The sequence below is a fragment of the Spea bombifrons genome, chromosome 1, assembly GCF_027358695.1.
Source record: "Spea bombifrons isolate aSpeBom1 chromosome 1, aSpeBom1.2.pri, whole genome shotgun sequence".
Classification (NCBI taxonomy): domain Eukaryota; kingdom Metazoa; phylum Chordata; class Amphibia; order Anura; family Pelobatidae; genus Spea; species Spea bombifrons.
In genome coordinates, this window is record NC_071087.1 from 54,489,756 (window position 1) to 54,561,844 (window position 72,089).

The 72,089-nt window shown below is 39.6% G+C and overlaps 1 protein-coding gene and 2 long non-coding RNA genes across 3 annotated transcripts; 1 reads left to right on the forward strand and 2 right to left on the reverse strand.

Moving 5' to 3' along the window:
• The first annotated feature begins 13,702 nt into the window (after positions 1-13,702).
• On the forward strand, positions 13,703-58,697 carry GC (GC vitamin D binding protein). The gene is made up of 13 exons (XM_053461643.1): positions 13,703-13,828; positions 26,364-26,433; positions 27,893-28,025; positions 30,361-30,572; positions 38,601-38,733; positions 40,132-40,226; positions 40,488-40,617; positions 41,829-42,028; positions 45,042-45,174; positions 46,157-46,254; positions 47,857-47,989; positions 50,872-50,939; positions 57,618-58,697. The coding sequence occupies exons 1-12, from the start codon at positions 13,768-13,770 to the stop codon at positions 50,923-50,925; spliced, it is 1,452 nt and encodes a 483-aa protein (XP_053317618.1). The 5' UTR covers positions 13,703-13,767; the 3' UTR covers positions 50,926-50,939; positions 57,618-58,697.
• Positions 31,436-32,017, reverse strand: LOC128488036 (uncharacterized). Its single transcript, XR_008353482.1, has 2 exons — positions 31,763-32,017; positions 31,436-31,539 (listed from the first exon to the last, which is right to left on the reverse strand). It is a non-coding gene; the product is annotated as an uncharacterized LOC128488036 (long non-coding RNA).
• LOC128488025 (uncharacterized) lies at positions 36,349-37,308 on the reverse strand. The gene is made up of 2 exons (XR_008353471.1): positions 37,061-37,308; positions 36,349-36,837 (listed from the first exon to the last, which is right to left on the reverse strand). It is a non-coding gene; the product is annotated as an uncharacterized LOC128488025 (long non-coding RNA).
• Positions 58,698-72,089: the final 13,392 nt, after the last annotated feature.

A 72,089-nucleotide genomic window follows, 5' to 3' on the forward strand; every position in this document is an offset into this window, starting at 1 on the left:
GTGTGCCTTGACGTGGCGGGTGAGCTTAATTATGCTTTGGCCAATTCATATAACCAAAACCTCTCATTTATATTATGTTTATATATTTGTTGCCAACTTTATTAGGGTAAGAAGCGCAGACAGTTTTTGTTTCTTGTATACATTGTACAGCTAATACACTGTTTCTTGCAGCATGCTTACACCTGTTTGGTAGGCCTCGTATAACACATTTGTATTATTTGAGCCTGAGACTAGCTTAGCGCACCGACACTTTTTCTTTTCCCTATGGCTCATATATGTTCGGACAGAATGCTGCCATCTATTGGTAAGATACATTGAGTAGCATAATAACTTTGGATTTCAAGCATATGGAACAATGCTACTCAATGTATCTTACCAATAGATAGCAGCATTCTGTCCGAACATATATTAGCCATATATGCTAGTGTGCTCATTTGCATTTATTCAAATGGAATATATTCCCATGATCCTTTCGTCTAACAGTTTATTTCAAGCATATGGAACAATGCTACTCAATGTATCTTACCAATAGATGGCAGCATTCTGCCCGAGAATATATTAACCATATATGGTAGTGTGCTCATTGGTCGCCAGCAGGGGTTTAAAAGTCTATACGAGCGACTCTATTGGTTGATGGCAGACGAGCCCCCTGCTGGCGACCAATAGAGTTGCTCATACGGACATTTAAACTCCTGGCGCCACAGCTGCTGCGGTACTCGTTAACCCCGTACACGAAGAATGTCCACGAATATTCGCCCGAAGAGAAGACAGGAACAGGTGAATATTCGCTGAATACGAAGATTTTTTTTTTGCCGAAGACGAGCACGAAGACGAAGAGCCCCTTGGTGCGCAAGTCTAATAATCAGTCATCATGGCTTAAGATACCACTGCTATGCAGGTCATACACAATGTTATCTTTCCTTTGAAACAAAAGATCCAACAGCTCAATTCAAGAGATGTTTAACAGATCTCCTACAATGACAGAAGTCCTGTTGATCAAAGAGAAAAGGATAACTTTGCCAATGCTAATAAACACCAACCCACCCAGCATAAGACTTGGGGATTCAGAGCTGTCCAGATCAAGCAAAGTGCGAAACCTTTGATTGTTGCTTGACAGTAGTTTGTCACATTTTGCTATACCTAGGACTCACAGAATTAACATATCATCCCGCTTATGCCATATCAAATTCACTGTTCTCTGCTGTCTCCACTGGAGATGGAGAATCTATTTTAAAGCCCTAAAGAACCATGGCCCCTGTTACCTAAATCCCAACTCCAATCCTTCAATCTTCACATCTTTCCCTTCTTTCAGTACCCAGAGTGTGCACAAAATCAGGCTCCTTTGCATTCTGCCATGCTGCACCTATACTCTGGAACCCTCTGCCACATTTAGTCAGGGAGTCCTCATCTTAAAGACTTAAATCTCATCTTTTCTCCCAAGCATTCAGCTAATTTACTTTTATTATTCCACATGAATGTCCAATTATGTAATTACATTTTACTGTGCCCCATGATATGCCCTTTGACCCCCTATGTGCCACTCTGCCTCCAGAAATGCCTTATACCCCTATATGCCACTCTGGCATTTAGAGGGTTAAAAGGCATATTATGGGGAAGAGTGGCATATAGGGAGGCTTAAGGTATTCAGGAGGTAGAGTGGCGTATAGAGGGTTAAAAAGGCATTTCTGGAGGCAGAGTGGCATTAAGGGGGTTAAAAGGCATTTCACAGAGCACTCTGCCTCCAGAAATGCCTTATGCCCCCCATTTAACACTCTCCCCCCCAAACTTACCTGTGCTTCTGACTTCCCTGTCATGCAGCCGGGGCAGTGTGTAGATCCCACGCACTTACGCTGCAGCTGGAAGGAGGTGTGGCTAGCAGCGGGGGTTGTCTGCATCCATCGCACAGACCTTCCCCGTCTGTCAGAGATCAGAGTTCCCCGCACCGGGGACTCAGAAGTACCGGTAAGTGGGGCGGGGGGGGGACAGGAGGATCCAGGTCCCCTGCAGCTGCGGGGGATCTGGATTTTAGTCATCTCATAGTCAGACCTATTTGAGGTCTGATTATAAGACGACCCCGATTATAAGACGAGGGGTATTTTTCAGAGCATTTGCTCTGAAAAAAACCTTGTCTTATAATCGAGCAAATATGGTATTTACCCCTATAAAGCCCTTTGAGTCCCAGTGGGAGAAAAGCTCTATAAATGCACGTGTTTCCTCTTTATATGGAGTCCACAGAGACGTCGAAATTGTAAGGATGAGATCCTGCCCCCCCCCTTAGTCTTGTGCCTTTTTCTACAGGGCTGTTCTCTATGTGTGGTATATGTGAGAAAGTAAGTGCGTAGACGGTGTGTGTATGCCGAAGCCATAAAAGAGATCTCTGCAGATTGGCCAATTGAATTTATGTGTGTATGTGTAATACATTTTTAACTTTTATTTTAATAACACACGCAATCTAACACTTTACTTACAGGATATTTATTAATACATACGCACACTCGCCTTGGGCGCAGCTGCGAGGGGTGCACAGCTGCCCAATCAGCAGCTGCAGCCTCCAGGACTGGTTGGGGAGATCACAGCTCTCTCTAACCAGCCCTACATTAATGTTACCATTGAAACACATTGGGCACACTGGGCAGTTGCCCAGGGGCCCAGCGATCTAGGGGTTTCGTGGTGAATTACATTGCTGAACCATTTTAGAACAGCCCCGGAGGGAAAGAATTGGCCAGACAAGGTACCCATTGTGAATGCCTGGTTTAAGGGTTAAGGGATGACTAGGCAAAAATCATGGTACTGAAAGTGTTAAGTTAGTGGCATGTGCAGGGCCAGATGGGAGGGGGTAATTGCCCTCCCTGTGGGGTATATATTAAAGGGGCTTGCACTATAGGGGCAATTATTTTAAAGAGCATTTTCCCGCCCATCCCTCCCCTATTTTCGGCGTTAGCTGGGTGCTCAGGTTTTTTATGCTGGTACAGTGCAGGAGTTAACCATCTAGGTATGGTTACTTGTGGTGCACAGAGGTGTAAGTGCCGGACACGCCACGGGTATTTGCCCCTGTGAATCGTATGGTCTTGTGACTGCCGCGCTAGGGGACGCCGGCAGTTCCAGCAGGGATACAGGTGGATACGCCCATACCAGCAGGTCACTTATTTGGTTATTAATTTGTTATAAGTTTGCTTTCATTTTGACGATAAATATTCATATACTGTGTCAAAATGTGTTTGCCTAATAATGGTTGAAACTTTGTAAAACATTAATAAAGGTGCTGTAGTTATTTGCAGTCCCCACCGCGGACAAATAAAAATCCATATCTAACGATTAATAAAGTTTTGAAATAAAGAAGTGTCTCGTCTTATTTGCGAGAGGAACCGAAAATGGACGCTACTTCATTCATGCTTTTTCATCCTACTGAAAGAGACATAAGGGAATAACATGTCCATGAAAGGGTGTACATAATCTGCAACAATGCTTAGGTAGGCGATACGTGTCAAAGTAACATCCACATGAATGGCGGACCCAAGGTTCCCAGCAGTACATTGCCCAAAGCATCACAATGCCTCTGCCGAATCGCCTTCTTCCCATAGTGCATCCTGGTGCCATGTATTCTCCAGGTAAACGATGCACGCACACACACCCTGCCAGAACCAACATTAACTTTTTCAGCAATTTGAACTACAGTAGCTAGTCTGTTGGATTTGGTCATACTAGCCAGCCTTCGCTTCCCACGTGCATCAATGACCCTTGGCCACCCATGACCTTGTCACCGGTTCACCGCTTTTCCTTCTTTGGACCATTTTCGATAGGTACTGATAGGTACTAACCACTGCAGACCGGTAATACCCTATAAAAGCTGCAGTTCTGGAGATGCTCTGACCCAGTGCTATCGCCATCACAATTTGGCCCTTGTCAAAGTCACTTAGATTGCTTACGCTTGCCCATTTTTCCTACTTCTAACACATAATCTTTGAGGATGAAATGTTCACTTGCCTAATATATCCCACCCACTGGTGCCATGATAACAAGATTATAAGTGTTATTCACTTCACCTGTCAGTGGTCATAATGTTATGGCTGATCGGTTTAAATTGCCTGCAGTTCTGTTGCTGGGACATTTGCTATTAACAAGTTGAACATTTCAGAAAGTTTTTTTGTGGTTTATGCTGTGAGTGGGCTTTTGTTAATTGACCTTAACAGACCACAGATGGTATCAATATCCATCTGTTCTTTATGAAAATTATGGATGATTCAACATGGTTCATGTTTTTGTCACATATTGCAAGGGTAACTGCCAGAGATAAACACATAAGACATTAAGAACATCATACTCTAACTGTACAATGTACAATTTACTACTAATTTAAAAGAATTTAGTTATGTTACATAGTAAGTTTAATACTTGCATTTTACAATTTTATGTTTTGTTGTTTTTTTATGATGACGTTTATACAGAACACTTCCAGGAGATCAGTGGCTCATCACAGAAACATAACATTTTATAGCAGAACCATTTGGCCCATTTAATGTGCCCATTTTTCACAGCCTTAGACATTAATCAGTCCTTGGCCTCATCTTAGATTTAGAATAGAATGAAAACAAGCTCATCCAGCCCTAATCCGCAAAGCCATCAATCCTCCCTTTTTTAATTAAATTTGTTTATTGAGGGTTGGCACCAAATGTCAGACATTCCTCATAGTACACAACATGCATTTGTAACATATAGAAAACATAGCAGCCAGCATTATGATTGGATCCCCTCCCAGCGGATCCCCATCCCGACCACCTATGTGAATAGGTCTGTGGAGCTGTCAAAGACAGAAGGACACCAGGCATCCAAAATCAATCCTCATTTCTGTGTTATTAGAAAGGGCTATAAAAAACAGCAAAAAAGCTAGATACTAAAGGGGGAAAAAAGCAGAAAAAAATAAGGGCGGCTGATTCAAAAACTGAGCACTTACGACTGCGCTGTGTATTTACCTGCTTAATGGTGTTCTCTGCTGGATTTCTGTTGCCAACCATTGCATGTATTTTGACCTAGCAGACCCAGATTGCCTGACCATTCTCTGCCTGATACCCTGTAACGACCCTTGCTTGTGTTTTGACCTCATGGACCTCTCTGCTCCTGACCCGGATTGCCTGACCTTTCTCTACCTGATACCCAGACAATACTATCTGTTGCACTGTGCTGTCTACTCCGCTCCTACCCAAGAGTCGTCCATACCTTTTGAGCACACTAAACAGACTGATACCTCATTCCCTGCATCCTGGTTTCCTCACCTGTTCAAATGTAATAGGTACTGTGATAGGATGCCACCTTTGCAATAAGTCAGTTTGGGATGAACTGGAACAGGGATTGAAACACCACAGAAACATTCCAAAATCTTTTGGAAAGCCTTTCCAGAAGAGTGGAAGCTGTTATAGCTGCAAATGGGGGAGGGGATATACATATTAACGTCTAGATATTTAGAATGCAATGTCATAAAAGTCCCTGTTGTGTATTGGTCAGTTGTCCCAATACTTTTGTCCATATAGTGTATAAAATAATCCATCAACTGTACAAAATATCCACACATAACAGGTTGTAAGACAACTTTGTTGGAACTATTTGGGTAGGGTATTTTCTATTCCAGCATGGCTGTGCCCCAGTGCTCAAAGCAAGGTCTATAAAGACATGGTTGGATGAGTTTGGTGTGGAAGAACTTGACTGGCCCACACAGAGCCTTGACCTCAACCTCATCAAACACCTTTGGGATGAACTGGAATGGAGATTTGCGAGCATCATTGCCTTACCTCACAAATGCTCTACTGGATGGGAAAAAAATCTCATGTAAAGCATGAGATAAAGGGGGACTGAATGTACAGTATGAGCACAATATATCAAATAGATGTATATTTCTTTTACTCACTATGCATCACAGAATGCTGCCATTAAAACAGGGAATAACATAATACATCTCATCACACTGTACCTAATACATTAAAACCAACGTTGGGTGCCTGCCCAACCGCTGAGAAAGATGGCCGCATGAGCTAAATGCTCCGCCACCGCTTGCACATTTCACAGCTTCATATGTTATTGCTGAAGCATGGGCCACTCAAAAAAGTTCATCCTCTGCTGATGATCCCGCCTTGCTTTTAACGGAGATCAAGTAGGTGGTTAGTGACGAGGTCTCAGCGCTTCTTGCGGATTTGTCCAAGCTGGAACAGAGGTCCCTGGCCCTAGAGGGATTGACAATGCAGTAGCCCCACACTAACACACATGCCGAACAGGTGAGCAATCTAAACACACGTTACCTGCAGGAACTCCGCCGCCGAATTGAAGACATGGATAACAGGGGCCGCCAGCAGAATATCTGTTGATCCCAAGTCTCACAGACCAGCTATCTGTTATCATCTCTTCCATTTCCAGCACACAAGACTTGTGCTGCCCCAAACTCCAGTTCTCACTCTCCCTCTCAATATTCAATTAAACAAAAACCTCAAATCTCACCTTTTCAGTGAAAGGGATAAGCAGTTTAGGTTGTACGTGCCCCCAATCTATGTCACAATGCTCTTGTCTAATATAAGGGTTCATTTTAGTCTGCCAATTTTAGATTTGTCATATTCTTTAGACTCAACAACACAGCCACATCCACATTGGGGTCCCAAAATAAATTACGTGCCCTATGCTCACCCCTGGGTTAAAACATGAAATGAGGAGTTCAGAAGTGTCACGGACTGGGTCCAAGCTGGTGACTGGAAGGACCCAGCGCGCCCGATGTAGTTTGCAGGAGTCACGATGCAGCAGTGGAGTCTGGGGCAGGGCCTGGTTGCAGGGTGACCACACTCGCCCAGGCGTTGAGCACCTAGGAAGTGCAGCCAAACACCAGCGCCCTGATATGGCAGCAGATGGAGTCCAGAACAAAGCGAATCCTGCAGGCACCCTGGAGCAGGCATGAAGCATAGCACATAGATCACGAGCAGGATGCTGCAGGCTGGGAGAATGAAAGCTAGGCAAAGGGTTAATGTAGCAGACACATAACACAGCAAGGAAAAGGGAGACCAGGCAAGAAACATGATATGAGATATACACGAGAAGTGGCTAGAAACATGACATGAATAGCGTAAAGTATAAACAGGCACAAGACAAGGAATAAACATAACCTGACAAGACATACATGGTACAGGGCACAACAAAGGACAGGGAAGAAGGCAAGGAACACAGGGGAAGGAGTGAGGAGCCGGAACCCTCGGACGCTTCTTCCTTTAAGCAAGGATAGGAAATCTTAACAGGGACATGGGGAGAGGAGAGAGGAACCGGAATCCTCAGATGATTCAAGGAAGAAGGGCAAAGGTACATAAAAGACAAACAAACATGAATACAGAAACTAGCCTAGGACTACAAGATAACTATTGGAGATTCCGTCACATGATATGGCCATAGTATGCTTAGCCCACCACTACGCCAAAGTACTCCAATGACGGTGGGTCCTAACGCTAATCCCTGCAGACAAGATACAAAACAAACCACACATGTAAACCAAACACAGCACAGAGACATACCTTAGACTGAAGACTGCAGACTGAGACAAACAGAACACAGGTGGGGCACACCTAATAAAGGAAGCAGAGCTGAAGCAAAGAGCCGGAGCAGAAGCTAGAAATGGAAAATAGAACAAAGCAAAAGGAAATCCAGGAATGGATCAAAGCAAAGCAGAGAAACTACAGCAGGACAGATATGCAGCTCCGCAGCCAGGGCAGAACGTAACACAATCCCCCTCCGAAAGAGCGGCCTCTGGACGCGAACAGAAACATCAACAGAAGGAAGGCCCGCTCCTAACGGAAGACTGAAGAAGCAAGTCAACCCAGGAACCAGCATACGGAGTCCGAAAAACGTAGGAGTCCTTCGATGACCAGCACTGCCGCTAGTAGACCAATCTCCTCCAAAAACAGGAATCAGAATGTCTGAACAGGATTGAGGAAGTAGTCTCTAGCTGACATTTAGGTCCAGACGAAGGCAAAGTAGATAAGCCACTTGACAAGGCAGACACGGCAGGTAACCCACTTGCTGGGCAGACATGACAGATAGCCCACTTGCTGGGCAGACATGACAGGTAGCCCACTTGCTGGGCAGACACGAAAGGCACGAGTTCAGGCATAGGCACGGGTTCAGGCACAGGCACGGGTTCAGACAACAGGTTGCCCACTTGCAGGGCACACGGCAGGTTGCCCACTTGCAGGGTACTCTACCAGGGTAGCCTGGATGCAGGCACTCATCCTGGGAGTCCACAGTGGGGCGCTGGCCGCAACTCAGGAAACCCTCTTTCAGGGTACACGGCAGGATGCCCACTTACAGGGTACTCGACTTAGGAGTCCACTTACTGGGGCGCTGGCCGCGAATCAGGAAACCCTCTTTCAGGGTACACGGCAGGTTGCCCACTTACAGGGTACTCGACTTAGGAGTCCACTTACTGGGGCGCTGGCCGCAAATCAGGAACATGGCAGGTACTGGAACAAGGCAGGTACTAGAACAAGGCAGGTTCTGGAACAAGGCAGGTGCTGGAACAAGGCAGGTACTGGAACAAGGCGAAGCCCTCTTACGGGGCACACGACTAGAAGCCCTCTTCCAGGGCACACGGCATGGCTAGAAGCCCTCTTACGGGGCACACGACTAGAAGCCCTCTTCCAGGGCACACGGCATGGCTAGAAGCCCTCTTACGGGGCACACGACTAGAAGCCCTCTTCCAGGGCACACGGCATGACTAGAAGCCCTCTTGCAGGGCACACGACTAGAAGCCCTCTTCCAGGGCACACGGCATGGCTAGAAGCCCTCATGCGGGGCACACGAGAACAGAGTACCACCGGGCCAGGCACATGTACTGGTTCATGCAAGGGTACCGGCATAAGCTCAGGTAGTGGATCATGCATGCGTACAGGCTCAGGCACGGGTACGGGAACGGACACAGGCTCAGGCAGGAACAGGCTTAGGCAAGCGGGTACGGAGGCCCACTGGAAGGGCTGACGGGTACGGAGGCCCACTGGAAGGGCAGACGGGTACGGAGGCCCACTGGAAGGGCAGACGGGTACGGAGGCCCACTGGAAGGGCAGACGGGTACGGAGGCCCACTGGAAGGGCAGACGGGTACGGAGGCCCACTGGAAGGGCAGACGGGTACGGAGGCCCACTGGAAGGGCAGACGCTGCAAACTCCACTCCGCGAACTCCTGGCCGTTTACCTGCGGCCATGTGTCACGGACTGGGTCCAAGCTGATGGCTGGAAGGACCCAGCGCGCCCGATGGTTGTTTACAGGAGTCACGATGCAGCAGTGGAGTCTGGGGCAGGGCCTGGTTGCAGGGTGACCACACTCGCCCAGGCGTTGAGCACCTAGGAAGTGCAGCCAAACACCAGCGCCCTGATATGGCAGCAGATGGAGTCCAGAACAAAGCGAATCCTGCAGGCACCCTGGAGCAGGCATGAAGCATAGCACATAGATCACGAGCAGGATGCTGCAGGCTGGGAGAATGAAAGCTAGGCAAAGGGTTAATGTAGCAGACACATAACACAGCAAGGAAAAGGGAGACCAGGCAAGAAACATGATATGAGATATACACGAGAAGTGGCTAGAAACATGACATGAATAGCGTAAAGTATAAACAGGCACAAGACAAGGAATAAACATAACCTGACAAGACATACATGGTACAGGGCACAACAAAGGACAGGGAAGAAGGCAAGGAACACAGGGGAAGGAGTGAGGAGCCGGAACCCTCGGACGCTTCTTCCTTTAAGCAAGGATAGGAAATCTTAACAGGGACATGGGGAGAGGAGAGAGGAACCGGAATCCTCAGATGATTCAAGGAAGAAGGGCAAAGGTACATAAAAGACAAACAAACATGAATACAGAAACTAGCCTAGGACTACAAGATAACTATTGGAGATTCCGTCACATGATATGGCCATAGTATGCTTAGCCCACCACTACGCCAAAGTACTCCAATGACGGTGGGTCCTAACGCTAATCCCTGCAGACAAGATACAAAACAAACCACACATGTAAACCAAACACAGCACAGAGACATACCTTAGACTGAAGACTGCAGACTGAGACAAACAGAACACAGGTGGGGCACACCTAATAAAGGAAGCAGAGCTGAAGCAAAGAGCCGGAGCAGAAGCTAGAAATGGAAAATAGAACAAAGCAAAAGGAAATCCAGGAATGGATCAAAGCAAAGCAGAGAAACTACAGCAGGACAGATATGCAGCTCCGCAGCCAGGGCAGAACGTAACACAAAGGGAAAGGGAGACCAGGCAAGAAACATGATATGAGATATACACGAGAAGTGGCTAGAAACATGACATGAATAGCGTAAAGTATAAACAGGCACAAGACAAGGAATAAACATAACCTGACAAGACATACATGGTACAGGGCACAACAAAGGACAGGGAAGAAGGCAAGGAACACAGGGGAAGGAGTGAGGAGCCGGAACCCTCGGACGCTTCTTCCTTTAAGCAAGGATAGGAAATCTTAACAGGGACATGGGGAGAGGAGAGAGGAACCGGAATCCTCAGATGATTCAAGGAAGAAGGGCAAAGGTACATAAAAGACAAACAAACATGAATACAGAAACTAGCCTAGGACTACAAGATAACTATTGGAGATTCCGTCACATGATATGGCCATAGTATGCTTAGCCCACCACTACGCCAAAGTACTCCAATGACGGTGGGTCCTAACGCTAATCCCTGCAGACAAGATACAAAACAAACCACACATGTAAACCAAACACAGCACAGAGACATACCTTAGACTGAAGACTGCAGACTGAGACAAACAGAACACAGGTGGGGCACACCTAATAAAGGAAGCAGAGCTGAAGCAAAGAGCCGGAGCAGAAGCTAGAAATGGAAAATAGAACAAAGCAAAAGGAAATCCAGGAATGGATCAAAGCAAAGCAGAGAAACTACAGCAGGACAGATATGCAGCTCCGCAGCCAGGGCAGAACGTAACAAGAAGTGAATCACAGTTGCTGTGTGAATATATGTGGAAAGCATGGTAGCCAGGAACAGATGTCTAAATAGTCCAGTTAATTTATGATTCACTATATGTCAATGAGTGAACTACATTGCTAAACAAAGAAATTTAAAAAAATGTAATAAAAATATTTTTACATGCTACATTGGTATGGGTTATATTGGAAACTTGGGTTTTGTGGAAAAAACTGTATATAACATTTCAGTTTGGTCCAAGTCTGCTGATAAATGTTACAGCCAGAAGTAGTGGATTACACCAGTGAATTCTTGTCAAATAAGGTCTCTTAAGGACACTTACTCAGTAGATGTGAAATTGTTGGTTGATTACAATGATATGAAGAAACCTAGCATAATATTTTAACAAAGGCTCATAAATGACACTTAGCCCATCTTGCAGAAGCAACTTGCCAGATACTTTAATGAAGTTAATGCAGTAAGTATATAACTATATATCCACCGATCAATGAATAAACCTCTCAGTCAACCGTCAAACAAAAAAGGAATTATACAGTGACGTTCACATGAGCAAAATCACTATGCAGACATTAGCACAGCACTGGAACATCATATACCTATTATGCTAATTTAAATGTTTACTGCGAGCCTTATAAATCACTCATCTAGAATATATTGTATGGCAGGTTCATTTTTACAACTGATTTGTTCTGTATCTTTTAAAAGAAGCGTCTACTATATCCATTTGTGCGCATATATTTTGCATTCATGTGCATGTAAATTGCAAATAAACACACAGTAATGCTTTTATATTATTTAAGGTTTGCTGAAATATTACAAAATTGAAGTACAGTTACCAGAGAATTCAGAAACATGAGCGAGAGAGCTAAAATGAGATTGCAATCTGTGATTGAGATGCCTTATAACGGCAAATACGTAGGAACATATTGAAATATAATATATAAAGTCAGGCTGTATACATTCATATTTAACCTCCAATAAAGCAAAATAAACTACCTTTTGAGCAGGTTCTCAAATGATAGTTTTTTTCTCTTTATTCACGCAAGACTAATTGAGAAGTTCCTAATTAACATGTCCCTTAAACAATGCAACCAATAAAGGAACAAAAAAAGGTGGGTTCCTGGCACAGCAGACAAGTTAAGTGAAGTGGCATCATTGGTTCCTTGCCATTCCAATATTCTTCACAAAGGGCAGCACCCAGAGGACGACAGGTAGTTTAATACTCTCAAATCAGTATTTACACCAAAACACTAAACTGGAACTGTGCTGTTAAAGTCTGAGATTACATTCAATATCTTCTTGACAATGTCATGAATGTAACCTTGATTCTTGTAGACTTATCTGCCACATTTGACTACATCATGTAGGATAATCAGACCTTCAAATGTAGGTAGTCGGACTTTGCGGCTCTGCACTGAGTTTGGTAAAATCTTTCCTAAATAACCTTACACAGGTTGGAAACATGGGTAATTTTGAAGCTCCAGACACCGAAGCAACTTGTTTAGACCCCCAAGAGTCACCCATCTTATTTAGTATCTGCATCAAACCATTTTCATAAAATCAACACCCTTTTTAGTAAACGTATTTAATAGATTTGGTTGTATATACATGCAGATTGCAGACACAGCTCTTGAAGTGTGAACAGAAAGCAATGTTTGCCAAAAAGGAGAGAGACACTGTCACATCTTATGGCCATAGTCTGCTTAGCCCACTACTACACCAAAGTACTCCAATGACGGTGGGTCCTAACGCTAATCCCTGATTACAGAGGTACAAAACAAACATGAAATCCAAACACATAGCAATGAGACATACCTTTAGACTGCAGACTGAGACAAGCAGAACACACGGGTGGGGCACACCTTATAAAGGAAACAGAGCTGAAGCAAAGAGCAAGACTGGAATCAAGGAATCACAGGTTCAGGACAGAACATACAGAAATCCAGAAATGGACCACAGCAAGACAGGGAAACAAAAGACATGCAGCTCCGCGGCCTGGGAAGAGCGTGACAGACACCCTTAAAACCAAAATGTAGTTTTTCCCCATTCAACCAAGTTGAGCACTTATGATCGAACTTCAGAGTTCCCCAACGTACCGTAGATGGTATGTGGATGAATTATAATTTTTTAGAAACAACCTGCCTTTTCACTCTAGTGCCTTAATTCAGAATATCTGATTAATAAGGACTCTTATTACAATCATTTTGGACAGTTGGTGGCTCTCCAGCTTACTACTGCACAATCTTTGTACTAGGCTACTAAAGGGTTAATATTTGTATTGCAGTCTGAGCTCATCCCCGGATATGGTTATTAATGCTGTATAACTCTTACAGTCCCTGTTTATCTTTTTGACATTTAGTACCAGCACGGGGATTAGTAGGCCCAGACTCTGCCCTGGGAATAATTGAATACTAAAAGAGCAATTACATTACTGGTTTTCAAAAAGGGTATTGATAGGCAACATTTTTATAACAAATGTTTAAATTACGCATACAAGAAAACAAGAATGTATCCCTGCACCTTTTATCCTTCCATTTAAAAACTGAGGATGCATACATCAAACATTTTTCTCCGTGTTAATCATTAACTGGATTGACCAATTTGTTTGTCTTCTACTGGTTTCTTCATGTTTAACAAAGTTCTGAGGGTCAGGGTTGTACACCTCTTACCAAGACTCCAAAATTAATGATTTATCTTTTTTTTTTTTGTAATCGAGTATAAATTGTAAAAAGCCATTGTCTGACACATTTGCAACTGTGATATTGAGAAGGTGAAAATAGTTAAGAATGAAAGGCATCATTTTCATCCTCCTTTCTTTCATTTCTCTCAGCCATGCCGATCCGAGAGGTAAGTAATATCCCTGCCCAATTAACGGTTATGCAAATTACTGTATGCCTTCTGTTTGTGGAGTTGCTTTAAAATACCTCTGTTATTGAGTATACCGGTATATATCTGTAGATAATATCACAGTAACCACAACTTCTGCTTAAACAAAAAAGCCCTCTCAAAATGTAATCAAAGGGGGATTTGTGTCACAGCAACTATGACGTTCAGTCTCAATCTTACAAAATATGTAATGGAAAAGTCCAATTTTTTTACCACCTATAAAAGATACTTGATATACGTGCAGAATTTCATCATCTTGAATCTTCTGCTGCCTAGATGATACAACAAGAACCAATTGCACTACTTAAATTATGTTTACTTGCTGTACAGATTAGGCTGCATAAGGCGTCTTAGTTACGCCAAGCCAGGGTCCGCTCAGTCATATAGAAGAAGTAGGCAGCTCATTTGGCGTCAACCTAGCAAAGACCAGGCTCTCTAATACATTTTGTAGTAAGTGCAAGAGAGTGGGAGTCAGCAACATAATTCATTCAGACCACTGGACTCTCTAGATTCAGAACTATACAGAACTCATAGTCCTGCACCACAAGAGCAAGTGTTGCCTCTTTAACTAGTTCATCTATAGACATGCTTGAGCTAGACTTGTGCATTTAGATTCATAGGAATTAAACAATTTGCCGATTGTGTTAATTAGTATGAAACAAATAAAAACAAAGCAGAGAGTTTAAAACTTTTTGTTTACATTTTCTTGTTTTTTCTCACACACGCTCTCTCTCATACTCTCTCTCACGCTCTGTTATATTCACTCTCAATGTCTACCTACCACTCCTATAACTGCTTCCATGTCCCTGTCTCCTTTTCTGTAGCTCCACTTCTCTTATCTCTTGTTGTTCTTCTGTCTTCTTTCTTCTTCCACTTCTCCCCATTATCTACTCCATTAACCAGACATGATGCACTGTTTCCACTTCATTTTAACCCATTGATTGCCTACCATTTCACCCCCTGGGCCACCACGATCCCTGTTTTTATTTGAACAAAAAAAAAGGAAAAAATCCACTTCACCCACTGAGAGCTTTCTCTGTGTCATCCTGCCCCCTGTTGTATTTGAATAGATAGATAGATACAGAAGATTATTTCGAACTTGCAAAACAATTTTCATGTCATGCTTTTATTCGTCAGATGAAGCATATGTCATTCTGGCATGTGCATGGAGCAGTGGTCTGATGATACCACCTTTACAGCATCAGATGTAAATATCAAATAAAAAATAAGGCGCACAGATCCCATGGATGATAAAGAAATATGGGTAGCCCCGGACATGGTGGTCCTTGAATAATTCCACCATTTTAAGCCACGTCTGGCATCAATTGTAATATTGATGGTCAAGAGCCAAATCATTTTGTGGTTTTTTTTTTGTTACTGATGAGTTTTTTGGAAATATAGTTTTTGGGACAAATAGGTATGCCACATAATATCCGGCAGCTAACCCAGATTTTTGTATACTATGGCATTAACCCTATTGATGGAGACAAAAGAACATCATACGCTCTTACCGGAGCAAAAGTCCAGTTTTAGCTATTCCAACTGTCAAGGGTATGCTACGAAAATTTGTAGGATTTTGCATTTTAATTACAATGCTTTCCAAAAAGTGATGCCAATTAAGACAAGCTGTACAAAATTAGACCCCTTATAACCTTTCTGTCAAAAAGGTTCCCAGAGGTGTACACCCCAGAGAAGATGAATAAATGAATCAATGATAATATATCTTGATGATATATATAATGTAATGTATGCAATTATACATTTTGTAGGTATTTCATAGAATGTATGTTCCCCATTAGTGTTAAAATTCCAGCATACCAAGTGTTTCCGTTTTGAAACTTATGATATTTCCAAAATGAAGGTACTTAATTAAATCATGAAGTTTGTAAACATATATTTTTAGTGGCAATTTATATAGGGAAAACCCAAACATTTTGAAAGGAGGGGGTTCACTTTTTCTCTAGTTTTAATATATTTTTGATAATAAATGCTGGACTATAATTTCAGGGCAAAAACATGTTTATGGGTGCATTAAACTTGGAAAAGGGTAATCATTATTGAATAAAGATATGGTTAAAATAGCAAAAGAACTCTATCACTAATGGTTTGATTACTTTTTTACTTTGTGATATGTTTTGCAACACGGTTGCTTTTTAGTTGAGTCCTGCAGAATACCAAGAGATCTCAAGATTTGTCAACCCTCAGTCCCTTGGGCTATGAGTGTGAAAAATAGTATATGATATTTCCATATATATATATTTGCATTTGTATAAGATTGAGGGTAGAGGAAATCACTAAAGTGTTGTTTTACCTTTTATTATGTGCTGACATGGCAGTAAGTGATGCTTTTGATCTTATTTAGGAATTAGAGAATTGAATAATATATATGCCTGGGGCATCTGAATTAAGGGGCACCAGGAGAATTTCCACCTATTCACTTTTGAACCAGACAGTTATTATTATTATTTATTGTTTTATATAGCGCCATCAAATTCGGTAGCTCTGTACAATGGGTTTTTAGGGCAACCCAATCCCTAGGAAGTATGCAGAATCACACATTCAGAAAACAAACAAAAAAAACATCTACTTTGACTATTCATATAGGTTGTTGATGTAAATTAGTCATTCATTTAGTGTGCGAAATTTCTCACTATCCATGTTTCAACTAACTATATTTAACTAACATATTGGCAGAAATTAAAAATGTACATAATGAAAAAACAAGGGTGCCAAAGTATTCTTGTCTGGGTGGATGTTTGGTCCAAGTCTGGTTCTGCTATCAAGTAGATAACCCTAGGAGATACCTTTATCCTTAAAACCACAGCTCTTCCCCTGCAGTTGTCAACTTAGATAGAGAGCACATTTAGTATTTCCAGATTTTTTTTTCTTAATTGCAATTGTGATGTAGGATCGTAATATAATTATTCATGTGTTTTGAAAACTGTTTTGTTTCAATAAGGATAACTCTGTAAAACCAATGTTCTGCTGGTTATGCAAGGACGTTAGATGTAAATGATAATCCTTTAGTTTTATTTCAAATACTATTGATTAAGTTACATTTTATATTCTCTTTGTCATTACCTGAGTACGGGAAACATTTTTTATTTCATAATGTCTCAATTTTTTGTATCAAGAGAAGCATGAGCTACATAGTTATAATGTAACATATTTATTGCAAAACATATTTCCTTTTTTTGATTATTCATTGAAACCAGCTTCACTAATATATTCTAAAGGCATAACTAGCATTAAAAAATACATTTATCTAATGTGTATATAATATTTATTTACTTTTTTAATCTCGATGTTTGTAATACCAAGGCAAAGTCCTTGGTACAAATCTCACATATTGAATTTTGTGAGTTATAAAGGTCAATGTGGAATTGATGTATGTGGAATTTTAACCCTTGTATTCTGCAGTTGAAAAACATTTGTTCAAGGGTATGGACATCTTCAATGCAAATTTTGACCAATTTTCTATTATTCTTTAATATGCAATATATATATAAAAAATAAATTTAAAAAAGAAGAAAAGTAAAAATAAATTCACATTTGTGTGGGAGGAAGCAGTAAGTTTGGCAACTGTTATGGCCACTAATGCAACATGGTAATGTTTTATTGTTTGGGTTTTTTTGCATACCTTGTGGAAGGTCATTTAAGGTTTTTGATACCCAGCAGTAGAATGTCTCCTTCTCTGCTATAAGCCATATTTATCAGCTTCAAAATTAGGTTCTGCAGTCATTAAAATAAGTTTCACTCTTCATCCCTGGCAATTTTTTTCCCATATATCAAGTTTCTGAATGTGCATTCTAATCACCAGTTTATCTGACAAGTAGTCAGCGACAAGGCATGTCTTTTTTTCATATAATGCCACAGCAGTTTTTCCTTCAGCTACTCTCCTTTGTAAGCAATATATTTCTTATTCACATATTATGTCCTGTTTACACATTGTACACGGCTGTGGAATATAATGGCGCTATTTGAAAATACATGTAACAATAATGATACATGCATTAATCTGTTATGACACTCTGCAACAATATAAAGTAGTTCTTCCATCAGCTATCTGTTGCCTTTTTGTTTTTCATCTGCAGAAAAGGTCTGCACGGTCCACAGAAATGGTTTTCAAAATTATTTGAAATTTATTATAACAATTACGGTATAGTAAAGTGTGTGTGTGTATATATATATATATATATATATATATATATATATAATCACTGTGCAAAAGTTTAGGCAGGTATGAAAAATGCTGTAAAGTAAAATGTACATGTTAATATTTTATCATTTAACATAATGCAAAGTGAGTGAACAAAAGAAAACTCTAAATCAAATCAAAACAGCACAAATTCTTCTAGGTATGCTTGTTCACAGTTTTTAAGGAACTCGGCAGGTAGGTTGTGCCAAACATCTTTGAGATCCTCTTCTATGTATTTAGGCAGCCTCAGTTGCTTCCCTTTCCTCATGTAATACCAGACAGACTTGATGATGTTGAGATAGGGTCTCTGTGGAGGGTCTTCCAGCTGTCTTTGATTAAAAATACGGAACTATAACAAAAACAAGATTTTACACATAATTTCATTTTATTTGACAAGCTGTGTTCCGGTCCACTGAGAATGCTGATATTTTGTTAGTGACATGAGTTTTTGTTTTGTATATCTTTGTGCATTTTTTTTTTTACCTTTATCGGCATAGATAGGAGGCACAATCTTTTGCAGACAAACATGAAACAAAATTGATCTACAAATATTTGGGGCCCAGAATGTCTGTATGCCAAACCAGAAAAAATACATTAAATAATATTTTTGGCAGCTTTGGTGATCCTGCGAGTGTATTTTCAGATGGTGATTATTATTCCAGTGACAATGGTATGTCCCATTGTTTTCAATTGAATTCATGCAAAATGTGAAATAAAAAAAAGATGTGGTGTTCCATACTTGACAAACAAGGCTGGATTAACAGAGTAGCACACAAAGGCTTTCTCTGTAGCCAGAGGTAAAAAGTTCCCAGTAACTCAATTTGAGGCAATAGTTCCATCTTCTTCCACCAGCATCCTTGTTAAGTTGTAAAGGAAATATTATTAACTTATGTGTTACAAAATAATACATATACATGCTGAAACAAGCAGTCTTTTTACGAGTCATCGACAGGGGATGCTTATAGCATTTGATGTTATTTCCACAATGAGTAATAAACAATAGAAGGTCACATTCATCGAAATTGTCATTTTGTTTATTACAATCCATTGGATTTACATTGAAAAGGAGAAAAGGTGAATATTTATTAGCAAGCTGGTCCACATTCCAGTAATAACTAGGCACTAAAACAGGTTACTGAATATGAGTATGACAGCCCTGCCCAAGACCCATCTCTTCCCATATCATAGTCAAAAAAGAAGACCCTTATCAATACTAATACTTGGAGAGTCTTAGTTAAGAGTCTTAGTTGCATAGTCATGGAGCTTGCGTTGGCTCTATGGAGTACATTTCACTGCACAATTTTGCTCATGACTTCTGTCAGGGTGTCAAAATCAATGTCTGGGAAATCTGTTCTTCGTGAGACAAGGCCCCGGCTGAATACCCCACTCCACAATGGGTCAGAGGGATTCACTCAGTCTGCCAGTGCCTGCCCTGTGCCCTGCCCTGCCTCTGCAGCTTATACTCCTTCCTTACTCTGGATCAATTGTTCTTCTATCTTTCTTCCAAAAGAAAAAAAAATAAAGCACTAACCTTAAACAGAAGCTACAGCCCTGCTGCACTAGCAACCCTCCCCCAATTATTATCGTCACTGATTGGCTACCTGGAGCAACCAGTAAGAGCATTAGCGTGCACATGATGACTCCAGTGTCCCCATAATTTGTCCAAAAATGTATTACTATTAAAAGAAAGTATACATAATGTTTTTGGCGGTTTGGAGTTTTGCCTTTTTCCTCAACAAAACAAATACAGGTAATGTGGATGTTGACTCGTGGACATTTTATTGTTCTGTTTCTTTAGCTTTTCTAAATGTCTCTTTGATTAACAAAATATTTATCGTTTTGCATAGGACCAAAAATTAATTTATCATGTCAAAAAGCAGATATCAACTTAATTACACTACCAGAGCACTATGCCTTCAAGGTAATTCAAAACATAGCTTTGTACCAGATGACAGATGAGCATCACACTATTGAACATCACACTATTGATAACAAATGTCAAACCAACTGTATGACTGAGTAATTGTTTTGGCTATTATGATAAATAAGGAAACAATCTCTGCATACATCTCATATTAAGTACAATAGTCATCAAAAGTATATTAATTACTAGGGCTGTTTATAGAGAATTAGGATGCTTAAAAACACACCCCTTGTAGTTAATACAGTTTAATAGGGTGCACGCAATTTTTTATTGTTTTACTTTATTTTCTTTCCTACATTACCTACCTGTGTAGTCACATATATTTTTTATTAATATCATAAAAATTCACAGTTAAATTCATTAACACGTCAAAAGTATTTGTACATATACAAGCCAAGCAGAGAAAGAATATCCACATGCCTCCCCTAACTTACTGTGCAAGTAATGAAGTGAGGGGATATAGCCAGGTGAGGAGTGGCAACATTTGGCCCAAGGGGCAGGTAAAACCAAGTGGTCCCATTGCAAATTTACATACACGCTTATACTAACACACACACATGCTACAGATACTTACACTAACACACAATTACACATACACAAGCATGCGAACACATACTTACACACGCACATGGTTATGTCAACTCACACTCCCATTTTTATTTTATGCCATTTTTTCATTTCTTCTTTTTTTAATGCAACTATATTTTATGTATTTTATTTATATTTACATGCCCTTGCCTGCAATTCAGACATTTTTAGTGAATAGTCCAATTTCTGCTATATAAAATGGAACCTACTGCTGGGATAAACACCCTTCCAAATACATACTAATAGCACAGGAAATGGTATGTGTGGTTTCCTCTCATTCTTGGTTAAAAAGCAAGATGGCACTAAGTATGCTCAGTGTCTGTGGTATGGAATGGAGTAAATTGTATGATGTAGCTGTTGTTCCAACTCTATACTTAATTAATATAACAATTTCTGTCAATTTTCACTTGACACAGCTCAACTGTCACCCAGTTCAGGACACTAGAACTGGACCTTTCAGAAAGCTCAACCGCCTATTCAATCATAAGGAATGCGAAACCTCTGTATTCTAGCCACAATTAACTAGTACCCCATCCCACAGAGCAGTTCAAGAGGGAACAGAGCAAACACAAAGAAGTTGATGGCAAATGGGAGCCATTCTGGCTATCTAGTTTAACATGGAGGAGGTTAAATAAAGTAACAACAAAACCCCCCCCCCCGATGTTTTAATTTAAACCCTGTGCGGCCGCACACGCGTAAGGCAGGCCCCTTAGAGTGGAGGACCGGGTCGCAGTTGCGGCGGGCTTAAGGGGTAGGTGCTGACTGGGCCTATTTTAAGGTAGGGGCCTGGAGCTGCAGCCCGATGTGCCCGATGGCCAGTCCGGGCCTGGATAGATATGCCCTGCACCATTATTTTAACATTTCACAGTAAATTAACAAGGAATAACAATTGTGTGGTTTATTTATTTAAGGTTATTTAATTTAGTAAGATGTTACGAAGAAAACTTTTTGTGAACTTTTACATCCAAATGACAAGGTAAGATTGCAGGCAAATTGACTGACATATTTTTCACTTTTTTTTTATAACATACTTTTATAGTTTTTTTTTGGTAGTCCAGAAGATGTGTGGGTGACATACATCTTTTCTGAAAATCACCATGCCTCACTATTAGACTAGAAAGTAATTGTAGAAAATGTTCCAGAATGCAAGAACATGCCCTTTTAAACTAAATGACTATTATCTATTGAAGTGTATAAAAGAGATGATTTTTTGAAGAGATGCATTTTCCACTCATCCTCCTATTTCCTTTTCAAGCTCTAAAATAGTGTGTGTGATATTAATTTAATTTATCTCATAGTGGGCCTGTAATGTAGTGTCCACATTGAAATAAAACATACAAATGTGGTTTTATATATAAATCCCTAATTAACTATTAATAAACCTAGATATGATTGAGTATAATTCATTGGGGAAGTGCAAGGATTTTAAAAGGCACTGCCTTTGTGATATGTTTGTAAGCATATTAAGTAAGATCAAACAAATTACGAAAATTGGCTTTGAAAATAATTAATCACAATAGTGTATCCTGCACACAGCACTGATGTTCAAATCTATTTTATTATCAATACAACATGACCCACAAATATGTTACAAGGCTCAGATATACTGTGTATTATTAAATAGCCAATACAATCGAATATACAATACAGAAAATTAGCCAAAGGGCTAATTTACTTTTGTGGGCGCAAGCAGTCCTTCTTTCTCATTTATCATAGCCGCATAAATTATATATTGCATTATTTATGAGTAAACCCCAGGTAGCAATTGCAAATATTAGATTGCAACTGGTTAAGTTGAACTCAATATAAAATCAACTTTATTCCAGTATAGCAATGCACATTTTATATTTTCATATATAACGCTTAAGAACAGAAAAGGAATAATGCTGTATTGTTTTTCTTTCAAAAATCCTAAGTCAAAAAATAAAGTTTATCCTTTCAAGAACATAATAACACCACTATTATTTGTTAATAATGTGTTCACAAAAACCTAATAAAAATTGTAACATGTAGTTCTAAGTCCAAATCAAACAAAGCAACCTTCAGGTCAATTTTCCAAAGCTTACCAGTCATAAACCACAAAACAAGGATATACCACATAGTATGAAACAATGACTAAATATTTGTTACCAAGAGCAATACTACTCACATTTAAAAACCTCCCCAGCAGGGAAAGAAAAAAACCTAATATTCTGCAATCCAAGAATACAGCAACAACAGATCCTAATTTTTGGCATATAAATGTAATTATGCTATATTGTTAAGACTTTGCTGTACCAGTTGATACGTATTTCTAGTTGAGGACATCAAAGCAAACATCAGCAGTCATTACATAAAATCATTTATTTAACACAGATGTAAAAAAAAACAAAAAAAAACCAAGTAGTACACAAAAGTACACACACTATTGGCTGCAATGAGCTTCTGCTGTGTCAACAACATAGACTTGAGTCCATGGTTTAGACATGATTATTAAATATGTGTATTTGAGCAATTTTTTTTGTGGATTATACAATGTGTTCACTATATATTTTCTATTTGAGCAGTTAACAGTGTTCTGTTTTGTTTTACGCTGCACGCCCTGCCAGTTGAAATACTCATTTGTTGGTATGTGTATGTAAATGTTGGTATACATGAAACAATGTATGATTTTAGCAATCTAGTCTAGAAGCGTTTAAGGTCTAGATTTTGGACTGGCAATTAAATCAAGCCCCTTGTTTTCCTTATACGTAGAAGCAACAGTATTGTTTTAAGATTACTTTTAATATTGCATTAATAGATTACTGTCATTAAATCTGATTTTCCTCCAAACTTTCACTTGCCATCTCATCAGCCTGAAGTTAATGGAATATGATGAAAGATGGAACTTCTCTGCACATTCTTAATTATCTCAACTAAGTGCACTTGAGTTGAACTCAACATGCACCACACCTCACTACACTACACTACAATATACTATACTAAACAGTTGTAAAGAAAACTTGCTTTTCTGTACCTAAATAAACCAAAAAGTCATCAATAAATATATTTACGTAATAACATGGCATAGATTTTCAACCAACTCTGTCTATGCTTCATTAAAATTGGATGTGTACCCACATGTAATAATTATTTAATGAGCTGTTTATGTCTCATAATGTAACAACATCATGCATTATCTTATAGTTAAAGTTTTTTGCTTTGGTAAACTAAAACTTAGCTTTGAAATTTTCCATGAAAAATCAAGGTTATACAATAGCTCCCTCTATGGGGCATAATTTGGACATTCGCTGTCCAAAGAGTTCTCTTTTGCTGAGATACCTTTTTAAACTTATTTAAGGATGTTCAGAGCCCATTTAAGTCTGACCTGAATTTTCCAATGAAAACATTACTTTTGTTGTGTCAGTAAGAGAAATGATGATTCAGTGCATCATCATTTTTATTAAGCCTAACATACTGCATAAATGCATGGCTCTAAACCCTCTATGTACAATAATCATCACTGTATCCTTTTTTACAGTCACTCGTACATTTTTTTGTTGTGTTTTGTGCACACGTGATTTCATTTTGGATTCCCAGTTTGTATGTGTGTAGTGGCGCAGATACTTGATTTTGGGTTTGGTTGTTTCATTAGGCAGGGTGACCCCCCCCCACCACCACCATTACAGAGGGGGACTTATAAGAGCTGGCCCACTCTGGAGGGAAGAAAAAGGACTGCATATTCCCCTGGGGGTATGTAGCCTTAGAAGAGAAAGATCTCAAATCACGTTGTCACTGTGGCCCTGCTACTTTGGAACATAAACAATTTCTTTGAACACCGAAGGAAAGCCTGATACACCCTGTTTTTTTTGCTATTGTCTTTTGACTATTTTTTTATATATATTCAGCCTCAAGGGTTGGGGCCTTACATAACCACCTATTTATTTTTACTTTTTTTCACTATTCATTTTATGTGCACATGTTTTGCTGTGGAATTTGGATAGATTGGGTTTTGTAAAAAAAAAAATATTACTTCACATTTTTGTACACTGAAAATACCACATTGTGTTTTACTCATAGAACAAATGGTTGGTGGGAGTGGTGGGTTCCATCCTTCTGTCCACACCACTCACTAATGTGTTCCACAGAAAATGATCTACCTTTGTCTAAAGGGATCATGTCTCTTATGGAGATTCTGGATTATAAATTCAGAATCATGTTCTTTATTTATGAGGCACCTCTTAAGTGACTCAAGTTCATCCATTATTAGACAGTAATCATAATCAATAATCCTCTACATGCCCTTCTTATGGTTCATCTGTATGGTGAACGGCAAATAAAAAGTTAGAACATCTCTCAGAGTATTACACTGAAATAATTAGTAAATTTTATTGTGGGTGGAATGAAATTGGCTATGTGCCAAAACAAATTCTCCTCCATTGTGTTTATTAAAATCAATGTTTTTAAAATATAAATATTCATTATCAGAAAACTATGATATGATTAAATAACAGCAATGGCTTTTTCCCCACCATTTGTATTTCAAACGCTAGCGGTTAAAAGGAGGACATTATCTAAAATCATTTAAAAATTATTAAACATAAATACGTTTTAAATACTGTAATATTGTATGTTGACTTGGAGAACCAACTTTCTATTGTATCAAAAACGTTATACGTTTATCATAAAACAACCACTGCTCTGGATGAACCCAACAGGCTTTCTTATTGGATTTTCATAAGCTAATCAACTGATTGAACTAACATTTATCTGAATTATGGAAAACATATGCGCTTGTGTGCATGGCCACGCTACATGTTTTTTTGTGTTTTGGTTATGCATGCAATATATTTAGTTTTGCAATTTATTTCTTTATTTGATTAAGCTTAAATGTCTGTTCCTCATTTAGCAAATTTGCTAAATGCTACCGGATGTTAAACAGTAGTATACATTATTAACATTTATTTAGTGATCATAAATAAGGAGCATCTCAGGCTGTAGTGAACATAGCGCATAGTTGTTTTTTTCTATTAAGTTCATATCACTGTAAAAATTAACATTTTCTCCCTCTAAGTTAGATGCTAGTTATTCTGAAACTAGTGCAATCATTTTGTTATTCATCCATCTATTCTCATCAGTACCCTTTGTGATAAAAAAAAAAAATACTTAATAACAGCAATTTTACTTTTTCTTGCCATCCATTAAACTTTGATACAAATCTAGTTTAGAGTCTAAAGGCTCTCTAGAACTTTGTAGTAATATGTACATTACAAAAAAAAGTCTAAATGCGGATTGTTTTATAAAGTATTATAAGAGAATGCATGCCGGAACCAAAGCTAGCAGCGTGTTTCCCGTGCCGTTGTAAAGAAGTGTACAGGACTAATTTAGCGTGCGGTGTGTGCCTTTTCACTAGGCTGGAAATGCTGTGATTTCAATAATTTGCGCCATGTAAAAGAATGGCTAATGTTGTATGGTTTCATTGTTGTTACATAGAAGGTACCAGCCTGTTCCATTTAATGTACTGCTCACTGTCACAAGAAATAATGTTTCCATTAAGGCTTTGCATGTATTATTAGAGGATATTTACTTGTAGGCAAAAAAAATGCAGTAAATTATATAAAGTTCAAAGTCAACTTAGTGCTGGTACATCCATTGTCCCTACATATGAAAAAAATGTTCTGTTTTACCATTTGAGGGACTGCTACATGTATATATTCTTTATCCATAAATAGTTCTATATAAAATATACAGTATATATAGTTATACAGATAGGTATGCTATTATTCATAAGGTTTTATATTTAATTTTCTTTTGCCTTGTCTTTGCAGGAAAACCATATGAAAGAGAAAAAGTTTGCCAAGAGTTTAACGTGATGGGAAAAGACAAATTTTCTGCCCTGTAAGTTCCCCGTCCTTGGTTAGACATGATTATGTTATATTGCGCAATTACCAACCTGTCTATTGTTGCCTGATAACCGTGTAATGTACAACTACATATGACGTCTTTTGTTTATAAATAATGTATTCACGATATATTGTCTGTGTTTCATTTAGATATCTCAGTTTTTATTACAGTCACCTTTTAACTTGTGGTCCCAAGGACACAGCAACTGAAGCCATCAACTTTTATACAAAGAACTGTCATTTGATAGCAATATTTATAATCTCATTTCCTGTTTTAGGACTTGACATACAGAGAACCTTCTGCCTTGAGAATATTGGACTATCTCACTCCTAAAATGTTCTCACACCTCCGTTCACCTCCAAAACATAAACTAATTCTTTCCAGTCCATACTTCCTCATTCATAGAAAAAGTTTCAGAATATGTATTATGTATGATTCTGTGATCCCTAGGTTAGAGTGCGCTAGTCAGGCACGGACTGGCCATCTGGCACACTGGACAAATGTCACGTGAGCCGCTGGCCAAAACACTCACCTGATCTGCTGCTCCAGCTGAATATGCCTGGCCTTACGCTACACAAACATAAAAACATAGCGTGCAGCCATGCAAACTTACCCCATCAGGCATCCGCTGGTCTTAAAGTGCCAGGGCCATCTCCTCATTGCCAGTGTGGCCCTTTGATCACAACAGAGAAAATGAGTTATTGTGCGTTTTTGGATAACCATGCATGCACATTTCACATACAATTTGTTTAATAGAAAGAACATATTCATGCATCGTATTTTAATCTTCTGATGTTTTTTTTATGTTGTGCTTATTTCACAAATAAGTTTCAACAAGTGGTTCAACAGTAGTAAGATTGTATTTACTAGGATTTCCTCATGTTTTCTTGTAACTCTTCCCAGATAACCTCAACTCTTTTACAAATATTATATAACCCCTTCTCCCTTACATTATTTCACGCACTACTTTGTCTTCCTAATTCCCTCCAAACATTTCTCACACTTCCCCACATAATTTCATTCCTATTACAACACCTAGGACAATATTTATAGAGCGACGCTGAAACAAACTTTAGAAATATGTTTTCCATTTCCATGGAGATTGCTCATTATTTACTCCAGAACTATACTTTTATAAATGCTGCTAGGGTTGTCAGGAAAATGGCTAGACCAAGACGGTAAAAAAAAAGAAAAAATGTATCCCAGTATGTCACCATTTTAGTAACGTAATCTCAGCCCCCTTACATTAGTTACCAGTTACACAGACTATCTCACTCATTCTTTTCACCTCTCACATGATCTCACAATGTTTCCTTCATTATCGTCATTTTCTTTATGATTTCTCTTTGAGTACCATATGCCGCACGTTTTTCAAAGTGTTCTGTTTGCTTGAGATATTGTTAGCCCCACTTCCAGGAATACATCCATTTTATTGCTTTTTTCTCCCTTTCAGAGCAGTCATCATGAACAGCAGGAAATATTCCAATGCTACGTTTGAAGAAATAGGTCACCTAATGAATGCTATAGTCTCTCTGGCAGAGAAGTGCTGCGTTAAAGGAGCTGCATCTGACTGTTATGACAAAGGGGTAGGTTTACTGCATACAACATTCTACTACAATTTATCCAAATGGAACGTTCTCTTTATTTCTATAATCGGCCTCTAAATAAATATGTTGTTTTGTGTAAAAAAAAAAAAAAACACCCGCGGCTGCTAATTGAAAGCCTAACAAATAATAGTTGGATAATACATTATGAAACTTAAATAGGTTTCAAAACATTAAAAGCGATAACAGCTGGCCTTTTTCAATACAATTAGTACAGTACAACCAGACTACAGAGCTTTTTAAAAAGTTACTGACATGAAGCCACTGAAATGGTTACTCTCAGCAATATAGCAGTTCTTAGTTGGTTAGTGACTTGTTTAGTTTACTAGATATACCGTATGACCAAAAGTATGTAGACAGCCCTCCTAATTATTGAGTTTAGGTGTCTCAGCCATACTCATTGGTAACAGGTGTTTTATCATGCACAGGGGCATGGCCAATCATCAATTACCAAAAAAACACCTGCGACATAAACGTAAATTTTAAATATGTAAACATATACTCATAAACCGCAATTAGCCTCAGCTAATAAAATCATCCTTTAGTGCATAACAAATAAACGTCCTAGCTCACTAGGACGAGATCCCCCGGGAATGCCGACGCAGGTGTAAACAATGCTAAGACCGCTTACTGGTGTCCTCCCTGCACGCTAGCGAAACCGATACTAACTCCTCAGGGCCATCCCATAGGGAGTCCTGCATGTAGCCCTACGACTAATAACACCTGAGTTGCCATAGCTCAGGTGGCCAACTCCCCTGAGGGTGTGCATTTCATTGGTTGATGGCAGACAAGCCCCCTGCTGGCGACCAATAGAGTCGCTCGTACAGACTTTTAAAATCCTGGTGCCGCAACTTGGCCGGGAGAGACCACTGGTCTCCCTGCTCCAAGAGCTAAAGATCCGTACAAACGACCAATAGAATCCGATTGTACGGACCTTTAACTCTTGGAGCGGGGAGACCATGGTCTCCCCAGGCCAAGTCCCGCCGTCAGGAGGTAAAGGTCCGTGCGAGGGATTCTATTGGTCGCTTGCTAGCATCAACCAATTGGTTGATGGATAAGAAGGTCCCTGCAGGTGAACCTACGGATTTCCGCTCCCATTAACCTCTGCGATGCTGCGTAGATAAGGTAGGACAGATGGGGAAGGGACCAGGGAGATTAGTAAACGAAGACTAACATGAAGATTCTTCATGTTGTGTGTCTTCGTGTTCGTATATGTTTTACCGCCGCCATGTTCGTATGTTCAGTATTCGAGATGAACAACGAAAACGCACCCTTCGTGTTCGTTTTCATGTTCGCCCAAATACTAGTGTTAACCTTAATGAGGTTCTCCTGTATGATGAGTCATGTTGGCCCAAAATATCACACAACTAACAGTGAGATTTTTTGACAGAAATAAAACTAAACTATGCATCTAGCATGTGATGCTAACTAGCTAGCAGACCTTTTAATATTGGGTGGTGTCATGCTAGATAACTTTTTCACATTGACACATAGTGGAAATGTTTAAAAGAAAGTAAAGTTTACCCTGCATTAAACTTGCATTCCGCGTTAAGGGGCTTTGGTGTTGACCTATAGAAAGGGGTAGTATGTGTACATGGGTCCTTATATAAGTAGCAGGTGGTCTGGATACTACAGAATTCATGATCAAATACATTAGAACTACCTTAAATGTAATGTATTATAAAGTTCCATACAACAGTAATTGTTTTACTGCAGTTTATAGAAAACAGATGTCATTATGTCGGGGCACTTACATGTCATGTCCCACTAGATTGTAGTATGTGTGCAACTGGTGCTCCCAAACAATACAGGTTTGCATGCATGACCAGCATGCATTATATCAGTGTGCACTTACCCAGACATGTACAAAACCACAATGGCACTGATGAACCTCCAAGACATTGCATTCCCTTGGCACAAACCTTACCTTTTAAAAATCTTAGCTGAAATATGTGCTAACTTCAGCTTAGAGACCTGGCACCAATGTGTGTGATCTATGGGATGCTTGACTTGTTACCTGGTCTTTGTGGTGCCTCTGACTCTGACCATTGACCTCTTTTTAGACTTCTCCCCTTTGTTACTTTGGCTATTTGGACTTATTACCTTGTAAGTCCATTTGGGAGCCTTGCGTCCGTTCTTATACCACAACTAGAATCTTAACTTGCAAGCATGACCAATGATTCTTATCTTGCAAACATGACTGATGTTCATAGCAAAGATGATATGTTTTCAGCAAAAATGCATACATACTGTACGTATACAGTACACTGTTAAAAAGAATTCTTCATATACAAGCTTATCTTTCTTTCCTTTTAAGGCATCTGATTTGTCCATTAAGTCTTGCGATCCAAAGTCTCCTTTCCCTAAGCACCCTGGTATTGCAAGTTGCTGTGTTCACAAGGGCCTAGAGAGAAAGCTGTGTCTGGCAGACCTGAAGCAGCCACCTAAAGAATTTCCAACCTACCTGGAACAGTCAAATGAAGAACTGTGTGACTCTTTCAGGAAGGATCCACAGACATTTTCTGCCAGGTAAGTCAGGCAACTTGTGTTTGTGTTCATAAAATAAGGGATCATAGAGGGTGACACAAGATGGGTCCAGTTCACTTTACAGTATTTGTTTCAACCGAATGACATTGAGTACTGGATGGGGGGTATAGTTTAGCTCTATACACCCGCAATGTATTATTTATTAGCATAGTTCCAGATCATGGTTTGAAACAAATGTACCAATTTAATTAAACAACTTTAAGTGTCAAGTCCTAAAATACTTTAAACTGGTGGAGAAACCTCATCTAGGTTTTTGGTACATAATTACCTTTGTAAAATATTTATATCGGCCTCTGTATCAGAGATCCCACATTAGTTTCACACAGGGTAGGCTTTCTTATGCACTGAATTTGCTGTTGGTTGAACTTTGCTACTCTCTCATTCAGGTCTCGTAATGACTAGAAAGATGCTTTATCCTGAGCAACTCTGTAAAAGCAGAATAGTAATGGATGGACACTTTTCTGGTCACTGTAAATATCACCTTTGGTCTAACAATCTAATTGTCCCCATAAGAAGCAGGGGGCATAGATAGCATTATGTGTTTCAGCTTCGGGAGAAACACTAAATGACCAAATAATGTGTTTGGCCATAATATATTTGGCAGACCCAGTGCTCACGATCAAGTTCTGTCCTGCACAGGAACACAAAAACCCTAAACAGTTTTTTTTTTTAGTGATTTAGTGTGTTTTGTTTGTTATATATTTTTATTAAAAAAGTCCAACAAACTAGTTTTAAGGATGACCAACTTTTTGACAAGTTTCATTGTTCTGTCTTCTTACACGTTCACTCAGTGTGCAGTCTGACATTCAGTATAAACCATTCCTGTCTTCCAAATAAGAGGACTGTTCTTTGTAGTTTAACTTGTTTATTGGTGAACAGGTTGTTGAGTATATATGGCAAAACAGGATTACACACATGTAATGTGATGTGGTAATGTGATGTGGTAAAACTATAAGAATACAAATAACATGTATTAATACAAGTCACATGAACTGCATGTATAATGACATTACATAACAGTTAAGTACATAGCAAAATGGCTGCCTATACAAAGAATGACATGGCTAGCTAACAGTCTAGCAGTTAACTTTCCTGAGTAATAATACAACAATAATTCCTGAACAGCTCTGAATACTATAATAATGTCCCTGAAACAGAAATAAATGTCTCACCAGATATGCTATTACACAGATGGTGGAGTTTTGGAAGGAGACATACAGAGACAGCTCTGATGATGAGGCCTGGTGACTGAAGACTGTAAAATGGAGGCTCCTCCCTCCCAGAATGCCTTGCAATCACCCACAATGCATTATTCTTTAATTAGAAAACAAGGTGTAATACAACTTTACACCGCTAGATGGAGCTATAATTTACTAAGGTGGCAAAAAAGTGAACTGTAAAGATTCTCAAACCCTGCTGGGCAGAACACTCCCCGTCTGGCGTCAACCGACGCCACTACTAGGTATCTCAGGTAATGTCGACTTGTAAGACTGAGCGATATGAACTAGACAGGCTATAGCACGAACAAGCGACATCCAGGTGGAGAACCTGACGAAACGATGAGATTTGAGTTGGTGATCCGAAGTCACCGTACATAGAACAGATACTTCAGGTCGGATTTCTTCGTCGGCATCTGAGTCTACCAATCCAAACGAGTCAGGTTCAATGTTGCAAGATGTTGAACGGTACAGGAATGCAGGACCCATAAACCATGTTGTGTCTTTAAGGTGACTTGCTGCGACAGATCTAGTCGCATGGTCCGCAGGATTATGGTGTGTGGACACATAGTGCCACTGTTTAGGACAAGTGGATCTCCTGATCCTTAGCACCCGATTGCTGACATAGACATAAAAGCGTCTCGTTTCGTTGCAAATATATCCTAGGACTACCTTACTGTCCGTGTAAAATTCGACTTCCCCGATTTCCAGGTTCATTCCTGTTGTTATAAGTTCGGCCAACTCCACTGCAAGCACAGCAGCACAGAGTTCCAGTCTGGGTATCGTGTGCTTGCGGAGTGGGGCCAGTTTAGTCCGGCTCATAACAAAACCCACATGGCACTGTTCTTTGACATCTATGGTCTTCAAGTATGCTACCGCTGCAATCGCCTTGACTGAAGCGTCGCAGAAGATATAAAGTCTTTGCATCTTGACTTCAGTTGATGGCACAGAAGCATACGGTCGTGCCACGCGAAGGCTGGACAAAGCTTCTAGAGACTTCCTCCATCCTGTCCACAGGTCTTTTTTCTCCATGGGAAGCGGATCATCCCAATCAGCCGTCTCTGTGGTGAAGTCTCTTAACAACATTTTACCCTGAATGGTAACAGGCGTTACGAATCCCAGCGGATCATATAAGCTGTTTATGGTAGACAGGACTCCTCTGCGTGTGAAGGCTTTTTCTTCCTTGCTGATTTGGAAGGTGAACGTGTCTTCCTTTAAATCCCAGAGCAAACCGAGGCTTCGCTGCATCGGAAGGGAGTCTGTGCTAAGATCCAAGTCTTTTAGATCACTTGAGTGGTCTTGGGGTGAGAAGGCCTCCATTAACTCTAGACTGTTGGAGGCGATTTTGTGCAACCTCAAATTAGATAGAGCGAGCATTTCTTGAGCTCTTTTCAGGAGACTGATTGCGGTCTCGTTCGTGGGTGTAGATTTCAAGCAGTCGTCGACATAGAAATCTTTTTCCACAAAGGACCTGACATCCGTCCCATACTTTGCTTCACCCTCTCGAGCTGAATGTCTGAGACCGTAGATAGCAACTGCAGGGGAAGGACTGTTTCCGAAAATGTGCACTCTCATTCGATATTCTACAATGTCCTCATTGGGGTCGTTGTTGCGGTGCCAGAAGAACCTCAAGTAGTTTCTGTGTTCTTCCTTGACAAGGAAGCAGTGGAACATCTGTTGTATGTCGGCCATAAATGCTACGGAATCTCTGCGGAAGCGTAAAAGTACCTCCTGAAGTCTGTTGTTGAGGTCTGGACCAGACAGTAAGACGTCGTTTAGTGAGACGCCTTCGCATTTGGCACTTGAGTCGAATACTACTCTTATCTGTCCTGGTTTCTTAGGATGATACACGCCGAATATGGGTAAGTACCAACACTCTTCTGAGTCTTGGAGCGTGGGTGCAATCTCTGCGTGGTTGTTCTGGAATATTCTTTCCATGAATGTAAAGAAATGTTCTTTCATCTCTGGTGTCCTCTGAAGTTTGCGTTTGAGGGAGATAAATCGACTGTAGACAAGTTCTTTGTTGTTAGGTAAGCGTCGTCTCTCAGGTTTAAACGGTAAAGGTGCGACCCAGCTTTTCGACTTGTCTTTTACTATTCCTCGATCCATGATATCCAAGAACAGCCTGTCTTCTATGGACATTGCGACCCTGTTGTCTTCTCTTGTCCTGTGGAAGACTGTGCACCCTAAGTGATCTTGCTCACCATCGCAGGCGTGGTCTTCACAGGAGGGATCCACGAAAGGACAAGGCGCGGGAGCGCTGTGTGGCAATTCTTTTATCAGGAACCTACTCTGACATGGCTGGAATAGAGAAGGACGTCCATTTTCAAGTGTGTTGGTGAGCATACTGTTGACTGAGGTCGGCTTGTGCGCTCCTCCTAGACAGACGTCTCCTATGATGACCCATCCTAGGTCAAGTCTCTGGGCATATGGAGCGTTTTGGGGGCCGTTAATCTGTCCTCTAGCCTTGTGAACTCGTAATATGTCTCTTCCAAGGAGTAAGACTATTGGGGCTTCTGGGTCCAGTTCCGGTATCAAGTGAGCTATACGCCTCAGGTGGGGGTGGTATGCTGCCACATCTGGTGTAGGTATCTCGGACCGGTTGTCAGGAATGTGATTGCACTCCAGTATGGTTGGCAGGGACAAGCAGGTATGACCATCAATGGACTCTACCTTGTACCCAGTTGCCTTCCTCCCCGCCGTCTCAACGGTACCTGCACATGTCTTTAAGGAGTAGGGAGAACCGGGCCCAACGATGTTGAAGGTGTCGAAGAAGGTGGATTTAGCTAAAGACCTATTGCTTTGATCATCTAAGATTGCATATACCTTGATCGCCGTATCTCGGTGACCGACCGGATAAACTCTGACAAGGCAGATTTTTGAGCAGGACTTCCCTCCTGCAAGTCCTTTACAGATCTCTGTACACTGAGAAGTGACAGCTGGGGTGTCTATGTCAGTGTCTATCTGCTTTCTGTCATGCCCCTCTCCTTGGGATGATGTTTGAGAGGGTGGTCCAGGGTGTAAAGCCGTGTTGTGTTCTGTGCTACCGCATTCTGTGCATGTCACACTGACCTTACAGTTCCTGGCGTAGTGCGATGTTGTACTGCAGCATCTGAAACAGATGTTGTTTTCTTTGAGGAATTCTTTGCGGTCCTCTAAGGACTTCTCTCTGAAGGCTCTGCATTTTAGTAGAGAATGTGGTTTCTTGTGCAGGGGGCATTGTCTGGTAAGATCTTCGAGTTTGTTCCCTTGAGAGGATTTAAACGACCTGTAAGGAGAACCTGTGGAGGCAACATTAGTTTTGTGGCCTGCCACTGGTGTTTTATGAGGTTTGACACCAGGGGTAGTGGGACATGACAATGTAAAGTCAAAACTGGGATCGTTTCTGATCCTTGCTTGTTGAGCAACAAAGTCTACAAACACCCTGAAGGGGGGAAATGGTACATTATGAACCTGTTTATAATGAGAACCATGCGTGATCCATTTCTCCTGTAGGTTATAAGGGAGTTTTAGAACAATCGGATTAACACCTCGGGCGGTGTCCAGGAATGCTAGCCCTGGCAGATCTCCTTCTGCTTGAGCAACCTGTACCTCTATTAGTAAGTCACTGAGTTCCCTGAGCTTTTGGTAACCCTTACCCACTATTCTGGGAAAATTATCAACTCTCTTATATAAAGCATTTTCTATAGCTTCTATTGACCCATAACACTCATCAAGTCTTTCCCACACCATCTTTAGGCCTTTGCTTGGATAGTTTATGTTAATGTCTCTGATTCTTCTGGCATGTTCAGCAGACTCATTTCCAAGCCATTTTACCAAGAGATCTAACTCCTCACTGCAGGAAAGATCTAAGTCCCTAATGGCGTTCTGGAAGGAGGCTCGCCATGCCCTGTAGTTCTCGGGGCGATCTGTGAACTTTACAAGTCCCTTGGTAACCAGCTCCCGTTTAGCAAAGAACTTAGCGAAGTCCATGGCAGTCCGGTTAGCGTCAATACTACCCGGTGTGCTGTTGTTATGCTGAGTGTGTGGTGTATCACCATACCTTTTAGAGATTTCTGGCTTAGGGAAGTCTGTATAATACCGTTCTGACGCGAAGGGTGTCCCTTTAAGTCGAAGCGAAGGATGTAGCTTTTGTTCTGTAGGGCGGTAGTTGTGGTCAGCATCTCTTTGTCGCATATCGTCCTGCTCGAGGTACTGTGGTTCACGGTAGGATCTTTGGCACTCTGTATAAACTGGTTGATGTACTGGATCATAGTTGTCATCTGTCTTGGAATGCTGATGGACATATTCTGAGATGCGCTGTGCTGGATCCTGTTGATCTAGGTCTGGCCCGAGTACTTGGCTGTGTTTCTCAGATTCAGCGAACTCCATGGCTTCTAGGAACTCTGCTTTGGCTATTGCGGCTGCCGCTTCTTTCTCCGCTGCGAGTTTTTCCAGTGACGCCTGCAGACACGCTGTCTCTTTCTTTAGTTGCATCTCTTGTGCAGCAAAGGAAGACCTTACTTTTGCAGCCTCAGCTTCTGCACGGGCGAGAGCAGCCATTTCTTTTATTGATGACTTGCTAGAGCGGCTTGCTCGTGACCTTGTCCCGTATGTTGATGCCTTGCTAGTGGACATGGTGTGCCTGTTTGCTGGCTGCTTAATGTCTCTGTGCAGACTCAGTCTAGGTAGGACTAGGAACGGACTTCAACGTGGTTTGGATCGTGTCGCGCTTGCTGGGGGCTGCACTCTCGCTTCTTGTGACTGTATGGCCGCCGCTGCAATCCTGTACATAGGACTACGTTGCTGATGGCGGCTCCGTACAGTCAGATCCACTATCGCTGGTGACTAGCAATCTGTTTTACTGTTCTGTCTTCTTACACGTTCACTCAGTGTGCAGTCTGACATTCAGTATAAACCATTCCTGTCTTCCAAATAAGAGGACTGTTCTTTGTAGTTTAACTTGTTTATTGGTGAACAGGTTGTTGAGTATATATGGCAAAACAGGATTACACACATGTAATGTGATGTGGTAATGTGATGTGGTAAAACTATAAGAATACAAATAACATGTATTAATACAAGTCACATGAACTGCATGTATAATGACATTACATAACAGTTAAGTACATAGCAAAATGGCTGCCTATACAAAGAATGACATGGCTAGCTAACAGTCTAGCAGTTAACTTTCCTGAGTAATAATACAACAATAATTCCTGAACAGCTCTGAATACTATAATAATGTCCCTGAAACAGAAATAAATGTCTCACCAGATATGCTATTACACAGATGGTGGAGTTTTGGAAGGAGACATACAGAGACAGCTCTGATGATGAGGCCTGGTGACTGAAGACTGTAAAATGGAGGCTCCTCCCTCCCAGAATGCCTTGCAATCACCCACAATGCATTATTCTTTAATTAGAAAACAAGGTGTAATACAACTTTACACCGCTAGATGGAGCTATAATTTACTAAGGTGGCAAAAAAGTGAACTGTAAAGATTCTCAAACCCTGCTGGGCAGAACATTCATCTTTTCCAATGTTAAAAAACATGCCTGCGGATACTAACCTTATTGAGCAGTGGTATATGACGGAGACAAACGCTTACCAATAAATCTAATCATTTGTTCATATGTTCTTATGGGAACACTAGCTCCATAATAATAAACTAATAACACTACAGTATGACATTATGTGTTTGCATTCTATTCACTTATATTACATTCATTTAAAAAAATATTAATAATGTGAAATACATATGAATGTATATTAATTGCTTGGTAATTGGGCATTATCCCATAAGTAATCTTATATACAGTAATGGTATATCATATTGATAGGTTAGCAAATAGTGTTAAACAGTATGTGATTATTATTATAATTATTATTTATTTGATATAGCTCCATCAGATTCTGCAGCGCTGTACAAAGGGTAGACAGGACATAGCAATTACTATATAACATAGCAAGATGGCATAGAGAAACAGCATGTGAGAAGGGCCCTGCTCAAACGAGCTTACAAACTGGTAGGAGTGGACCAGGCACACTAGTATAAGTATTGCAGGAGAAAAACTAGGAAAGGTCTTAAGGGATTTTTTGAAGGACTGAAGGCAGGGGGAAAGACGGATAGGATGGGGGAGGGCATTTCTGAGGATAAGAGCAGCCCTTGAGAAGTCTTGTAAGCGCGCATGAGAGCTAGAAATCAGAGGAGAGGACAGGCAGAGATCATGACATGAGCAGAGAGACATACCCTTCCCGCTCAGGACTAACCAAGCCTCCTCGTAGCTTGCTCCTCATGCAGCTCTACACACTCCTTTTTCATTGGTATGGGAGATTTATAGACTAGGATTCCTGGGAAATTACCAGATATGAAGAGAACAAGTACCTTAACCAAGTCAAGCGATTCCTATCAAATATAATAATATTTTCATTACAGCCCCTCTGGAATATTTGGCAGGAATGACTTGACATGGTCAAGGTACTTGTTCTCTTCATACCTGGTAATTTCCCAGGGATCCTAGTCTATATATCTCCCATACCAATCAAAACAAAGGGTGGGCACAGCTGCATGAGGGGCACGCTTCGCGGAGGCTTGGTTAGTCATGAGTGTAGGTGAGAGGACAAGGCTTAAGTCAGCTCTGGAAAGTTCACAGGTAGTTATTCTAAATTCATGTTCTCCAACCTTCACCTTATGATTAAGGAGTGGTTTTAAGACATAAATATACTTCTAGATAGAAGAAGGATTAAAAACATTACTGTTAATAATGCATCAAATAAGCTAATGGATGATTTTCTTTTTTTACTCTACAGGTTTTTGTATGAATACTCCAGCAATTACGCAGAGGCTCCATTACTTGTGGTGATAGATTCCACTACCAACTATCTCAACATGGTAGCAACGTGTTGCACATCTGAAAAACCTTCAGTGTGTTTCCTGAAACAGGTTTGTTTCATTTTATTTCACGCTTTCGCATATTCTGTAAAATCTTCTTCATTTAATCTTCATTTGATGGCATCTGTTCCTGAAGCGTTAGCTCCATGCCTTCTTTTGATCTGTGTTGGCATTGTAGTGTTTACCATCGTGAAGCATGATTAAGGTCTTTGTGTGTTTTCTAAGAAATTCAAGGACCAACAAATAAAACATAAAAAAGAGGTAAATAAATGCACAGCGTTCCTTACAGGCACTGAAATGATTAATTGTAATTTGCATATTATTTATACATATAAATTATGTTTAGAATGGACTATGCCCTTTAAAACTGGAGGGTCGGAGGCTTAGATGTAAAGTAAGGACGTTTTACCTTAATAAGCTTAAATAGGGCCCCCCTCACCTGATTTTTCTGTAAGTCATATTGTTATGTTGTATACTGTCCTGTCTACACATTGTACAGTGCTATGGAATATGATGACAATATATATAAAAAACAATACTAATTAAGAGGGGGCTTAACACAGTAAGGGAATTTAAAGATGCATGGGTTAGGACTGATTAAGGTTTGAGTCTCTACATAAGTTAAAGCGGGCTGACTAGATGAACCAAATCTCATCTGCAGATTGATTCTATGTTGCGTGAAGTGCATTGGAATCCCTGCTAGTGTGTTAACCTCTGCGGTTAAGCGAGGATTAAAATTTCATTATAGTCATTCATTAGTTTTACTTAATGTACAGAAGATTTTCTTTGGTGAGACGGTGGATATGTGGAACAGCCTTCAAGCACTGAGGTCCCCACCTTTACCTTTTAATTTTTTTTCCTTTTTTCATCTTTGCAAATCTATCTATTATTAAAAGTTTAGCTTTAGAGTGATCAGGTAGGGCTTTCCGTATAGATATTTCTGGTGTTGATCTTGATTGTTTCCTGGGGGTTTTCATTTGCTAATAGTTAAAAAGCAGCACTTGTTAGATTTATTGGACTCATTAATGCTTTACACAGGTACCCATCTTGAACCTTAACCATATTTTCACAGATCTTTAACATCTTCTAATTAACTGGCAGTTAGGGAGGGGGAGAGATGACTCAGCAGGCAAACGAACGAATAAAAACGATAAGTTTTGAGATTTTCCATTAATTTTCATTTGTTTTCTGGGGGTCTCCCCTTGTTTTCAGATAAAGTAATGAATTAGGCAAAATGTGTTTGAATTAAAGTGTGCCGTCTAACTCTAGAAACTACAGCAATCGAAATGCATAAGTAACCTTAATTCTCCAATTCTGGCCAAAGTCAATAAAATTGAAAGCCAAAACCAAATTGTGTTTTTGACTATACTGTGATACGATTCCATTGGTAGATCAATGATTACATATCAAACCAATGCCAACTAATACTCTAGAATTATTTCCTTACAGAGACTCCAAAGACATCCTGTGCATTTATTGACTGTGATGTCTAACAGACTGTGTTCACGGTACGCCAGCTATGGAGAGGAAAAGCTGAAATTCAGGTACAAAATCACACTATTAAAGTTACTGTAAACACTTACGAACAATTTAATAATGCCATTGAATATATTGTAAGAAAGGCTGCGTAAATTGTTGGGGCTTTATTAATAAAAGGTAGTAGTAATAATAAGATACATGTGATTGCTGTTTGTCCCTGGTTTTGTTTTCTGACTTTGTTCATTTTATTTTATTTTGTATGGTTTAATAGCAATCTTTACACCAGGTTTCCTCATCTAAATGGATAATTATCTCTTATTGTTTAGTGCCTCAATAATGTTTGGCCAAAAAGTACCCTCTGCAGCATTTAAGGATGTCATGCCAATTGTGGAGCAGGGTACCCAAGTGCTTGCTAAGTGCTGCAACTCCATGACTGAAGACTGTATAAAGAATGAGGTAGGAAGGTCTACAAAAACACTATGACACATTTTACCAATAGCGCTAGCTTTCCTTCTACACAATGCCGTGAATTACTTGATAGTTTTTAAATTGAAAACAATTGATGGGTAATTAAGTAAATTATCATAAAGTGTCCTATAGAGAAAACGGATAACGGATACTCATCTGAGAATAGGAGTGACTCACAAAGGGTGCAATGTCAATGCTGATTCTAGGTATGCTGAAAGCCGATAAGTCCAGTAGCCCATCTACCTACCTCTACCACAGAGATGTTCAGCCAAATAAGTGCCATTGATGGAAACGTCAAAGCCATCTTACAAGATTCTGCCAGTGTTCTTCGGTTATAACCACAACTGCCAATTTGAAACTCTTCCATTTCGGAACGGTTGCTCCTCTGGTGTGTTCCCTCATCAAAGGAACTGCGTTGTTTGTGTTCATGTACGCACTGTGAGGTGGTTTGAGTACCACTGAAATTGACTGGGCCTTATAGCAAGTCTACGGGAATAAATCCAATTACATGGTCATTCTCTTCTGGTACATCATCCTGACTGCAAAACTGTCTCTGTCTGCTGCATATTTGTGTTGGATATGGCTTTGGGTTGGATCTTCATACACTCCATTGTTTAGCTTTTGCAAAATGGTTTATTTGTTTCTGAATACAATCTCTTTCCATAAATAGAACATCCTGGGACCTTGGAGCTAGAAGTGAACATATTGGCCAAGGCCCAACAACTAAGCTTAAGTGAAGCCAAACGCCATATCAACTAGTAGAGTTGTGCCCGCTTCTTATATGCAGACATAGGCCTGGAACAAAGATGTCTGCATTGAGACGATTTTAAAACTGATTTAGCTCCAGCTCATGCTTAATCCCATGCTCACTAAACCAGTCACCATTCTGTATGATAGACTACTATACCATTGGATATTTCTACATTCTTTTCCAATCTCCATATGTCTCCAATGATCAAAGTTTTAGTGAGCTAATTAAGACTGTTCCCTGGAAGAGGTATCACCTCCCATTCTCAGTTGAGTATCTCTGATCTACAAAAAAAATTACAATAATACAACTGTTTAGCTATTTAGCGGTCAATAAAGTTTATAAATATCATTCTTTGATATTTGTTGTGTTGTTGGTTGAGGGTTGGTTTGGCAACACATTAACTATATAATTCTGTTAATGATTCTGTAAACATTTACCCTTTCTTTAGCTGTCAGTGCACATTAAGCAAGTGTGCAAAAAGCTGTCATCAAAAGATTCTAGAGTCACTGATTGCTGCAACAAGTCACCTGTAGATACCCTCCACTGCCTGCATTCCATGCCAGCTTCTGAACCTATTTCACTTCCAAAACTTCAGTGGCCTACAACTAACCAACTCTGCAAGAAAGGCAAGAGTCAGGAACTTGAGAAGTAAGTGAAATTCAGTAGAATTAAAGCTGAATGTTTATTACACAAGCCAAGAATACATGAACACGCAATGAACAATGGATGTTTTTTGAATATACAACTGGGTAGCTAGTTTCGGGGCTTGTCATGTTACCAAAACATTTATGAATTTGAACTACTTTTATTGTTTGTATTGTAATTATCAGATTAACAGCGTCAGTAGTGGTAAATATAGAAGTTAAACGATATTGCAAGACTTAATTTGACAGACAAAGAGAGAGATACAGATGCAAAGAAACCTAGCTAGATGATTTCATTATTATATAGCTCTCAGCTAAATTTCGAACAGAAAAAAACTGTATTTCCAGTATTTTTGAAAACTAAAAACAGTTTGAGATTTTAAGGGCAGAACTCCTGTCACATGCACTCTCCTATATAGTCACATCATTAGTCATGCTATTATAGAAGGCTTTACAAGGAAGGTCCCATTAAAAATGAATGTTCTTTTAGCATTAAACATAGTGCTATATAGAGTAACGTAGTTTAGGACTGAAGAAAATATGGTCTTGTTTAATATTGTTCCAACAAACCTCCTTTATCTTCAAAGCTGGAGGCAGATGTAGACAGTCATACGGTATTTTGGATGAGCTTTCCTGCTCAAAACCCTGACTGTTTACGCCAATGCTAATGAAGTCCTGGTTACTCCTCTGTAGACATTCATTAGCAAATGTGCCACTCTGGGTGATTAAGATTGAGATGTTCTTTTGTTTACCAACAATATGATAAGACTCAAGCCCCCAGATGCAGATACCATGCCAGATTCATGCTGCAATTTAGAGGAGGCAATATGATGTCAACGTACAACTGGACTTTGAAGCAGGCAGTAGGAATATGTGATCAGGAACACATAGGACCCTAGGCATAGATGAAAAATAAATATAATACAGGGCCTGAGACAGAAACATGATCCACCACGACTGAAATCCCACAATCAGAAAACTTGCGTCAGACAACTCAAGGGCTATAGGTGGCTAAACACTCATGTGCATGCAAAAAGTAGCTTTGTAAAAACATGAATAAGAAGCAAGTTCTGGAGAACGGTATCTATTATTGTGTAGCAACTCGATCACAGGAACAACATGTGCCATAGAATTAGGAATTAGACTAACTACCAACATTTTGATAATGAGCATAAGACATATGACTATGTTTATTTGCTGAGAAGCTCATACGAAATCTTCTCAGTTTAATTTTGGAAATGACAATTTTAAATACGACAGTTGTTTAATTAAGCTTGCGTGAGGCAATGCAGTGAACTGAATGTCCTTAGGACAGATATTTATTTGTGCACTGATGCTTGTCACAAATATATAAAACCAAGCTGCTGGGTGAATGAGCATATTAGAAAAATGGTTGAAACCTTTAGACATGCTGTAAGTCAAATGTCCCCAGGGTTAGCGCCATCGCTAATATGCTTATGAATAGAATGACAGATAGATATATAAAGATATATATATAAATATGGATATAGGTATTTTACTTGGAAATACAAGAATGTTCTTAAATGTTTACTCTATAGGTTACTTTACTTTTAATGCATAACAAATTATTTTTTATGAAATTGAGTTACTATTACATAGGAACACACATTTTGAACTTGTAGCGCCTCATCACCAGTACATTATACATGCTCCCTTATTTGTGACAGGGACATATAAACTACAAATAGCACTGCATGCTAGATAAATCCACAAATCTTGTAATTCAAAATAAACATTAATTTGATTAGACCCACCACATAAAAATGCATATTGTTGCCATGGTCCTAGAGACAACATGGTTGTAGAACATGGTGGTGTTTTTTAGTGAACAAACACATTTGCTTTATGGGTCTTAGGGGGTCTTTAAATATCATAATTTTTATACATTCGTCCAGTAATCTCTGAAGGAAAATATTGTTGAATACATGTTTTTAATCAACACAGGTTGCTATACCCCTGAAATAAAACAGACTATGCAATATAATATTACCAAAGCTGGAAGTTTAGGGTGCCAACAACCTAGTGGGCAGCTACGGTATTTGGTAAAGGTACCGCTCTGGAGAAAGGAGTCACTACCAGAGTAATAAAACCACAAGGAATCAGGTGTAAAACAACTAATATTTGTTGGGGTAAAACACAGGGTTTTTATGTACAAAAGACAAGTGGATTGTGGGTAAATAGACAAGACGCAAATCTGTTTCAAAGTTGTCCACCGATTTAAAAAAGGTGGGACATGGGGGACTGAGCAGGGAGGCGTCTATTGCTCTGATGAGGTGACAAGCAGGTGGTTACCTAGGCACCAAGGTGCTCATGGGAGTATGGGTAACGGTGACTTTGTGTGGGGCATAACAATAATAAACTTTCTGATTACATGGTAACTTACACATAAAAACAAATTAACAAACGGAACAAAACTGTGAAAATATAACATAGGATTCCTGTCACAGGAAATAAGTACTCATGCAGATAAAAATCTGCATGAGTACTTATTTCAAGTATCAAATACAAATACAATAACAATTTACTTTAAATGCCCTCTAAATCATAATTAAGAATTTCCTCCACATCTTGGGTCAGAAAAAAAACAAACATTCCCTACTTCCTTTTGTTACCGGTTTTAATACAGACATAGGCTCCCTGTTATGTAGCCAAGGTGCTGTGCCTCCCGGGACCTACCAAAATAGACCATTACATAGCTAGATATTTGTTCTCCATCGGCACTAGCAAAATACACGTTTTCTTCTAATTCTGATCTTTATTTCTAAAATTCCTGTTACTTGTGTATTAGATATAATGTCTATATTATTCTCTTTTATCATATCAAGGAAGGCTTAGTTTTCCATCACATCACAGCTTATTGCAAGGTGGTTTGTAAGATGCCCTGTTTTGTGCTCCCTTGATGAAAAGATAAGACAAGATTTCAAGATCCTGGAAAGAGGATCAGATAAAACCTATAGTTTTAAACAACTGTGAAAGTTTTTTTCTTTTATCTCCAGATACACATTTGAGCTGGCAAGAAGAAACACAAAGCTGCCAGAAGTGTTTCTTGATAAGCTGCACGTCTCCATTGTAGACGTAGTCAAAGGATGTTGCAACTCTCAAAATCCCCAAGTTTGTCTGGAAAATAAGGTATAGCAGCATGCATCAACAACGGTATTACATATTTTTCTTGGTTTGTTACCACATTATTTGTTCTAAGTTTGTTGATTACAATGTATTATAAATATGATGGTGTGCTGGGAGATCCTTCTTTTCTTTATTGCCACTGAAACTCTTTAGAAGGACTGGCTCTTGGATGAGCCATCATTGCAACAAGATTAAGACTCTTCCCAGCGGGGAGTTTGAAAATCTGTGCTTGTTTGTACAATATTAGGATAAAAAGGTAAGAAGAACCATTGGAGGTACTGTCTGTTCTTTAATATTATTGACTCCTTGAAATAATTACATTGGAAGCTGTGATTATGTTATTATCCTGTGACTGAGGCAATAACAAAAAAACAATATTATTCATAAAATAGCAGATACCTAACCAACAAAATGTTTATATCGCTAAAGACCTTGATCATAAGCAGTGTCCGTAAAACTTGGTATATCATTTTCAAGCTTGCAAGGCCTAGAGTAACAATAATTAGAATACAATCAATGACTGATTCCTTTCTGTAATTTTCTTATTTAGCCTTACTATAATGATTCTGTGATTGTTGAATGAACATCCCACCTTCTCTTTATTAATGTCTATAGCGTTGTGGCGCTTTATTCAGGCAGTTATTTACTTTTCAAGCTTCCATTGCGATATTTCTGCCATTACCTGTTACTAAATAACAGTTAATCCATTTTATTCATTCCCATACTATCATCACAATTCCATTCAAATTATAATATCACACTCCTCTTCTACTGACCTCCATGTAACATAAATGCTGTAAATTGCTTGGCATGTAAAGATGCTCCAAATGCATTAACAATGAATTAGCATAAATTAAATGCTGGATACTTGGAGATTTGCCTTCTTGACTGTCTGAATCTTGACAAGTGTTGCAGATAATTTCTTTTCTTGTACTCATACCATGAACTAATTAGCAACAAATGAAAGATCTATGTTGTCTTTCAGAAACCACAACTAAATGAGGAGATTAACCAATACATCACTGAAGGTAACAAACTCTGCGCGGATTACAATACCCATCCTTTCTCAACATTCAAAGAAAGGTAACAATATACATAACTGTATATATTATGCTTATATTATTACTTAAAATGTAACCAAACATAAAGAAACATAGTCAAGTTAAACTGTTTTGCCATGTTGCATTATTTCCTTACATGAAGTGGGCTCTTTATGATCCCTGAAGTGCCCCCCCTCTACTCCAGCTCCTTATTCCTCATCTGGCTTTTCTCTCGCTTTTCTTCCCCACCTCCATCTCCTCTCTGCACCCCTCTATATCGTTAGCTACTTGGCTATAGCCAATGGAATCTTAATCACACATTAACAGAATGGAGCAGCTGACTGTAAACTGGGGCAGCCTAGCTGAGCATTTACCCGTATATATATTGTCAGCACTGTCCTACAGTGGGCAGTGCTGCTACAGTGGATCACTCTTGAATGCTTGGCACCAGGACAGCAACCCCCTTTGGTCTACTAAAAAGGCAATAATACCTACCTATGCTTCACTTACCCTTGTCTTTCATAAAAAATGAGCAGTTTATTAGCCTCTTATGTTAGATGACTGTTCCACTTATCTACTGTACTACCCTTACAGAGAAGTAAAACTTGTTAACATCACATCTAAGCTTGGAGCCCCTACTTTTCAATTTTTTGCCGTCATATTGCTAGTAAAGTGACGGATAGGAACAAGATTAAGCTCAATATAAGGATCAGTTAAGGTTTTTGCAGCAGGCAAACTTGTGTGGGCAACTTGTGTGTCCCTGTGGTCCTGTAGTGTGGTTTTCAGCTGTAGTATATATCTTGTCTTGATTTTAAGAAAAGATCAGTAACTACAGATTTTATGTATCACACAAAGCTGCAGATTTTAGTAATTAACGTATGATGTTGTTACCATCATACAACAAATACCTATTGGTAGCATGTACGCAGTTAACTTCTTAAGCTTACACAAGCATTGGTAGCTAAACAACCTGACAAAGTTCATAAAGCTATTCCCTAGGTAAAGAACATACATATTTTATTTAAAATCAACAGTTAATTACAAATAATGAGACAAAGAGCACTATTGACTGTGTTACTTATCAAAGGTTAATAGAGAAGTCGAGCATAAATCAAATGGTCACCATTTTTATTAAGCGCAAAGCTGATCATGACCCTACAAGGGTTTGTTATTCTCAATCATATTTTATCACATTGGGAAATTCTGTAAAGTGTACTCAGGCCAGATTTAACCTATGGCAACCAAACATGAGTTTTCAACACAATTAACCTACCGTTGATTAGAAGGGAAAGTTGTAAACCTGTCATGATCCAATAAGGCAAGAGACTCCGTGAAGTTCTGTTAGCTCAGTTTAACTTTAATATAAGTAAGTGATTGATTACTATTATTATAATTGCTTTTAACGTGGAAAATCAGAACTAAGAACTAAGACTTTTTATTTGTGAACACAGCTCTACAGCTTGAAAACAGGATTTACATAACTGTATGGTTAGTGTAGCGGTTAATCAAAAAAGAAAAAACGACTTCATCATAATCAATGATAATTTTTATTCTTTATTTTAACAAACAAATTTAATGGCTTATTAGTGCTTCTGAAGCTTGTGTAAACCATATCTAATATGTAATGGTTTGTCTGTTGTCACAGGCTAGTAACAGCTCTCCGCAAGAGAGTGCCCAAACTAAACCCGACCAAATTGGACGAGCTGGTCGAACAAACAGCAAATCTAGCGTCAACCTGCTGCATAATAAATGCTCCTCCAGTTTACTGCAAAGAGAAAGTAAGTGGCATGAGTGTATCATGGATATTTAAGGACAAAGGTATTGGGACACCTGACTATTACACCAACAAGGACTTTGATGACATTGCATTATAAATTCATAGATATGTATGTGAAGTTGCTTCACCTTTGCAGCTTCCACTCTTCTGGGAAGGCTTTACACAAGATTTTTGGGTGTTCTCCATTCCAGTTCATCCCAAAGGTGTTAGATGGGGTTGAGGTCTGGGCTCTTTTCAGGCCAGTCTTATCCCACCATGTCTTTATGGACCTTGGTTTGTGCCGTCGGGGCACAGTCATGCTGGAATAGAAAAAGGCCCTCCACAAACCATTAAAGTTGGAAGCATATCATTGTTAAATGTGTTAGTATGCTGAAGGGGACATAGCAATACATTTTGGACAATGCTATGCAACTACATATTGTCGTCTATGTATTTAGACTGTTGTAAAAGTCCCTGTTGGTGTAATGGTCAGGTATCCCAATACAAAGTCCATGCCATTGGCATCTTAATTTAGTTTCAATGTGCAATTGGTTTACATTTTAGGTATTTCAACTAAAAGTTTTCTTCTGATCCATATTTGAATCTTCTGGTCAAGAGCAGACTTTTACTCTTTAGTTAAATTTTTCTAATGATCTCTGCCCCCATAACATTTCCTACTAAAAGAATGCTTATTAAGTCTCAATTAATTGTAAATTGCAAAATTAAAAAATAATTACCAATGTTAAAGTAACCACATATAAAACCAATTTAAAATACTCCAACTGCCCTTCTAAAGAATTAATGCTGTTATATTATCTATAAACTTTTTATTACGCTCAGAGCTTAATATGGAATATAATTAAATAATAATAATAACAATATATTAATGCTTATACACAGCAGAAGCTACATCCACAAAAAGGTCAGTGTGATTTAAAAACATTATTTTTTAATTAATGTTTTAGTCATGAAACACAAAATGCAAGGACCTCAATAAAAGATTGTATTTTTCTGTAATAATCTTTGGAAAGAGGCATGCAGGGAACCAGCTGAACCCATTTTAGACTTATTAGAACACTTATTGGAAATATAAATGTTTATTAACTTTCATATGACATGTACTTTACACAAGAACACTTAATCTTCCAAACAATCCATCGTGGTCTATGTCAGCTGTGATGCTTTAGGATAATTGCAACCCTAGACTGCTTATGCCCATAGTGCCAGGCCCAACAACCACCCAATACCAAAATTACCCCCAAATAAAGACACAGGACAACACTAGTGGGGTAGGGCTTTTTGGCCACAGCTTCATTAAACATTATATAAACATTCCCCGGCCAGCGGTACAACACATAACCACATCCTGTAAACAACCTGCTAACTGTTAAGCACTAAGCCCAACAGACAGATAATTACCACAACAAGCCAAGAGTCCTAGCCCTGTGGGTGCCATAAGCCACCCATGGGACACACATCGCCCAAGCCCATGATGGACAAACATTCCATGCTTATTTGTAATTCCCGCTGTCCAGGGAACCAAACAAGACTAGGTTGAAAAAAGATAACAAACTTATCACAACTATGAACAGACCACGTGTAGCGTAAAACAGTAAATAGGGCAGGTGGGAGACAAACGTCTGCAAGCTTGCTTGAAACAAAAGGAAAAAGGTAAAATTCACCTCTTGCCCTTAATATAACAATGTTGCAACTACCCACCAATGACAGGGGACCCTGAGTCCAGCCCTGTGCATGACCCTCTTTCCTATTGGTCCAGGGAGACCCTTCCATTTTACCCCAATATTTCACCTGAGGTTGGTGGGTAAGCCATAGAGGCCTTGCAGATCTTGCCCAGCACTATCCCCTTGTCTCTTGCTTTAGCAATGAACTAGTACGCAGTACTCTATATATATGTGACAACAAGGCATGCAAAAACGGAGAGTCTTAGCTGCTAGTACAGTACACAAGGCTTTGTGAAGGGATTTTGTTTTTATTTAAACATAAATGAGAGAAAATAGAGTGAATTGTAGGGAATAGGGCCGCAAATTGGAGTTTAACAGTGTACGTTTAGCATTGCATACAAAATTAACAATATCAGAATTGCAAATGAAAATATAGCTCAAACAATATTTTATCTCTCTCTTTTGAAAAATCCCTAAATTCCTGCCTTATATGTAAATTGACCGTGACAGCTGAGAATAATTAATTTAAATGTGCAATAAATCAGCAGAATGAAAGTAAAACTTTGTTTTGTTGAGCTGAGCAGTTTTCACGGTGCTGCTCACATTATCATTTTCAAGTTTTTTTTTTATGTTCTGTATAACTGCTCCTAGAACCGCAGGGCACTATTTGAAATGTGTTTGTAACAATCCTTTCTTTTAAGTGTTTGGACCACTTTGAAAGGATTTATTGACCACAGGTCTGGACTGACCATCAGGCAAACAGGGCAAACGCCGAGAGGCTGGGGCCCAATGGTACAACCTTATTGCCACTTGAACAAGTGTAGCATGTTCATCAGCCACTAGCCTTAAATTACCATGAGTGATTTTATTCCCCAGTCCATTGCTGACCATACTCTGTTATATTTGAACAGTAACATTCCACTGGTAACATTATAGTGGTAATTTGGAAGGGTTTTTCTTCATAAGAGTCTCCAGGAAGTCCTATATTGTAATGGATTTTAAATGGCACTTTATTAACTTTTCACGAACTATACCTTACATTGTGACGGTAAAATCTAGTGAGAAGATCTTCGTTTGCCCAGTATAAAAGCATAATTAAATCAGTAAGATTTTTTTTTTAATTACATAGCCAGCTGAATTGCGATACTGATTACACATGTTACAAATTAACATTATTTTCATTTGATTTCTTTTAATTAAAAAGTGTACTGTTTCTTCACAGATAAATAAAGTCATTGGAAAAACATGCTCTCAGGAAACTTGCCTTCTGCAATAGGCATCTATCTACAGGTATCTTTCTGTTTGCTGTTTTTGAGTTTATAGTACGTTAAGCAAATTAACCATACTGAAAGTGTCATCTTATCATTCTTCCTAAAAGTTTTATCATATATCTGTACATGCACATGGTAAAAAAAAAATATGAATGTGGAAAAATTTTAGGAATTATGTTTCTAATGTTGCATTTAGGTAATTTCAGCAAGACAGTTGGAACAGCTGTTTTGTGGGCGGTGGGCCTCATGGTACAGTTGGGGGGTCCTCTGATCTCCCCAGACCAACCCCAGGGACCTATAAAATGAATAGATTATTGTAGTTCCTTTGTGACCACATTGCGCCGGTATCTACATAACAGGTGCCCACACTTCCAGTCCCACCCACTTCTGGGGCTGTCCCTGAAACCTCCCTGCAACCTCCCTGCATCTTGTCACGCCCCCAATATATGTGTCCTGATTTGCACACCTGAAATTTTGGGGTTTGCATTATTCAAACCATAATCAGATTAGCTGGATACACTCACTGTGATGTGGGTCAGCCATCTTATCTATACAACATGATGTGGGTTTGGTTACCTTTATAGTGGTCTGTAAAATATTTTGATGCAGGAAATCATTTTCATTAAATTTGCCAGTGTCATAGTTGCCAAAAGGCCAAAGGGGCCAGAAATGGCAACTTTTACCCTTACTTCCTTCATAGTCAGTTTGAGCAAAACAGACCCTCATTCACATGTTCCTGTCTAACAATGGAATGAACATGTTTAATGGGTGGGGTTTTCCAGAACCTGAACAGGGAATGGCTGACATGTATGAAACACAAGGGTGTTGGGAGGTGTACCTCAGTGTTGTTTTTGCCAGAAAAAATGGCAAGATGGAACTTATTTTCAACTTACATTTGTCTCTTGTACACAAGTTGTGGGTTGATGAAAATGTAAACTGTTTCCTTGTTTTAACGTCCATCAACATTGCCATACTTTCATAAGAAAAACAGATTTGGCGGGAATGTCACATTAATAATGTATTGTTGTTACAACTAAACAAATACTTCTTGATTTTAAAACACAACAATCTAAATGTTCACTTCACTGAATATACCCAGTGTTATACTGCAAAATTATTCCTGCCCAGGTCAAGGGTGGCCATCTTGCACACTGGGCAAATGCCCAGTGATCCACTGCTCAACTACTCCATACACTCCCGAACAGGGCCGGCCTTAGGTGTTCAGACGCCCTGTGCTGACTACTTCTCTGGCGCCCCCTCGACAAAAAAAAGGGAAAAAATCTTGTAACAAACAACTAGTTTTATTATTATATATGTGCAAGTGCAAACAAGTACAATAAAATATTAGACGCTGGTAACAATAATGCAGTCTTACCTCCTTCTGACCCTACTTTGAAAGGTCCTCTCTCTTTTACTCTTCCCCAGAGTCCCTTTGTCCCCTCACTAAGCCACACCTCTCTTCATCTTCCTCTCTGTAGTTCAGGTATTGATCAAATAAACAACACTTGTGCGTATATAGCATTGCAGGTATAGTTCAACAGAATAACACACAAACCCATTTTTGCAGGTATAGATTAACTGGGGAACTGGGGTAAACTTAGCACTGAAGGTATAGATCAACACATGGAAACAGCACTGCAGGTATAGATCAATTCAATAAGATATACAAACCCTGTATTTGCAGGTATACATAAATAATGTATGGAAACATAGCATAGCAGATATAGATCAACAGAATAAAACACAAATCGGGCTTTGCATTTATAGATCAACTGGAAATCACATGTAAACTCAGCATTAAAGGTATAGATAAAAAAAAAACAAAATTACAGGCATAGCTCACAGGTTGCACACCCCAAAGGCCAGCCCTGGTGTCCACATAAGACTTGATTACACACACAAATTACAGTCCAAAGCAATCTTTGTCCCCAAACAGCCCCGCATGAGCCATTTTTTGTCCCCAAACAGCCCAGTGTAAGACATCTTTGTCCCCAAACAGCCCAGCATAAGACAAATTTGTCCCCAAACAGCCCGCCCTCTGTGCCATCTTTGTCCCATAAACACCCTGCCTGTGCAATATTTGTCCCATAAACACCCTGCCCATGCTATCTTGGTCCCCAAAGCTCAAACACCCTGCTTGTGCCATTATTGCCTTTCCCCAAATCACTTATACATCTATGATACAGACAAAACACTTACACAGTCACTAACTCATTCACTCTGTCATTTAGACATATTCATTAATGCATTCTCACAATTCATTCTCACAATTCATTCACACGTTAATTCATTAATTCTCTAATTCCTTCACACAATTCATCCACACATTAATTCATAAATTCTCTAACTCATTCACACAATTTATCCACACATGAATTTATACTCTTACTCATTCACGCAATTCATCCACACATTAATTCATTCATTTCACTATTTATTTTAAGATTCTTACTACCCCCCTTTCTCACGATCTCTTCCCCCTTCTCACTATCTACCCCCTCTTCTACCTTCTTACTATATACTCCCTCTATCTACCGCCTCTCCTCCCTTTCTCACAATCTCTTCCCTCTCCACCCCTACTCACGTCTACCCCCTCTACTACCCTTCTCACTATCAACTCCCTCGCCTTCCTTTCTCCCTATCTACCCCCCTCTTCTTACTATCTACCCCCCCTTTGCAGTTTACTCTGGTGAAGTCCTGTGTGCCCTGTTGCGGCGTGCGCTGCTTCACCACTGATTGTCAGGATATGATGTCATATTCCAGCGCTCATTATGAAGTGTCGGACCATGACCAAGGCCTCGTGCTCCCGCCACCGCAGTCAGGGCAGTGGTAGGGAGCAGAGGAGACAAAGGGGGCAGAGCTGTTGTTGAAAACGTTCATGCGCTATCACTCGGCGCCCCTTTCTCTCCTCCTCTCCCTGCCGCCTCGGTGCGGCCCTGGGCTTGCTGATGGGACGACCGCATGGCGCCCCTGCTGCCATGGCGTCCTGTGCGGCTGCACAGCTCGCACACCCCAAGGCTGGCCCTGCTCCCGAACAAGCGCTCAAGCAACAGAGTGCTGTGGTGTGCAGCCAACAGCTGGACATGCCCAGTCGCCGGCTACATAAGAATAAAAATGTAGCATGTGACCTGTCATGTCCAGCCATCAGGCATGCTGTTGTCATTAGGTTGCCTATTCTGCCCCTATTCCTACCTAGACCTTGTGTTACAAGATTCCTGTTGATATAGAATTATTCATTCACATGTATTGGGTTTTTTTTTACTCTTTTTATGAGCCATGGAAACCCAGGGGCTTGCAAAGTCTCTGTAAGGTTCTAAGTGCTTCTGATTCATTTTCAAATGACACTATGTCACACTATGAACTTTTGTAATTATATCCCATTCACACAATTTTTTCCTGGTTCCATTTATTCCATGCCCCCATCTGTTCCACACACCTTATGGATTATGGATGTTTAAATCTATTAAGTTCACAAAGTAACAGCTCTGTATCATTATATTCGTTTTGTGTTTATTTAAGACTCCCACGCCACAGTCTTTTCATCTGAAGAAGAGACCTCAGAGGCACCAAAAGTGTCCCATTAAGTGGTGTAATAGGAAGATAGAAACATATGTTGTTACAACATATACGAACCAAGACACCTAGTCTGCCCCTTTTCTTTTGCTGTATATTATACTTAGGTTTTACTAAACTACACAATTCTTCACTGGTACAATGAATAATTCTGTTTTTAAGGGGTTTTTTGCTATATGTTTCTGTTTGGAAAAAGTAAACAGAGGTGTTTTCTACTTAATAAAGTGAGCCGCATTTAATTACTTACACCTGTTTGGCTCACAAAGCCAAGTTGTAATATACTGTGTACTGGACTAATATTAGCCGTCAACTGGAAACACATGCCTCCCCGCTCAATTCTTACTCTGTCTAAGCTGTGTGTATCCTGCCAACTGTTGCACACTAAGAGACCGGATCTGATGCACAAGCAGCAGTTAACATACATGACCACGCCATCTGGCACCAGCACTCATTGTATTTGCTTGGTTTGCCAAAAAGCCAATCTAGAACTGCAAAGAAGAGAGGTCTTCACAATCCCCCGTTTAACTCCCATGGTTTGCAGTCCCAATTCACCCTATCACTTTGAAAAAAGAAATAGTTATTTCGAAAGTGGGAACTTTAGGACAAGAAGATATGCAAGATACTAATGCTACAGGAGAGTAAGATACAGAAAATTACTTAAGAACAAGTCTTATAGATAAAGAAGCAGACGCTTTCTTCAGAAGTGAAATATTAAAAATGAATTATGGAAAAAATAATTTCTTCATACTAAAACTCAATCTTATCCACCAGGGAACTTTTGACTTAATAGTAACTGTCAATTTAATAAAATTAGCAAATGGAAGACTGAAAACCGTCAGTTTTAAAGTTTTTAGCTCTTTGCGTATACGTATAACATTGACTTCCAAACCTAATGTTTTATAGTGTAGACTATGCCCCAGATACTGTTTAAATAAAACGTCATGTCAAAATCATAGAGGCTGTTCCTTGTACCGCTCAGCATTACAAGGGTCTGCTCTGCGAGTGTGTTTAATGCAGGATGCTACCTTGGGTATATCCGGAGAATGTGTCATCGTTTATTTATAAGAACATTTACCTGACAGACTGGCACACATTATTCAAGTGCTATTCCAGACACTAGAGGGAAATATATTCTGCTGGTATTAGTATAGGCATTAGTGGTAGGAGCATAGATGTGGCACAATATTAGGGCCGGAAATGCACACAAAAGAAGGAGTTGGGACAGGAGGGGGTACATTTGTGATTTTATTTTTCTTAAACAGTTAGGGACGCATTGTACTTCCAGTGGGGCCTCACAAGTACTCAAGTATCCTCCGGGTGTGAGAGTGAGAGAGGGCATTTGAATCTACTTTTTTCCATACCGACATGCCTGGCTACCTACTGTGTAGTACTGAATTGATGATGAGTGCATGAAAGATGAAACAAAATAAAATATTCACGGTCAAGTTACTTTACAAGGAGTTAAATAAGTGGTTTTACATTGCTTTCACCACTTAGTTCCCCTTAGTTTATCAGGGCCAAACTGGCGATAATGAGGCAGCCCTGCCATTTTAAGGCCAATGGCCTTCTGAAGACTTATACAAACAAATAAAAAAATGTGTTAATTAAGAGATATAGAAATATTGAAATGAGTTCAGAAAAAAGAAGAGTGAGGAAGAGAAATATAAACTACTACATAACTCTGTGTCAGTCTCAAAAGATGGATGACCTTGATTGTGTAGGTTATTTTAATGACAATTATCACCTTACCTCAACTAGTGTCTACAAGAATACATTAGTTATATGTAAAATAGAAACTACAAATAAAATGTAAGAGTTTTAAGGATAGATACTGTTCAGCCTATAGTAGTGTTAATTAAATATGTAGTATTTTGACTTTCTAACCCAATGTTCTCCACTGTGGAACGCTTCTTCATCACGTTTATAAATAAATGATGGCATTATGAATAATGATCATGCAATGCGGTTCATTCAACCTCTTAAGGGCAAAGGCTTTTTACACTTGACAATGACAACATTTTTTCAATGTCTTTGTTCAAACTTAAGTTTACTTTTTTTTTGTGTTTTTTTTTAAGGAGTTTATTACATTCTCCACTGACAAGGGGATTTTTATTTTGTAAAATCTTACATAAGTACATTTAGTTACACAATAGGATTAAATATTTTCTAAATTAAAATACATTTATTTAACTTCTAAGTTTGGTTATCATGGTGAAGGTGAAAACATGATCTTGATGAAAAACTGTCTTTCAATCACCATGATATTTTAGCAGGGCTATAACTACCACAAGGGAGAAGGTGCAGCTGCCCAGGGCCCTAGGATCCTTTTGGGATGATTTTTAATCGCTTGCCTGACCCCTGCATGTTAGGGCATGACCAGAGACACATAAAACAGAGCAGAATTGATCACCCCACCTTTTAATGTTTTTTTTTCCTTTGGACCTGTCCTGTTTGAGGTGTGAGCTGGAAGTGCTTCCTATGCAGAGGAAAGTGTCTCAGACTCAGACGAACAAGAGAGACAGTGGACGGGGGTGATGGAATTCTGTATATGGCTATATACCCCCACAGGTTTATTTTATTACCCTCTTTTGTATGTAGACAAAGAAACATTCCATTGCTCACTTTAAAGGGTTAAATATACTACACTATTATTGTTTATGTTGTATTTGCTCCCCTGCAATATCTTTGCCTCCTGACAAGCAATGGTTTTTATGAGGATGGTTAACTTATTAGATCTAGTTGGTTGCCACCATTACCAAGTCACTACAGCAGAATCTTTTTTGATGGATTAGCAGTTTATGTACAGCTTCAATGTGTTTTATACAGTTTATTCAGTCATATGAAAGCAAATCACTGTTTAGTAAATAAACCCTAACACTAAGTAGGACAACACTGGGATATTTTAGAGCGAGCCGCTGATAGTAAGTAGTTTCTAAAACCAGAACCTGATTTTTTTTTTTAAGTAATAGTATACCTTTTAAAATGCATTTACTTCCAATAGTTCAAAACGATTAATATATTAGTATTACATAATATTACAGATGTGGTTTTCTTTGTTTTTGTGCTTGATGGTATTGTTGAAGTGTGAAGAAGTATTGTTCATAACTATTTTCCTCCTTTTAAGGCAAACACTATTCCGGTAAAGAACACTGAGAGAAGAACATTTCTAACATTTTAATTGAGGGAAGAACATTTCTAATGGAACATCTCGCTCAGACAGCACAGAGAGGTTTTTATAATGAAGATGAAATAAAACATTCTAACTGGATTCTTATTTTCCAAACTATCTGCCTTTATGAACACAGCAGAAGCTCATCGAAGCTGTTAATAGTTTTCCAATTCACATAAAAAGAAGAAAACGGAATCATATGTTAAGTGCAGCCTGCTCACTCCCAATCATCCCCGACTTGAGGGATGTTATTATCTGTAATTTCTCTATTGCTTTCTCAAAATGTAAAAGTGCAGACTTTTACCTTGCTCCTATTAAATGTATTTCATTTCCTGACCAGTAATTAGACCTAGCCTTTTGTATTTTTGTTTTGTAGTTTTCAAAGCTCCTATGTTTGAGGGGTAATAAAGAAAGCCTTCTCTAAAATATCACCTCTGCCAAAAGTTAATCATCTACAAAATAAAAAAGGTCACAGGATGTGACACAACATGGCTGACAAAGTTAGTCCAAAATTGTCATGTTTTCTATAACTAGTTTTCAACTTTTTTTTATAATAATTATTGGTTTATTTTCCGTAGTAAAAAAATAACTGCAAACTGAGTAGCGTCACAAACGTTATCTCCCACTGCTTAGTGGAGAGACAACAACAAAATGTCCAATATGCCTTGTTTTTCCAAAACTAATTTTAAGATATTTAGAAAGAATTGTTATATATTTTATATCATCTGATACTTTTAAACAGATCCAGTTCAACTGAAAATATATAACATTAACCCCACAGAGAGAAATACCTAGGAGAGGTTATCATAAGCTGTTTCATTGTTATCTGCTGCCACATCCATGGTCAAGATTGCATTACGATATCTTGAGTAAGGCTGCCCAATAATACATTTCGGTTATTCTTGTCTTAATCAAAGTTTTGGCAAATGTCAAATGTCTGTTGTAGCCCATAGAATGTCAGCAGGTGGCAGGGTGCTTAAGTGTGACATTTTATTGGTTTATAATTGTGTTAAATAAAGCTATGTGATTGTTTTATTGTGTGACATGTATTTCATCAAAAGGGGAGAGGGGTTATCCTTGTTTTACAGAGAAAATTATGGTTTTCATAATATTGTGTTGTTTACAATTTAGTACTTTAATGGGACAATCATATTAATTTTGTCAAGGAAATAATTGACACACACACTATTCCTGTCACTATGGGATCCATAGCATCAGTATGCCTACTTCTAGTAATAGTAATTATGGTATAATATAGTAGGGACTTACTTTTATATTGCTTTACACTGAGACATGTACTGCAGTGACTATTGCTATAAAATGGAAAATTAACTATTTCTTCTTTTAAGAAGGCAGAACAGGGCTCTGAAATACATAAAGGCATCTAGCTAAGACAAGATGTAAAGTTTAGCCTTGGGTGACACAATACAGAATATTTTAAATCCCAGGTTTCATTTAATTATTCAGTTCTCTCTTTTGCACACATTATATATATATATATATATATATATATATATATCCATAGTCACACATGCTTATACATACATGCTTACACACCCATTTCATGTACCCCTCTAGTGACGCCCATGCTTGTAGTAGTATGGAAGGTGAGCTGACAGCACTATAGCCTGGCTGACACTCAATCTCAGTCTAACACTGACTCGCACTGTGGTGAGCTTTCATGTGTTTCTGTCTGCTACTTGAGGGAGTTTCCCGCCCAAAACCTGAGACTTTTTCAGTATTTTTATATTATGTTTCCTTAACCATTATTTTCTTATTTTTAATTTTTAATTTTTTACCTTTTTATTGTTGATCCAGGAACCACCATTAAGGGTTTTCTAGGCTGCTGATGGATAACGTTACCTTTTCTTTTTTTTTTTTTTTTTTTTTTTTTTTACCTTTTTTCACTTTATCAATCAGCAACACTCACATTACATGAATGGAGTATGGTGAGACTTCCGTCGTGGGGATCATAATTATCGGTTTCTGGGGACTGCCTCAGGTGCAAGGCAGTCCCCTACACCAGAAACCACTGGGTTGAGCTGCACAAGGGAATGCACTTCCCTACCTTTTTGTAGCGTTACATGCCATTTATCGATTATCAATTACAGACATAACCAATGACATGGTCCCTCCTGTCTGGATTGTATTGGCTACCTCTATCTATCAATGACTTAATCCATACCCTCCTGCACAGTCCCTTCTCACTTTCCTGCTGAAAGAGAGGCAAGGGTTGTGATGGCTCCAACATGGACACACAAATTAATGAATGGAAAACAAATATTCATGAGTTTCATGTTTGTTTAGTTGGAGTTCCTTCTCTTTTCCTAAGATTCATACAAATGCACTAATTAGACAAAACAATTTTAAACAGTCCGAGTCTACTGGAGAAAGTGGAGAATAAAGAAACACTTGTTCAGCTCTGCAAGTGTCCCACATAAAGTCAGCAAGTGGTACCAGGAGTGGGGTACAGACAATAAAGGCAAATAACAACAGCACAAAGGACACTTCTCCCCTTGAGCTGTGAGATGTAAATGCCTGAACATCACACCTATATGAACTTGTTGGACATTCTAAAACCATTGACATTAATATGGCATTGGTCCCCTCTTTACAACTATAATAAACTTCACTCTCCTTGTAAGGCTTTCCACAATAGTTTGGAGTGTGCCTGGGGAATTAGTGCCTGTTCATCCAAAAGAGCATTTGTGAGGTCAGACACTGATGTTGTAATCAGCGTTCCAATTCATCCCAAAGGTGTTCGATGGGGCGAAGGTCAGGGGTCTATTCAGGTCACTTAAGTTTCTCTACACCAGACTCGTCAAACCATGTCTTTATCGACCTTGCTTTGTCCAGTCATGCTGGAACAGGAAATAGTCTTCCCCAAACTGGTGTCACAAAGTTGGAAGCATACAATTGTCTAAAATATATTAGCATGCTGCGGCATTAACATTACCTTGGAACCAAGGGGTCTTACTCAATCCATGTGAAACAGCCCCAGACCATTACCACTCCTCCACCAAATATCACACTAGGCACTATCCATTCCAGTAGGTAATGCTTGGTGTTGTGTATCAAGACTTTTAGCTTGTGTGCAGCTGTTTGGACATGGAAATATATTCCCTGGCACATAGTGCTTGTGCTGATAGTTGCTTCCACAGGCAGTTTGAAACTCTGTAGTGAATGATGCTACAATTTACAGGCAATTTTTTACAAACTGCACCATTCAACACTTGGCAGCCCTGATCTGTGCGTGTGCTTGGTCTACTGTTTAGTGCCTGAGATGTTACTCATATGCTTCCACTTCACAATAATAGCATTTACAGTGGAATGGGCAGTTTTAGCAGGGCAGGAATTTCACTAACTGACTTGTGGCAAGAGTGGCATTATGTGCCAGTCACTGAAATGTTCAGTATCATCCATTCTGCTGTCGATTTTTGTCTATGGAGGGGACTGCCTATGTGATTGGTTTTGTACATTCATTAGCAATGGGTGTGACACCTAAGCTAAAAAATTGGGAGGGGTGTCATTTGGTCATGTAGTGTAGATTAATACACAAAGCAACAAAAAACTAATTTTCAATATCTGTAGGCCAGAAATACTGTAATCCATGCAAAAAATATCACAGTGCATAGAAAGTTGTTCTATGAAAGGGACCTAGAAGAGGATGAATGAGTAGTTGATTGGGTAGCACAACTGCAGCTAATTGTGAAAGACTGTGCCTTTCAGGACCCTGAGGACATGATAAAAGGATTTAATGGAGGTACACAAGAAGTTGCTTCTGTAGGAAAAATGTACCCTTGAAAAAATCTATTAGGATTTCTAGAGAATTTAAAATATCAAGGAAGCACCTGCATGTACTGGGAAGGTCACAACAACAAATTAATGTGATTGAAAAGCAATTGAATAAATACAAACCAGGCCAAACAAAAGGCCAGTAACAATGGTATGACCTATAGATACTATGAAAATCTACGCCACAGAAAAACCTCATGTTCTCCAAAAGTACACACCTGAAACAAAAGTGCTGTGGTGGCTCCACTAGCCTAACACCTCAGGCACAGTCAGTACACTTCATGGGGGTGAACCTCCAATCAGGGACTTCCAAGATTCCTATTCAATTTAAAATTCATATGGTAATTTGTATACTAGGTTAGATATTTTGAAATTTTTAACTAACACAACAGGAACACCCTATTCCCTAAAAAACGGATGTGACAATCCCCCCCCATTTACCCCACCACAGAGGTAATGGAATAAGCCTGGATGTTACTGCCAGCTGATGCGAGGGTCCAAAGCAGCAGTTTCTCGGCTGAAAAATGGAGGAGGCACAGCATTGACGCACATCAGGAGGCAGGGCATACAGAGTGGCAGATTTAAAAACCCGGAACGGCAGCTCCCAGTCCAGTTATACTGCCAACTTTTGGCTTGTATGACTACCCATTTGGTGTACTGAACCTAGTTGTGTCTGACCATCTATCCTGTATAAAACTGTGGTATCCGGTGTGACCCGTTTGTGAGTCCAGCCTCTGAAAAATACCCCTCGTCTTCTAATCGGGGTCGTCTTCTAATCAGACCTCAAATAGAGGTCTGATTAGGAGACTAAGATCCAGATCCCCCGCACCGCTGCAGGGGACCTGGATCCTCCTGTCTCACCCGACCCCCCCCCCCATCATACACACACTTTCCGGTGCTTCCTGCTGTGTTGCCGGGGCAGCGGGTTGACGTCTACGCGATCCGCGTAGACAACGTCCGCTGTAGCCGGAAGGAGGTGTGGCTAGCAGCGGGGGTTGTCTGCGTCCGTCGCATAGACCTTCCCCGACTGTCAGAGATCAGAGTTCCCCGCACCGGTGCGGGGAACTCTGATCTCTGACAGCCGGGGAAAGTATACGCGACGGACGCATACAAACCCCTGCTGCTAGCCACACCTCTTTCCGGCTGCAGCAGAAGGCGACGTCAACCCACTGCCCCGGCTGGAAGCACCTGTAAGAGAGGGGGGAGAGCGGGGGAAGGGGGGTGAGAGAGGGGGGGAGAGAGGGGGGGAGAGAGTGTGTGTGTGTGTGTGTGTGTGTTAGTTAGTTAAATGGGGGTATAGGGTGTGTGTGTGTGTGTTAAATGGGGGCATAGGGCATTTAATAGAGCACTCTGCCTCCTGAAATGCCTTATACCTCCCTATATGCCACTCTGCCCCATAATATGCCTTTTAACCCCCTAAATGCCAGAATGGGATATAGGGGTATAAGCCATTTCTGGAGGCAGAGTGGCACATAGGGGGTCAAAAGGCATACCATGGGGCACAGTGGCATATAGAGGGTTAAAAGGCATATCATGGGCCACAGTGCCATATTGGAGTGGCAAGCCTGGGGGCAGATGTGCGTAACTGGGGGACAGGTTGGAAAATACAAGAAATAAAAACAAAAAAAATATTTTTCTCAATCATAGCTTTTATTTAAAAAAATAGTTTACATGAATTAACATTTACTGGTAAAACTTTTTTCCTTTGGGGTCGTCTTATATTCAGGCTTTTTCTTTTTTTTCCTAAGTTAATATTCAGATTTTGGGGGGTCGTCTTATAATCAGGGTCGTCTTATAATCGAGCAAATACGGTATATACATATATATATATATATATATATATATGTATATATATATATATATATATATATATAATTATTATTTCAAAAGGAATCCCTACTTGTGCTGAAAAAAGTATAATGGCTAGGGGTGCACTAAATGAGTTAGTAGGCAATAACAGTTTAATAAAGTCATAGCAAAAGCACAAAAACTGCTCTGGTCTTTTAGCACAAACATGGTAAAAAAAAAAAAAAAAAAAAGCCATCACAATGGGTAGGGAGCCCAGATGTCCCCCAAGGGTTTTTTTCATTGTTTAAGTCCCTCATCCCACAGGCATAAGGAAGGTGTGGGGAGAGGCCTGTATATCCCATTGGGTATTTTTAACCTTCCTTGGAGTCTATACTCCCCAGGGCTTTGTTTTTTATTATTACTCACGACACATGCTTTTCAATCCGGCTCTTGCAGAGTGTATGTTCAGTGTACTCAAGATGTGTGTGATTTTTTTTTTTTGGTGTGAATCAAATCCATATTTCCTTTAGGGAATGTGTGAGTTAGACAAATCATACACACTTACAACTGTAAGCTCATATTTCTTGTCTGCAGTTTAGTGAAGAGACCTAAAAGCACACCTTTCAATAAATGCTACCACTCTAAATGCTACTTTTTATTTATTCATTTTTATTACCAGGAACAATACTATTGAGATCTAATTTTCCAGTATATGCTGGAGAGGGTGATTAAAACTGCAACACTGGTACAAGGTTATATTAAATACAAAGCATTGAATTAAAATTAAACATTACCAATTACTGCAGTGGCACTGTGACACAAAATGTTAGTACCTACAGTTTTTTGAAAGAAGGCCTTGTATTTTGATGTCTTGCATCTTTTTTTTTTCTCATGATCTAGATGCAGTACCTATATTCTGCCAATGGAGGGCACTATAAGCAAAGAAAATTAAAAAAAGTATTTGGGCACTAACCTCCACAAACAGTAATTTTGTCATGTATTTGCATAGTATGACAGAACTAAATTGAAGTTAACTATAAATCAGCAGAAAATGCACTTAAGAGTGAGTAGAGAAACTCTAATTCTATTACATATTTAACCCCTTTTCTACAGATTACAGTTCAGTGAGTGCTACTACACGGTCTCCTGAATGAAGGGTGAAAATCTCTATCATACTATCTGGGCTTTGATCAAAAAGTGCAGGGGAATCCCCTAGTACACATTGGCATTTTACATGAATTGTATTTTTAGTGATAGAGAATCCTCGGTCTCCAATGAGCTATTTGATTTTTAAAGTAAGTAATAAATTACACCCTTTTCCGATAGTTAGGATGCAGTTGGTTATACCAACCCTGCATGTGCTTTATATACTTAAGGGTTCTCAGCAGAGTTGGAGTTTTAAAGGGACACTCCAGCCATACAATGCATTTGATAGTTGGGAGGTTCCTTTAAATTTTCACCATATCCCTTTTTCCAAATGCAAAAAGGGATTCTGCAGATATGTTTTCTGGGGCATGAAATACTTATTGTCAGTCAACTCCAGCACTTGCTCTGGATACGCTGCAGGCAGATGTGTGTTCAGACCCCATGCGCCTACCTGGAAAGCGCACTCAGTGATTGGCTGCTTCAAGCATGAGTTTCTACCCCATGTGAGGGCTTTTTTAAAGATATCAAAGTACTCATAAGGTGCCCTTAACTAACTATTTAACTATTTAAACTAAAATAGCTAATATCCACTTTATCGCACATTATGCGTATATGTAAGTGCATAAATCCTATGTCACATATAATGATGAATTCCTATCACGTTCACAATGGAATTAAGGGAGTTAATTTATTTTTGACACAAAGCTGTTTTGAATTAGTGTAAACGCTCCATGCAGAGCTAGTTGTATAATAAGATTAACACAGTTATTAAAAGCCAAGGAGTGGGTGATCTTAATTTTAAGGAAAAGAGAGAGTGAGGTTTATTAGCAAGTATATGCAATGAATTCAGTACATTCCATGTTGTTTACTACCCGCTTACAAAAAGATACAGAGAGTCATTTGACCCAGCCAATAAAAAAAATATATGATCCATTCATGACAAGCTTTAAATGCATGTACTTGCATGACTAGCTTGAAATGCAGTTTTATCATTTGTGTAACCTTCGTAAAAGTCACTGATACAAAAGTCATACATTTGTATTGTGAGACAGGCGCAGATCAAACTGTGAACCAAAGCCTACTGCACTTTAAATTCTCCACTGCCCAAAGGGTATAAAACATTTATTTATCAGCACATTTTTTCCGGTGCTGATATTAAAAAATTGTAATAAATGTAAATTCTCGTTTTTTTCACAAGATATTGCCACAGACAGCATGACAAACTGCTTGTTTTAACAAGTACGCAATATAAACCTACTGAGAATCACTCTAATTCATTTACTTGCATACTTCCCAACAGTCCCAGTTTTCATGGGACAGTCCAGAATCTCACACATCTGGCCCCATCCACTTCTGGGGTTGACTCCGTCTCTCACCACCTCTTGCCACATCCTTTGAAACAGGTGTCCTAATTTGGACACCTGAAAAGTTGTGGGGTACACAATTTGCTCTTTCTCTCAATAAAGATGGAGATTATGAAATATATAATAATAATTTTAAAAAAAAGAACTAACCCCCGTAGCAATGGCGAACTTAATGATACATACCACAATTCCAGCACTTAAAGCCGAGTACGTAATATTACAATATATATTTTTGTGGGGTTAAACTAAATGAGAGCTAGGAAGATTATGCTTAAAAACAAGAAAGCAAAAGTGTTAAGATGTAGTTCTTAAGTATAAAAAATACAATTAAGCACATAGGGCATAATAGGGAAAAATAAGTGGACATGAGGAGAGAGATGGTTATAAAAATGAATAAAGAGAGATGGTGCCAGTAACAGGCTAGAGGAAAGAATACAGTGACAGATATAGTAGTGGTTATTTGTGTAACATACAACCGCTAGGTGGCACTAATGGTATTACCATTTTAATATTAAACTTGTTAACATATCCGTATCCGTATATCTGTTTTTAATTTCTTTTTTCATTACTATTAGGGTTATTTAAAAGAATTTTAGTCATGCCTTCGACAGCTTGAACCAGCACAATGCATACTGACTAACCACCAAATTCATATATTACTTGTCTACATTTACAACACAATGGTAGCATAAAATATAAAGTGGTATTTCAGTAACATTTGCCTCTGTCCACCATGGATTCATGGGAGTACATTGTAGGTACATGGCCAGAGTAAACCATTGCTATATGCTCTGCTAACATAAGAATTTGCATTCCGACAAGGCTGAAATGATGTTGCATTTAGGGGGTTGCCAGATAATGTTGTGTGCAGACAGGAAGGAGCTTCCAGATAGTGTGTGCTGAGGGGTTGGGGCTAACAGATAGTGTTCTGTGGACAGTGTTGTATGCACAAGCAAACATTTTCTATGGAGGAAATGTGAGTGTGGTGCTGTCAGATGGTGTTGCATAAAAAGAGAAGAAAAAGTAGAGAGAGGAGGAATAAAAGGGAGAAGAGAGGAAAAGAAGACAAGAGAGCAGAGGAAATATATAGTGAAGAAGAGGAAGAAGCGGAAGAAGAATAATCTCAAACACACTAAAATTACTTTGGAACACCAAAATAAACAGACCCAGCAATATATTCAGTATCGCACAATTTCCACTCATTTGTATATTCTGTAAACATGCATTTAATTCAAATACATTCAAAGAACCAATTTTAGACTCGTTTGTGCAGATATAATACAGATTATAAAGGCCAGTTATTCTAATTTCTAGTCTAGACACTGATACATTTTCTTTGAATATGAGTAGATTTTGCGACTCGTCTATGAGAACATTTGTGAGTTTCAAGTATTTAGATGTGGCTATCAAAACATTATCTTCTTTTAAAGTTATTTTAACGTGGCCCACAAGTTGCTTATACAGCGATCAAATTGCTTGCAGACAAGGTTCGAGTTGCAGTTTTATTCTAGTTAAGTGCGTTTCTAATTGAAACTAAAACAAGCATTTGTCGCTGCAGGAACGGTGAGAGAAAATCACTGTGTCATCTGCGTGTGCCTGCAGCCGATGAGAAAATTATGGTTTATCTCAGTAGACACAATTCATTTTCTGAAAATTGTAAGAGCAAATAAAAAAAGTATTTGTCATCTATCACAGAAGACAAAGTTATCGTAAATGTCCTCAAAGGACTCTATCGCTTGGACTATCTGTACAGGTGAATACCTAAAACCCATACCTTTCAAGAATAATAATTCATAGTTGGCTGGACACATAAATAAAATGCTGCATCTTAACAGCATCATTTGTAAAGAAAAAGAATGAATGATTTGACTAAAGTTATTTTTACAGCTGAAAAAAAAAGTCATTTCTGCTCAAGTATTGTACAGAACATTGACTGAACTATCCATTATAACCCAGGAGGTGAAAAACCTACAGGGACATCAACGTATTAACTTTCCTGGAGTCCTGTGTTATTGTTATAACTTTCTTTCACTTGAAAGATTGCCCTATATTTATAAGAATGGGTAAACCAGTGAGGAATACATTTTTAAGGAGTTTTCATTTTCCAGATTTCTTTTCTTGTGTTCAGGGTTGTCGTAACCCTTATTCATAGTTTGCCTTTAACCCCATAATGACAAAGCCTGTACATGTACGGGCTCAAAATGCATTGTTTTCAATGGGTTTAGGGACCGCCCATTGTCCTTAAGGGGTTAAAAACTAACGGTAATTGCTTACAAACTCTGACACTTGAAAAGTATTTAAGAGCTTGTAATACTTTTCTGAAACTACATTTTAAAAATATGACCCAGACATGCTTGTTATTCACCTGTACTGCAATTCAAAAAAGTGCCTGCAGACTTGTACCATTTAGATTTCAGAAACAAATGATTTCGTATATTTTACAAAGATCCAATCTGTAGCTAAAAATGGTTCTTATATGCTTTGATATGTTTTTGTGTATTTAGGACACATTAGAAAAAGAAAGTCTTGGGCTGTGTTGCGTGATTCCCTTTAAAACCCCTTGCAATGTCAGCTTACTGTAGATGTAATGTTAATGTGAAAGCTGAGACCAACCTTTGATGGACCAGCCTCCCAGCGGTAGAAGCTAATACAGTGAGGGGATTTAACTCCTTCAAGACCGGGACGTACCTGGTACTTCCGGGTCAAAGGTCATGACACGCCCCGCTCCCCGCCCATTTTTTACTTTACATGGGGGTGTTCCCCCCGACGTCAGCGAGAACGCCCCAGATGTCAGCGGGACCGCCTAATTTTGTGTCATCAGCAAAAAACTGTGACATGGGTCTCAATGCAGATTGGGAGATCATTTATGAACAAATTAAAAAGAAGAGGACCCAGGACAGATCCCTGAGGCACTCCACTTAATACCTGTGTACAGTCTCAGAAACATCCATTCACAACAACTCTCTGCATTCTATCTTTTAGTCAATTTCCAATCCGAATACAGACATTTGCCCCTAAGCCTATTTCTGTTAATTTGTAGAGTAACCTTTTGTGTGGAACCGTATCAAATGCCTTAGCAAAGTCCAGATAAATCAAATCTACGGCCACACCCAGATCTATATTTTTACTAACTTCTTCGTAGAATGCAATCAAGTTGGTTTGACAAGACCTTTCCAGTCCTAGACTGCAGTCCAGTCAGGGTGCCCAGGCTGACCCCTGTCCACTCCCAAAAGCGCCTATAATGTGCATGTGAGCATAAGAACTGTACCACAGAGCAGCGGAAGAAGGTGGCCTGGTCTGATGAATCACGTTTCCGTTTCCATAGAGGCCCCACTTCGCAAATTACAGGACTCAAAGGATCTGGTGCTAAAGTCTTGGTGCCAGATACCACAACACACCTTCAGGGCTGTTTTGCGGCAAAAGGGGACCTACACAAAAATAGGCAGGTGATTATAATTATTAGGCATAATGTTATGGCTGATTGGGATACATATTAATCTTTAAAATTAGGGTTAATACTAGATGATGAGGCGCATTGACAGAAGACAAGGAGTCACTGCATTATAGGTTGGTGTCTGACAAGGATCTGCATTTACATCATCGGCACACATTGGTGCACTGGATTGATTCACAATAACATACACTTACGCTTACTCTAACACATACTTACACATTAATGCTAGCACACACTTACACATACACTCTCACTCTAACATAAATAGATAATATATCTCTTATTTACCCGCTCATTTACTCAATTCCCTGACCCCCTTACCTCGCCCACAGTTTTCTTTCTGGCAGCTCGCACACCGTGAGAAACTATATGACAAAGAGTTGTTATGGTATCAGTGTTGAAAATGGAAACACAGAGGATTGTTTCATATGATTTAAAGAAAATACTATATGTATCATGGCTGCATTTTATCTGAAGACTACAAGGGAAGTCAGACCGTGAGAAGAGTTCAGAGTATGTCAGTGCTAGATCAAAGTGTGCCTTAATTTGCAGTAATTACGAACTACTGCAATAAGCTTATATTTTCTCAGGTCAATGTGACATTATAAATGTGGGAAGGCATCTGTAGTGCTGTGTCCCAAGGTAAAACTATGACTCCCCCACGTGGTTTCTCATGTACACCATCAGTCACCTTTTGTCCTGAACTGGTAATTAGACAGAAGACTATTGTGTCCTTCTTGGTCATCTGTTATACACCGTGCCTCTGCTCAGTTTTATACAAATCTAAATGTGTTTCTTTTTACAATCTTTTTACAATCTTGAAACAGTTCAGTGATGTGGATAACCAAACGTTTCTCCAGTCTAGTATTTTCCGCTAATTCCATGTATCCTACTGATGACCTTCAAATCTGTATTTAGCCTCATATCTTTTTGGCAAATAAACACCAATTAACAATTGTCATAAGCATCAGGTAACAGACACCTGCTGTTCATGTTTTAAGGCCATACCACCATTTATGCAGACATTTCCCTTCACAATGCACACATCTATAGAATGTAATCAATGGCACCATTTTTAGTGGCCATACTACCCCTTGAAATTCATTTTCAGGGACTAGTATTTTCAAGAATAGGTTTTCTAGGTTAGGTAGAAGGGTTAAACTTGATGGACTTAGGTCTTTTTTCAACCTTATGAACTATGTGTCAGCAACCATGCGGACAACCGACCCGCAGCCACTCACCGGAATACCCGCGGGTCGGTTCTCCGCAACTTCCACGCCGTGTCCAGCCGGCAGGGACGCGGTTCGGTCCTCACCGCATCCAGCCGGCACACACACGGGTCCATCCTCGCTCGCGTCCTCGCCGCATCTAGCCGGCGCGCGCGAAACCCCGCCTCCTGTTTCTCTGCTTCAGGAGGGTGGGGGCCGCGCGCGCTCCCGATGACGTCACCAGCCCGGGAACATTTAAAACCCAGCAGCTTCTGCTGCTGGGCACTTGGTATATTTCTCTCTCTGTACGTTCCTGTTACCTAAGTTGTGTTTTGCTGATCTTCTGGATACCCTGACCCTGGCTTGTTTAACGGACTTTGCTAATCTTCTGAATACCCTGACCCTGGCTTGTTTAACGGACTTTGCTAATCTTCTGAATACCCTGACCCCGGCTTGTTTAACGGATTCTGCTTATCTTCTGGATACCCTGACCCCGGCTTGTTTAACGGACTTTGCTTATCTTCTGGATACCCTGACCCTGGCTTGCATACCGGACTCCGCCAAACATTTAGTGACATTATACCAAGTCATACATGGAGCCCGCAAGCCAATTTTTGGACGCCATGTCCACTCTCACTCAGCAGGTGTCTTCATTAACACAATCTGTCCAAGACCTGCAGTCAAGTCATATCCAGCTTCATCAACAGCTCCAACAGCTTCAGACAACGCCAGCAGCCTCAGGGAGTCCATCTATTGTGGCTCCCCCGCCTCTTCCATTAGCTCAAGAAGGGGCCATGGCGTTAGAACCTCAAGTGGCTCTCCCAGACAAGTTTACAGGAGACAGGAAAAAATACCGTACCTTTATTACATCCTGCCAGATACTGTTCAATCTAAAACCACGTACCTACGTCTCTGATTACGTCAGGATTCATACGGTTATTTCTCTCCTCCAGGAAGAACCCCAACTATGGGCTCACCATTTACTGCATACCCAGAGTCCAGTCCTGGATTCTTGGGCCACGTTTCGTCATGCACTAGATTCTATGTACGAGGATCCGTTTAGAGTCTCCACCGCTACCACTAACCTACGGGCCCTCAAACAAGGGCGCCGACCGGTAGAAGAATATATCACGGAATTCCGCCGCATATCTCTAGAAACCACGTGGAACGAATCGGCATTACTCGATCAATTTCGTCTGGGCTTATCGGACGCTCTTAAAGATGAGCTGGCACGAGTCGGTATTCCCAACTCCCTGGACGAGCTTACTCACTTGGCGACCCAAATTGACCGCCGCCTGAGAGAAAGAAAAGCAGAACGGGGTCCCACGTCGGTTACTTCAGGTTTCAACCGTTTCCCGGTACCGTATTCGCCTTCCCGAGCACCCACTCCTGCCGAGGAACCCATGCAAATTGGGCTTGCGAGAGGCCATTTGACACCGGAAGAAAGATCCAGACGCAGATCACTAAGTTTGTGCCTGTATTGCGGGAAACCGGGACATACAGTTAACAACTGCGGTAATCGCCACCGTCTCTATGATGGTAAGAATATTGTCACCCAGAAAAGACTTATTTCACCCCACATTTGCACACCACATTTATCAATCTCTCTTTCCTTGCAGTGGACTAAAAAGCCTATCCTCCTCTCTGCAATGATTGATTCTGGAGCAAGTGG

Excerpts from the sequence above, each read along its gene's own strand:
- GC (XM_053461643.1), top strand. The coding sequence starts at position 13,768 with ATGAAAGGCATCATTTTCATCCTCCTTTCTTTCATTTCTCTCAGCCAT. Across the intron at positions 45,175-46,156 it reads AAGTTTGTCTGGAAAATAAG|AAACCACAACTAAATGAGGA; the intron begins GTATAGCAGCAT and ends GTTGTCTTTCAG. Across the intron at positions 46,255-47,856 it reads TTCTCAACATTCAAAGAAAG|GCTAGTAACAGCTCTCCGCA; the intron begins GTAACAATATAC and ends CTGTTGTCACAG.